We start from the raw sequence: 72089 nt of genomic DNA, 5'->3' as shown, positions 1-72089 counted from the left end.
GACAGTGTTAATTACCTGCGTTAAATGAAATGTGCTGTCATCCCAGAAGTTGCAGCTACAGCAGCGAAGGACAGCAATTACTTTGGAAGACCTCCGCAATTAAGATCTTGGCTACTTTAAGCCCTGCATGTCCCATGACATTTTCCAAAGTGCAGAGAGGCCTTAGCTTGGTTGCCCAACTGAACTGTAAACATGCAATGAGATTTGGCCTAATTTAAATTCTTCTGTAACCAGAGTCTGCCACGTACAACATTATCTTTGTCTGCAGTGAATAAAAATAACAAAAATGTTCAGCTCTAAATCTGGTATTTTGCAGAAAACTTCAGGATATGTAAGGTGGGTTTTTGTTTGTTTTTTTTTTTTTTAATAAGGAAATCACTTTTAATTCTACAGCAATTTTTCATTTTATAGTATAGCCCCTCGTTCAACGTATTTCCCCTTTCAGGAAAATACTTAGATATGTGGCCAGGTACAACCAACTTAAGCATAGCTAAAGGCATTTGAGCACTGTTCAGAGATAAAACTTGCATTGAAGCTGGAAACAAGAACAGGGAAAAACACACATTGTGGTAAATTTTTGCATCCAAAGTAAGTGCAGAAAATAAACACTGCTCTGAATTTAAACCAAACAAAAATCTCTGGGAAAACATGCATATACTATAAAATATTTGAAGGAGGCAGACTACACAGCAATAAGGAATTAACACTTGATTTTAATTACAGCTATTTGAGTTTTACTTTGAACACTTCACCTTCCCCTCTCCCAGGTTATACAAAAAGAGTATTTGAATTTTGCTCATCGTTAATTTGATTTTTGAAAAGAATGTGATTACCTTGGAGCTTTTTTTGGTGAGTGTGTAACAAAACAGGAATTTTGCACTCATGTTTGTAAAAGGTAGAGTGCTAGATGAGCACAAAACAAATTCACATTTATCAATGGTTCTGAATATAGTTTATTGACAATATGTTCTCTGCATGATCCTCCAACAACACCAGAGGCCAACGGAAGCTGTTGTTGGTAAAGCTGAAATATGTTTATGCAGAGTGAGCTCAGATGTCTCTGGCAGCATATTTCTCCTCAGGTAATGTTGCCAGAAAGCTGGAAAAGTTTGGAAACCACTGAATGAAAGAAAAAACTTTTCTTCTCTTAATGTAAGTTCTTCTGCTTCTATGCCCGTCTCAGGATTCCTTCCAGCTACCAGGCAATCAAAACAGAGAAAGTCAAAGTTTAAGGTCTCAAATCCTAGTTATGAGACCAATCTTCCGCTGATTAAACAGGATCCAGTTTTGTCATCATAACCTAGACCAATACTTGCTGATAGTTCAGAAGCACTATCAGAACATTACAGAATTAATAACTGAAGGATGGTTGGTGAAATTCAAGATAATGGTACACAGCTGGTGTTTGGCAAAGACAGCTGTTTTTGTTCTAGCTGATCATGTATAACACACTGCATGTGGAGGAAAAGAATCCACAAACTTTGCGTCTTAAGCCATTATACTGATATTTAGTATACTGGGAACTAGTATTTGTGCTTGCTATACAATTTCACTCAAAACTAAAATGTAGTCTTTACTTTTTCTCCTTCACATCATAACCATATATTTGCCCCTTGACACACAAATTAAGAAAAATATCTCATTTATATGTTTTAGCAGAGGTAAGTAGGACTTTGGCTCTCTCTGAGTAACAGGAAAGGGAAACGTGACTGCTGTGATCACAACAGAAAAACACAGATTTACGTCTGGTCTAATGTCATAGTCCCCATAAATATTAAATTCCATAGCACTTAGATACATGTGCTGGTGTAGGGTACTATTAAAGCCTTTTCATTTCTGCTGGCTGCATTCAGCAAATTTTCAAGTGTCCATAGATCACCTCATTAAAATGCAGACAAGGACTCCAGGCCTTTGCCAGATGGATAAACAGGAGCCACAGGTTAAAAAAAAGTGACGTTTCGGCTGACATGGGTAACACAAGTTTTACAATAGCAACTGAAGAGAACAAGGACTCATTTGAAATAAAAATATGGTAATGTTTTCAGTATTGTGAAGGACTGTACAAAACAGCAGAAATTCTTATTTTCTTTTTTTTCTTAATAACCAGAACACAGATCTCTTTTTTCCTCCCACCCTAATAAAGAATATTATCTACAGAGGTACATCTAAAGATGGATTTAAGTACAACTTTGTGTCTTGGGTGCACATATAACTAATCCTTTCTCGGATTTTACGTGAGATGAACTGTTCATATAAAAATTAAGGCAATCTAAGCCCTCACAAAGATATCATTAGCACATTAATGAAATAGTTGTCTGTTTAGCTTCCTGCCCTCTTTGCCATTTGTATGCAATGTTGTAGAGACCTCTCTGCCCTGCCCTTTTGCTCCACACAAGGCTGCTCTGAGCCACTGTACCAACTCCTGGGCAAGTGTGCTGTGCTTGTCACTTTGTTCTAACAGGACAAGTCAAATGAAGGAGAGAGAGAAAGCTATTATTCTTCTGAACAGGAGGCAAAATGAAGAAATATTAAGTAGCTAATGCGAGGTTTCACAAGAAAACTTTGGCTGGCAAAATCTAAATATAGATCACAAAACCTTAATACCCTCTCTCCCTCCCACGGCTGTTGTCTCTGCTGGTACCCGTAAGTTCTAAGATGCTTTGATGTTCTGTTCTTGCTAAGGGAAATAACAAAATGATACTAAAATACATTGAGCAAATGTATTCTAGATTCAGTGTGGTTCAGGCATGAAATCAACTTCCACAAGAGTTTAGATCTGGATCCAATAAAGCTTTTATTCAATACTATAAGGACAAACGAGAAAAAAAAAAGGCATTTGTTACTAAGATAACTGTCCAGTTCAAATCTGGTGCTTTTGCATGGCTTCCCAGAAGTGGTATAATAAAGTCTCTGTTCGATGTAATTAAAGATTTTAATTAATAGGGGGAAATCATATTTACATATGGTATCACTCCAAATTTCAATTAATTGCTCTAGACAAGAATTTATTCCAAATTCTCTTCCTGACAAACTGCAAAAGTCATTACTAATCAGTCGGGTTTTTTTCAAACATGATATCCTGACAGAAAAGTAGAATTGTCATTATTATAGCACCAGATAACAATCAAAGTTTAAATGAAATAATGAGTATATGACAAATCTTTTATACCTAGGAGTGAATTTAGTTATCAGTAATGGTTCTGGTATTTTTCAGATAACTCTTGAATGGAGAATCTGGATCCACTACTGGAAATCACAATGTTGTTCCTTGGGATTTGAAACAAATAATGAATTATTTGTATTTATACAGTTACTTCTATCATCACATTTATTTACTTACCATGAGGTCCCTGGAAACATTCTAAACTCATTTCCCAACATAATAGGATCAGCTCTCTGCACCTGTGGACAAGTTGCCTTTACAGGAAATTGTTTGTAAATAAGACATGCTCAGATATTATGGGATCATCCTTCCTGCTTAATAAAATGAACATGTGACATATGAAGATGAATTTGTCATTGGTTTTGTTTGGATTTTTTTAATCAAGAAAACTGAAATTAATCCCGTGTCAATTATAGTCCCTCTACATTTTTCAGATAATCCTTATTCATTGATGGAATTTGAGGTAAATCAATGTAAGTAACATTTTCTATCACTGCCTATCCAAATCTAACAGACTCATTCACATAACTTAGTTTCTGGCCCTGCAATTAATTGAATTTGATTGAAGACACATTATTTTCTAGCTGTGTAGTTTCTGAATGAAATGCTGATTAATGGTGATCCATGATATGTTTTTACTTCTGATTCATGTTCAGCCCAGGATAAAATTCACTAGAAGCTGTTTCTAAGTAATGATTATAGGAGATTGGGTAGATGTGAAGGATCTGTTGGCTCTTAAGCTCTCACAAACCATCTATCACATCTCTGACACCTGAATATTCTTTGACAATCTGCCCCTAAGCATGTGACTCTTTCCTGATTAACAGACTACAACTAGTTTTCTGATTTAAGATAATCACTCTAAATCACCCTAAATTGCACTACAGTCTGTAGTGAGAACAGGATATCACCTAAAATGAGATTAATCTACAACTGTCCCTTTTAGGTTAAGAGAAATTCTTGTGGTCAATTTAGGCTTTGGCCTTGAAATTACATAAGATAATTTATTTGATACTACATCTGTTCCACTGCTGTATCCATAAAGTAAATACTGCCAACCATCTGGACTGTTTAATTATTACAACAGTCCCTGGCACAGCATTGTCTGTGTGCAAATTGCACTGTCCCAAGTGGTTTCTGGAAAGGTTATGGGCTAGGATGGGCAAGGAACCATTCTTAAGAGAAATCCTGCATGCAGCATATCTTTTTCAGGAGATTAAAAGAATCTAGCATCATGGCTGTGTCCTGCCTATGCCAGCTAGCCCAGGGAAAGTGTCCCAGCTCTGCTCAGCTCACTAGCACAGATGCAGGCTCAGCCTGCAGGCCAGTTCTAAAGAAGGACTTAAACAACACCCCAGGCTGAGTGCCGCAGTAATAACCTCTCTTGGGCAGTTCATGACACTCTTCCTCATGCAGCCAAAGATGCTGTTGACTGTCTTTGCCATGAAATCACACTGCTGGCCCTTGGTCATCATTTTGATTATCACAATCCTCAAGACCTTTTCTAAAAATCTTTTCCAACAGGTTGGCCTCCAGCTTGCCCTGGTGTCTGGGGTTATTCCTTTTAATTATTTCATGAGATTCCTATTTGTCAAATCCTCCAGCTTGTCAAGGTCCTTCTAAAGAGCAGCAAAACCCTCCTGTGTATCATCAAATCCTCAGAGTTTTGTATCATTTGTAAAACTGCTGAGGTTCATGATCAAATTATTAATGAAAGTTTTAAATAGTACAGGCTATGTTGACCCCTCAGGTGCACATCTAGTGACTAGATTCCAGCTGGATTTGATGCTGTTGGTCACAACCCTTTAAGCCCAGCAGCTGAGTCCACCTCACTGCTCACTTAACCTGCATTTGAACGGCTTCTCTGCACAGATGTTGTGGGGAACAGTGTCCAAAGCCTTAATATGGTAGAGACAAAACATCAATTTCTCTTCTGTCCTCCACCAACACAAACATATCAACATAGAGAGCTATCAGTTTGGTTAAGCATGATTTGCCTTTCATGTATCCATACTGACTACTACAAATCACCTCTGCCAATGTCTTTGTTTAAAGAATTGCTACTGAGGCTGGTAGAACATGACCCATCAGCGAGGACCTTGTGATTCCAAAGTAGTTATGGTATATGGCAAATAACATCAGGCAGCAAGCCAAAGAAGGTAAGCAGCAGATAAGGGGGAGATGGGTAAATTATGAGCAAAAATTATAGGAAGGAATTTGTCATTAGAACTACAGCATTAGATTACAGCAGTGAGGAATATAGAGTGCACAGGAGACATCTCCTGTGCATATAATATACCTTTGGCACCATTAGTTCTGCTTCTCATAGAACAAATTGAGCTGATAAAAGTGGATGACACTGAAGTTTTTGTGCTGCAGTGAATGTTAGTGCTTACTCAATACAGACTCTTCAGCAGGCAGAGGTGTCACACTGCTTAATTTCTGAATCTCTGTTTGCTGACTTACTACAGAGCAGGGCAACTTTGTGTGTAGCTAGATGTAAAACTACAAATGAAAAGTGGTCTTTCAACATACTCGGTGGGATACTTTGAGAGTTCACATATAGTCAAGTCTAGGAATTCACATTACAAAAATGTTATGGAGATCAACTTTGGGTATGGAAATGTAACAATTACGTAAATTTTATTGTATATGTCTATTTTTTATCTTCTCTCTTTTTATTTTTATTCTCACCTCGATATCCTCACTCACATTAGTTTCATATTTTGACTTAAAATGTCCATTAAATAGATTTGGAAGTGCACTTCCTAAACCTCATGACACAGACATCTAGTTTTAAAGGGATGTCAGAGCTGCATAATGCCATGCCACAAACCATTTGGGGGGCAGGTGGTCAGATGGTTCAAGGGACTGTATTGTATCTTCATTTCTGCTCTGTTAAGCATCTACTTTCTCCCCAGCTCATACAGTTCCATTTCTGTACTGGAAATTTTCAACATGTAAAATTGCTGCTTCAATCCAAGAAAGTTCTGCTTATGAAAAGCCTGATCAGGCCCCGCACACAAGGATGATAACACAACATAATGTGCTTCATACATAAGAGTGTGTAGCCATAACATCATACTGAAAGTAAGTAATTCAGACCATATTTAAAACAGACTCAGAAACAAGGATTAAAGCGCAATTTTGATAGTGATCAAGTTCTTGACATGCAGTTTCATGGTGCTTAGTAACTTCCAAGCTCACATACAACAAAGAATTTTAAAATTCTGGCACTTACTTTCTCTGATGTCCAGAATTTTCAGAAAAAGAGGAGGAAGAAAACAACCTTTTCTTTTCAGCAATTTTCTCTATCTCGTTCAGTTCTCTGTTTCATTTGATACATTATTGATGGCCTTTTAGACCTGGTTTACTGCACCTGATAATGTTCCTCAGGATAATGCTATCAGGACGATACTGTCAGCTTGGCCAAACAAAAAAAAAAAAAAGAAAAAAAAAAAAAGAGAGGCTAGGAGTTGAATGCAAACAAATCATATTTGATTGCATGTCTTGTAAAATGTGAAGGACCTTTTCCTTGTCTTACTTGTATGGCTTGGAAAGGAAAAGCAAAGATATGTGTGGAAATGAGAAGGAGAAAAAATATCAAGTAGAGGTGTAACTCAAGAGCCTGTGTGTTGGTGTACTATGTTTGCACCAGCTCCCAGTAAGTGCAGAAATACTGTTTAAAGACCTAAAGATTCTGAAATAATTATGCAGGTGTGCAAGTTATTTCTTAGAAGTTGTAGAACATTTGTGACACAGAACAAGAATTTGTACCTAACCAATGATGTGACAACTAAGAGATGTCAGGAGACAAACTGACCCTGGAGAGGGCATGAAAATGTCTCTATATGTGGATGCAGGTTTGAGACCAGAGGCAAATAACAGCCTATTATCAAAGGATACAGAACAGTTCTTCAACCCCAGAACATATCTTAAACCCCAGAATTTTTTAATCATCTATAATAGAACATCTGTTTTAGGATTTATTTATTCCCAGACTGAGGATATGTTTTGTCCAGCAACAGGAAGCACCATCTCTTACATTTGTTTTACAATGTTTAACTAAAGTAATTGGAAAATATTATCCACCATATGCTACTTCATGTCAGTGAATCATAAAATGTACAGAAGCACAGGCATAGAAATGATTAATAGTCAGCCCTGTTTCAATGAATACAGACCCTGGCATGCTAAAATAGAATGATATCAATGCTGCCTGGCTAGGATTCCTTACAGCATTAGTACCAGTGGAGGAGTAGGATGTTATTAACACTTCAGAGGAGGAACCAGATTTCTCTTTTGGTAGTAGAGGCAATCCTTAAATGACATCTCCTTATTTACTGGCACATGTAAAACTAGCTCCTTGTCTTACGTTATACCTTTGGCCTTTGTTTCACACTGTTCAATAATTATCTACCACGCCCTCTGCACTGCAGTTTTGTAACCTGCTCATTTATTTCAATATGACTATTCTGGCACTTTTGACTTCAGCTGGCCTCCAACTGATAAAATCTGCCTTTATGTCTTTGACTCAGTGGTCCAAGAGTCCTGTCTTTGCTAGGCATTGTCCTACATTCCCTTTCAATTCATTTGTAAAAAGAGGCTTTGGTCAGGAACTAATCCCTGTATTGTCTTAGGGCAGCACATAATGTGGATGCAGAGTTTCATTCCCATTATAGTTTGACCTCTACTAATTAGCCTGTAATTTTTCAGTTTATTTATCTCCTTTCACATGGAGCTAACCTAATTTGAATGTTGTGGGAGTGTCAAGCAGAAGTGCAGGCCTGTCTCACAACCTCCACTCCTAATCCCATGTGCTCTGTGGGTACACTGTTCCTGCGAGACTTGTTTTGTTAATGAAGTCAACAAAAACAAATACTTATTTAAGAAGGATATGAATCAGTGCTTACATCTAAACATAATTGAAAAGTATAGATTTAAATTTAAAAAAAATCTGTTCATCTGTATAAAAATAATGGTAGTCCATCATTTGCCCAACCGTAACTCGAAGCTGGAGCATCTGGCACCTCTTTGTAATGTAATATAAATTAAAATAGATTCTAAATTGGAAGTGAAGGAATGCAGCATAATGCAATTGTATTGTCAAATATCTATTTTGGCACTGCATATAAATAATTGTATGTATTTTTGTATTTATATATATTACATAGAATTTTAAAAACCTGCATTGTGTCCTTTTCAAAAGATCTAGAACGGTCTATAATTTTGTCTGTAGAAAAACACAACTGCTGCATCAGCAGTTTTGACAACATTTTTACTTTTCTTCCACAGATTCATCAGATGAAAAGAACAGAACAGCTCTTTCTAGCTCTTTCTGGTGCTTTACTCCTGCTCTCCGTTTAAGCTAGATACATTATTTACCCTTTACCTAAGAAGCTTTTAAAACCTTGTCTCCCTTAATAAAATGAAACAAAAGATATTACCAGAACTAACTGCAAAGACTGAGCAGTGGGGATGACATCTGGTCACTGTCTAATTTTCATGCAGCTGTACCAGCAATTTTTTCTGTTGCAGCTGACATTCTTTGTGTCAGGTTGCAGTGAAAAGCTAGCAGAAGGAAGGGAGACAAAAGGTGATAAATAGCTAGACAAAGATAGAGGAAAAACAGTTCCATTCTTCAGGATCCAAACAAGTAAAATGCTTCTATCTAGATTTAAACACACACACAAAAATGAAACAGGAACCTTGCTTATTCCTCTTTTATAGAACTACAAATCAATATGCTCTTCATAATTGCCTTAAAAATATTCGGTGTCATTTTGTTATCTTGAGAGAATTAATTGCCTCAGAGCTCTCTGCCCTCTTACTTTTGCAGTTTGTTCTTTTATTTTTTCACCTATGACTGCAAACTTCAATTGATGTGAAATACGTGAGTCTGAAAGTGGCAGGGGATTAATTTCTTTAGTGATTGGCTCAAAGAGGAAAAAACCAGGAGAACTGAGAGCCAAAGCTGGCTCCCTGTTTCAGGGGACTACTTTTCCCTGTAGTACAAGAAGTATCTCTGTGAGCTTTATTTCTTTTTCCAAGAGAGTACAAAGGGGTCAGTAGAAATCAGTAGCTAATGTTAAATTGTATTTCAAAACCTTAACCTTCCTGTGCTAAAGATTCATAATTTCTATGGAAAATTTGGTTCCTTCTGGAAACATTATACGTCACTCTGAATATTGCTGCTGCAAACTGCTGAAGGTATAGAACAAATGAAGCAAGGGTGCCGTATATGCACATCTTTTGCTATGGGGAAAATCAATGCTGCCAATTTTTCTTTCAGAGGCCAGAAATTCCTCTGAAAATGCTTTCCCTGCAGGTCTCCTAAGACCATGCGATTGCATATATCTTTGATTTGGGAGTGATGCCTGCTTGTGCTAGTGGGGAGGAAAGGAAGCAGTGCTGTATTTTCTAGGGTAAGTGCTATCCGTGTGCTGATTGCTTCTGACCGCATGAGGAGAGAGAAGAGCTGACCTGTGACACTATTTAACAACAAACAAAAAGATATGACTATATATTGTTGGAAAAGTAAAGTCTTTAACTCTCCCCCCACACAAACCCACTCATCTTCCATATTGCATCTCGGGGATAAAGAGATGGTTAAGATGAGAACAGGTGTTTGGAGAGATAAGATAGAATTGGGTTGTGGGCTGTAGGATGTGCCTGCAGAGACACATGGCAGCACAAAGGAGCACATGGCAGCACAAAGGAGCACAGGCAGCACAGAGAAGCACAGGCAGCACAGAGAAGCTTGTCTCCACTGGGCCCTGGGGGGAGGAGGTGTCACAGGGCAGACCCCTACAGAGAGGAGCCTGCTGGGAGCTGATGGACGGGTGAACAGCGAGTGATGACCCCATAGAAGGACATCTAGAAAGTGTGTTACTGATGTGGCAACATGGGATAGGTCACGTAGTGAGAATTACCATGTAAGGAAATACTGTGCCTTGGAAAAGTGTATAAAACCAGCTCATTCCTTTGAATAAACGATTCAGTTTCGCTGCCGGTCTCCGTCCGTGACTCAATCACTACAAACAGGAGGTAGGAGCTGATCCTGACAGGTTTGAATGGTTGTATGTTTCAGCTGATCATTTGCGATTTCTAAGTAACATTGATCTTCATATCCCTTTGGCAATCACAGAATGGGTAAATCCTGTTCTTTCTATCCAGTATGATTTTACGTGGGTTTGTACAAGCATATGGTCTTCTACATCGGATCTTCAATGATTAATCATGCCCTTATTTACATTTTACTCGTATTAGGATGATGTGTGAATTTCTACTCTGTCCAAATAAGATTATGAAATTGTGCAGGACCAGAGAGACCATGCAGTTATATTGACATGAGTGTGCTGGGAAAGTGGGGAGGGTATTAATTCTCCCTGTAGAAAAGAGATCATAATTGTGAAGCCTCTTTTTGATCTCTGGTTGTTGGTTTTTCTTCTCTTTGCTAGACTAGAGGTGGTAAAATCAGAAACATTAAACATTTATTACTCTCTTGAAGTTTCTAGTGGAAATTGACAAATTTAGAAGTGATAAATCAACTCATTTTTGGTACTCCACTGGAGACTTAGACTACTCAGCAGGCCTTTTACTGTGCTGAGAGAACTTCTGACCATTCTGAATGAGGAAAAATTGGAGGAAACAATACAGGGAATAAATGCATATTATACAGTATATGTATTTTTTATATATTTTGAGAAAAACATAAAAAAAAATCTGAGTTGTGTCTCTGATCCTGGCCTTTCTGTTTTAGTTAGTTTGTGTCCTGGGGTGACGTTATGAAGCCGCTGTATTCCTTAACCGTCTGCTCAATGCCCAAGGATGCTGTGCCTTTCGGATGGACCTGGGGGGCGGAGCCATGGCACTGAGTGTGGGGCAGTTGAACGGCTCAGCCCAAGGGCTCGGGGGCTCTGGGGGGTCTGGGCAGGGCTCGGGAGGGAGTGTGCCAGGAGCTCTGTGCTGCTTTTCTGGGTTTCTTTTGTGTTCCACCTAGCTGGGAAAAGGTTCTGTTGGGGTTTTTTTCTTGTTCTTTTTTCCCTTCCATTCCCCTTGCCTCACTGCCTCCCTTCCCTCCTCGCTGGTCCGGGGAGCCTGCGGGTGCAGCCCCAGTCGGCCCGCGGGGTGGCCCCAGCTGGTCCAAACCCACCTGTCTGTTCCCTCTCTGGGAATTTGTTGTATTTTGAGGGTTTTTTTAATCCTGTTCTACCCTGTTTGTTTGTGTGTTAATAAACAGTTTGGTTTCTTTTTCCCACTTTCACTTCTTGTGACCCATTTGTCTCATTGATGGAGGAAAAGGGGAGGAACACTCATTCTGGAGTGTTTCCTCCTGAAGTTTTGTCTCAAAAACTGAGGCAGTTGGTCAGGGAGATGTTGACAGTACTGCATATTACAACTATAGACTTTACTGGAAAACAGATGGGTTTAAGTTGATACTGCTGTTTTCCAAAAGTAGAAGCATCTATTACTTCATTGATAAATGGTACTTCTCAGGTCATTATTACCATCTCTTCTTAATTACTGAGACTTGGTTCAGTCATACTGATTGCCCATGTGCATGATCTTCATAAAAGGCAAATCCAGTCTTGTCAAATACCCTCAGGATTTTGCCAACTTTCTGTTTTGTTCTCATTCAGTCACACTCAGCTATGAAGGATGAAGATGATCTAGAGATACAGGTGCCTCCTCAGTGGTATCTATTATTGAGCTGCTATGCTCCCTGAAGCTGCATTTTCTATTTCCCTGATTGACAAGAAGGCCTGCTCCTGCTTCTCGATTCCTTGATCATAAATATGAGAAATGACCATGGGCCTGTACCTTGTTATTAGAGACAAACACTACTGACACCTGTGAGAACATATATTCACTTAAGAAGGCTGACCACATGCAGAATTGCACAACAGATGCAAGGAATAATCTGGTTTCTTTCTTCTGATTATTCTGTAACTGGTTATAGCTGTCCTATTTTTTCTCTCCTCCCACTCTTCAGCTTGTAGCGTAAGTTTATCCATATTCCAGGCAAATAACAAACACAGTGAAAATAATTTAACTGGAAGAGACCACTTTTTAATTTTTTTTTCTTTTTAATTAAAAGGTGTTACTAAGCTTCTTTTGCCTGGCAGTCACTTGCAATGTTGATACATGTGCAATTATTTACAGCACATTTTTTTCAAGAAAATTTTATATTGCCCAACAAGTGTATCCTAAGACATTGAGTGCTATTTATCACAAATATGTGCTGTCAAGAAAGGCATCCCAACACAAAGGAGCAGGAGCAGTTGTGCTAAATCTTTTGTGGTACATGTACATCCTGTCATTTTTTGTGGAAAAATGATGAGGGCACTAAAGTGCGGCTCTGGGAGACACCAATGAACTGTCAGGGCTGGAGATGCCATGAATGAATGGACAAGCTGCTTGTTTTCTGGAGTTACTTCTGTGTGTGCTGTTATAGCAGCTCAGCTGAACAAGGCTGACATTAAGATTGGTATAACTTTCTGGCTGTGGAGCTTCTCTGAGAGCTGTTCCCAGCCTCGTTCAGGAGGAAGGTGGCAGTGAATTGCTCCATGTATTTGGTGAGGTGTGACATACGCTTTAATGGGGTCTGATGTGCATCTGCATGTTTCTCCACATTCATTCCATCAATGGCTTATTTCAAAATGCCATCATTTTACTTGCTGCTCAAAGTCCTAGAGATTATTAAAGCAGTGTAAGGCTGGTTCTTCAAGCATATACTTGTTTTCAGAATGAGAATAACTTCCTCTGCCTTCAATGTCTCTGTTCATGTATCTAACAGTAAATGTACGCTTGCTCATCTAGATTTTTGTGAGCATTCCTCAATTTTCGCTGAAGTTAGTGTGACCTTTTACATTACATTTCATAAAGCTTTGGATAAAGCCTTACGTATACATACATGGGAAAATAATGTCTACTAATTGCAGAGCTTTCAAAGTACCATAAAGGCTAATAGTGCTCTTACAGCTGATCTACTTTGAGTTAATTATCAGTTTCGCTAAATTTATGTTAAAAGCTTGGTACAAATAATGTGTCAGACAATAGAACTTTTGCAATGTGGAATTAAGTCCAAATTTAGATTCCCCATCTCAGGGAGAAAGATAAACATATGTCTCAAACTGCCTGACAAGCTGATGAAATTTAAACTGGGTCCCATTTGTCAAATCTGAAAGGAGACAAAATCTTATTAAATTTTGATTTACATTACACTATTCAGTTCATCTTAGATTAGTTTGTCTGAGACAGAAAACTCACACTTTGTAACTTGATTTTGTTATCAGTGCTACACCACAGGGCAGTCATTTTCTATACTGATATTATTAAAAAAATGAATGTGATGAAATATGTACCGAACACTATGACTAGGAATTTAAAAAAAAAAGAAAGAGAAAAAATGGGTTTTTACTGTTTTATTAATTAAATCAACTATAACTCAGATATCTGCATGCAATAAAAATATTTTTTTAACTTCAGGGAAGTAACTATACTAATTAACTCAGAGATTTTTTAGACCAAATTTTGGTTAAATTGAAAAGCACTATGTCTGGATTATAGTATGTATTTTTCAGCCTAAACACAACTTCTCTTACAAATAAAAAATTTACTTGATTTTTTTAACATTTGTTTTGCTTATAAAGGGTTCAGATAAGGACTTTTCTCTATATCTCCTGGGAAAAAAGTTTTTTATGTAAAATTAACCTTTCAAGTTTCGAGATAATAAAAACCATATTTTTCTCATAAAAGAAAATTTGATAAATAACACAGACAAAGTAATAGAATTATTTTTCTTTTGAAACATATATACTAATGTTTTTGTCCAGTTTGACTTCTTAGTTTATAGCATCTTGGAAAAATCTGATTTGCCTAAGCCATACAGCACTCTTGAAAGGCCTTGAAATGTCAGCTTGTAGTATTGTGTTTCTGCATTCAGTCTGAGCACCACATGAGGAAGCTGGAACTAGGTATAACATAACACTGTAAAATAAGGCTGCAACAAATTTGTACAATTCCTCTATAAATAAAAAGGTACTTATTAATATTTTTTCCTTATATTTACAATTAAAACATTACTAAAAAATCCTTAATCACATATTTTACTCCTTGAGTCTTCAAATATTTTTTATCAAGATAAGGGTTTTTTTTAAATATTATAGTTGTGAAATTGTAATATTTACAAATATTATTAGCACATTTCTGCTTACTTGAAGAATTTTGAAGTAATGAGAATTTATAATTACTTTTATTTATTTGAATCCATTTATCTGAACCTATGTAGCTAGTTGGGGAATTCTATATCAGTCAGGTACATGAACACAAAAATATACAGAAAACGTTGAGATAAACAACTGATTAAATTTTAAACAAAAAGAAATCTGAAAAGGAGACTTGACAATGACATATATTGCAATAGTGTAGAGTTGCTTATACCTTGGAAAAGGCCATGTGTAATGGACAAGAATTCTATTTGCTTGAAAAGATATTAGGGAAACCCAGTACTTTATGAAAAGATGCTACAAGTACAATTATTTCTTTATATGATAATAAATAGATGACAAGGAGACAATTAACTTGTCAAAATAAGCAAGTCAGCTCTATGTAAGGGGAGACAGCAAAGGACTCCTTAGAAAAAAGCAAATGATGTCAGACATTCCATAGCAGGAAAATCCTGTAGAGTGATCACTGCTTACCAAGTAAGACCCAGTTATTCTGGCTTCACAACACACTTGGAAACAGAACTACTACAAGCCAAAAGCTCTTTTAAGAAGGTTAACCTGTTTTAGCAACACATTTGCTGAATCTAAAAATGTCTTCAATTATGAAGGTCCCATATTATGATATTGCTGTTGTGAAGTTGTATTGTTTAGGCAGTGATGCTGAAATGCAGGCATTTGCTATTATAGGCACTTAATGTTTTGTCTCAAAAGTTTTAGATATATGCATGCTGTTCCTTCTTCAAATTAGCAGTGAAGAATGAAAAATAATGTTTATGTGGATAGGAAATCTGACAGATTTTTGTAAATTATCACACAGTTTTTTTCACACAATCAAAAAAAGTAGATTTTTAGCAACATTTCTCCATTGCTCTATGCAACAAAATCTTCAGATTTAGGTAAGTATGTTCCACAGTGTGCATGCCACCATTGTGGCACACACATTGATCAGTCAGGGTTTTTTAATTCTAAAAGGAATAATTACAGCTTAAATATTGTAAAGCATAGCTCAGATCTTCCTGGGGTTAAGTTAGACACTTATCTAGTGCATGAACTGGGTGTCCCACATTAGTCACATAGTGTCACTTTTGCCTGTCATACACCAGTCTTTCTCTACATGTGTGTATAAATACACCTGTAAGAACTTGTGTATTTGAAGAAATATGCCAATGTCAGGAAAAAAATGGCTAATTTTCCCCAGAGAACATCAGTGTAACACAGAGGTAAGGATTTTACTATCCACATTTTGCCCCTCAGAGTAAGAAGAGGGGCCATAAAACTCCTTTGTCACTAGCTTGTTCTTCAGTTGGTGTTCATTGTTAAAAAGAGCATGGACTGAAATGCCTTGGTATTTCTTGACACATTTCCTGAATGCTACATCTCATATAGATAACATATATAGATATAGACATATATACTCAGAGTATAAGGACTTGGGAAAAGGATGATGGTTTCAATTTGAAGTATGACTTTCAGTAAGCTATTTAAGTTGGTAAGGCATACATCCAACAGAAAAAATTGGACGTTTCATGCACTAGCAAGTATTTGAAATACTATGATGATGGAAGAGAATAAATAGAGCTTAGACAGAAACTTAATTTTTGCTTTATTTCAGTAATATAAATAGTTATAATATCAAAATGCCAGTATGCTAACATAAATTTGATATGTTTTTAAGCTCTACTCTGAAGTAGGTGCTTATAGGCAGGGTTTAAATACTTTGGCTCCACAAAGTGGCTCAAAAAAACCACATATGTCAGGTATATATAATAAATTTCCACTTCAACCATACAAGTCCATATGTGTTGTTTTAGGTTTACAAACTCTTGCTGGAATGTCTTAATGAGTGAAGTACCGAGTTGCATAATTGCTTTGAATCTCTTTTCAGACTTCTACAATTTGGAGTCAGCTCCAAACTAACATCTAGTTTTCCATCTGATACTCAATCCTAATGACACATTTTGTAGTTTCTCTATGAATTGTGTGAGTTCTTATTACACAAACATTGAACTATTATCATAGTGTAGAAAACTTGGAATAAAGCAGTGGGTAGCTTCAAATTTTGTATTCAAGTGTTAAAGAAAAAGCCAGCTTCTAGATAGCAAGTTAAATTAGACTGCTGCTGTAAAAAGCATTTAATATGCTTTGTTTGTTTCAATATACTAGAGAAATGGCTGAGACACTGTATTTGACTTCTTACCAACCTAATGCATAAGCTCTGAATAATACATAGAGCCCATAAAATACAATAATTAACTTCTTTACACATGACAGTTTTATAAAATGCTTATTTATATTATAAAAATTGTATAACCAGTCTAGCAGGGACTGTCATAAATGTGCTCACCAAAACGTAAAATAGGCAATCCAAGAGAAAGGCAGTAAAGAATGAACCTACTGAGACAGGAGAAGATGGATTTGACAGTCAAAAGATGCATAGTTACATGAAGTGAGTGACATACCGTTGCCATTTTTGAAAGCAGACATCATAATTAAATCATATGCCCCAGGAAGAAAAATGAAAAAAGTTAAAAGCAAGATATTAGCAAGAAAAGAGGTGGTGTAAGATTACCAATTCATTAGACAGATATTAAACGCAGGGAAAAAGTTTGAAAACCTACAAAATAAATACAAGACTTCTGAAAAACATAACTCAGGCATGTGAAAAATTAAGGAGACAAAAAACTGAAAAAATGGAATCTCTGAGTGTAGAAAGAGCAGCTATGATAGTGAGGGGAAATGAAGTCACCAAATTAATGAAGCAAATGATGCAGCCTAAAAAGTTAATATTAAAAGTAACAGAAACATCAAAACCTTCATAGATGGCAAAGCAAATTATCATTGTCATCAAAAGGAATAGGATAATTATGTTTACACTAGTGATTAATGCATAAAATGGGTATTTTTTTCAAGAGATTCTGAAAAGATCAGGATAATCTTCCCATTGCTTCCCAAATCTATTTATCTGCAAAGAATGATGTGTTACAAGGGGAACTGAAAATTCTACTCAGAAGTTGAATTAACCTCCTATCAATAATTACAACAAACTTTTAAAGATGACAAAAATATGACTGTCTACACCATTTCTGAAACAATGTTTGAAAGGAAGAGAAAGTGGGAATTACAGTGGTTTAAAATGTCTAACTGCTGAAGCAAAATACTTGCCAAACTGATGTCACAGCAGAGCTTTGCTGACAGGTTGTCTACACTGGAAGAACCCAAAGATAAGAAATAAAAATTAAAAGTAGGAAGTTTCAAAAGAGGAAGATTATGTATTTTGAATCATATAGAAAGCTTGGGATTAAATTGCTAGTCATCATTAACTGTACTTACTTTGATGCTTTGGTGCTGCTCACCAGAACATTTTATGGCAGGATAATGGGCAACGAGAGAAGACAGTACAGATTTTTTTTATTAATATAAACAAAAGCTGAGTGCTCACATGTTTTATTTGTTATTCCATGAATGGCATACAAGGGTTTTCCAAATAAATTGTACCCTGGCTTGAAACAGCAATAGAAGATGAGTAGTAATGACAAGTGCACTCTTGCTGCTGAGACCAGTGTTAGACTGACTCACAGAAGCAGAGAATCTATGGGATTTGGAGTGACAATAAAAGGCCAAAGATTTGTGGACAATGTATCTCCTCCCTTAGTTGCTATGTGCATTATATACCCAAAATCCTAAAAAGAAAGAAGCCTGGCTGTCTCCAATGACCAAGCATGAAAGGTTTCAAATTAAAAACAAAAATAAACAAACAGACAAAACCCAAATAGGCCTATTAGAAAAGCTAAACCAAAACAGATGCTGAAGCTAAGTTTGCAGGAAGAAGTATCAGATGGTATGAATGACAGTTACTGATAAACCTGAAATAAAGTTAACAAGCTATTTGCAAACAAATCTTCGTTCAGGTCAGTTTAATTGTATAGATTATCTCTACCTGGAGAAAAGGACTCTCGGGGGAGACCTTATCACTGTCTTCTACTACCCAGTAGTTGTTTGAAGTGAAGGAGGTTGTAGTGAGGTTATGTGTAGTGATTCTCCCACATAACAAGTGACAGGGTGAGAGGAAATGGCCTCAAGTTGCACTGGGGGAGGTTTCAATTAAATATTAGGAAATATTTCTTCACCACATGGGTGACCAAGCACTGGAACAGCCTGCCCAGAGAAGTGGTTGAGTCTTGGTCCCTGGAAGTGTTCAAAATATGTGTTGATTTGGCACTTAGGAACACAGTTAAATGGTGAACATGGTGATAGATGCTGGGTTGACAGTTGGACTTGATGACCTTAAAGGTGTTTTCCAACCTTAGCAGTTCTATGGCTCTGTGTGGCACCTGGGGTCATGGTTTAGTGGTAGATGTGGCAGTGATAGGTAAACTGTTGAACTCACTCATCTTACAGGCCTTTGCCAAACAAAATTATTCTATGATGTCTTTATTTCATAAAATTAACAAGTTTATTTTGATGTCATCTATGGATTTTCTATATTTGTCTTTCATTAACAAAGCCAAACCCAGCTGTAATTAAGACCCAATGTATACTAGGCATTCAGACATATTTCAGTGGAAGCTGAATCAAGCTCTCTATTGAATTTCCTGTGATATCAGTCCAGCCCTTCAGACTGAATTTGTATGGATCTAAAGGAGATGTCTTCTTTGGAGTGTTTCAGCTCTCATAACTCAAGTGTTAAGCTTATAAGAGGAATCTTTTCAATCTCCGTGTGCTTTAACAAATAAATTTGTGCTTGCAATATATATTCATGACAAGTCAGGAGCCATGTGGAACTCTTGATTCTGTTTCTATGTACATTTGTGACAAGGAACAGTCAAAGACATTATTCACTTCCTTTCTGAATTTTAAGGACTGTTATGGGAGTGATGACTGTATAAAATGGATAACCAACATTTTCCCTCCCTCCCATCAGCCAACATGCTCTTTTCCAGAATGAGTTTTACCAGCCATTGAATACATTTTCTCAAATGGAGCAATTTGTCTATTTCTTGCATGCTGATTAAAGAAAATTAGAAACATTTTACAAGCAACACTAATAATCCCCTTCAGATTTGTTTCAGATGTATTTGAGTAATTTAGTCTTAGTTTAATAACTATGCAATCATTAGTATACTGCAAAGGTCACCAATGTGTCATTCATGCACTGAGTGATTTAAACAATTTCTCTCTCTTTTACATTATGGCATAGATGTAAACTTTTTGACTTGAGAAACTGCTTCTGAATACAGCAGTTGCTCATTCATAATTTTTTTCATTTTCATTCTACCATGCTTTGTGTTGCAAGAGGGAAAAATAGCTAAAAAGGATTACAGGCTAAACTCAGGCTATATAAATAATTGATCTATGTAGAATTTAAACTAGTTTCATTTGGAAAAATGTTCTTTTTTATCCTTTGTATAAAACCACAGGCATACTTCCTAGATATGCAAAGAAATCTATGTAGTTCATTAGAAGTTTTTTTTCCTTAGCTAGCAAGAGAACTTAAATTATTAAAGTTATTTGGTTTTAATCCTTCAGTTCTAGATATTTAAATACTATACAGAATATTTTTCACGAAAGGATGGTGAGGCATATTGGAATTAATCAATTTTACAAGTATAACAAAAGAACATATAGTTTATAGCTGGAAATATACTGTCAAAAACTCAATAGGGAATAATGTTGTGCTGCTCTGGGGAGGCAACATGATGTTTAATGGCTTTTTCAGTGTTTCATTTCTTGGATATAAGAATAGTAAAACAAACTGAGCTATTTAATTTTTCTATCTACAAAACAAAACTGTGGGCAGATATATTTAAGAAGATATATTTAAGCTGTGCAATAGTGACTACTGCAAAACCTCACTAATTCACAGAAACTCTAAGGGGAGAGTCATCTAAGAACAGAGACACTTTCCAGCACTGAAAATAGGGAATGATTTCAATGGGATTCAAGAGGTTTAGCAGCTTCAGTACTAGGATTTAGGCACCTTCTCTAATGTTGCAAGAGGAAACAGGGATCCATTTTCTTTCAGAAGCATGAGATGGGGATTTCAGTCCCAGTAGACTCAAGACAGGAATGAAGCAGGACCTTTGACATTCTTTTAATCACTGAGTATATTAAACAATATACATCACCGTCATTCCAGTCGTGTGTAGATACTCTTAGGTCTGGAAGCTCTAAGAACCTTTCTTCACTGAGTCTCTCAGCAGATTTGGGCAGAAAATACACCAGTGTTTGGAATTTTGAAGAGGTAGGCATGAAGCTGATGCACACCATCAAGAGAAAAGTGTTTACATAACTTCTATGTAATATTCTGGTAACTGGAGACCTTCTGGTGCCTCTGGAACTGAATGGTAGCTGGAAATTATTTGTGAATCTAAATTATGGATACAGGGGCATCAAATGGCAGCTGAAAAATTCAAGATAACATTGTGAATCTAGTTTCCCAAACACTAATTTGATGGTGACCCCTAACTATATTGAATTCCATTATTTTTATACATTTCAAGATACCAAAACCAAATGGATGCAGTCTGACCAGAAGACTATTAAGTCCTGTCAGAAGAACTAACTGCACTAAACTAAATTTAGATATTTCAATTTTGAACTGAATTCTGCCATTAAAGTCTGACACTGAACTTAAGTTACTATTCATATATCACCTTGGAGATGAAATATTTTCTTTTTAAGAACAGTGTTGCTATAACCCTTTGAGTTTTTTTCCCTGGGCCTCTGAAGACTGTACTTATCCAGTGGAAGCCACAGCAGATGTATCAGACATAAATATTAAGCATGAAATTCAGAAGATACATCTATGAAAAGAAGAAAATCACATTTAAAATGCCTGTGTTCATTTATATCTGATGTAAGAATAAAAAGGAATACCGAATGATGATTCAGCTAAATTTAGTTAATATTTTTTACACCAGCATAAATTCTAAAAAGCGTTCATTGACCTAAATGCATGTGAGCATATCAATTATTTACTGGAGATTGCACTGAAGTCTTTTTTCTCTCTCAATTCTGAAGCACTGCATAAATTAAAAAAAGAAGTGCTGAAGGATTTTTGAATTAAGACTCTCTTAAAAACAAGTTGATTGATTTTCCAGACTTGCAAGATAAAATAAGACTGCCTTTCCATCGTAACCAAAGTTTTCTGTTATTGCATAATTAGTGTGTAAGGAAAAGAGAGCTTCAAGAGGATGTACAGCAGTCATGAGAAGACTGTTTTGATATATGGCAGTCATTTGTGCTGCTATCTTCTGCTTGACTGTCTAAATTCATACATTATTCCACCCTTTCATGTTAAAATTATGCAGTCACAGTCTTGCATTTTTATTGTACTTCATCAGACTAACGAAAAATTTTAGAAGGAGCATGAAAAATTTTATTTTTTTAAGTTTTTGAAGCAATTAATTTTTATTCTATCATTCTATCTGTCTCGATACAAAGGAGATACAAAAATTTTACAGACATAGATGCATTTAATGTTCATTTTAATTATAAAAGAAGTTATTCATATAAGAGATTGTATTGATAAATGAAAGTAACAAGAATTGAAATTGAAAATGCATTTTTAAAATTGTTATTTCTGAAGATTTTGAAGAAACCACGAATGAAAGTAGTGATTATCAGAATACCTTTCTACACTGACAAACACTTTCATAAGGACAAGATTCTCAAAATGTCTTCAACATTGAAAGAGATAGAGTTCTTGGAAAATTATACATGAAAAGTAAAAAGAATGCTCCTCATGTGAATAACAGCTTGTTTTTCCCTCTGATACAACATATATATTTTACACTTAAATGTATTTGTGTGATGACAGATGAGACCACCTGCACTTACTAGGTTATGTTTAAAAAGATAAACACAGTGGAAACAAAGACTCAGCAAGCATCCCAGGAACTATGGAAGACCAAGGCACCCAGCAAGTAACCTGATCAGTGAATAAAGAGCACACCAAACCAGATGTTTTAAGATTATCAAAGAAGAACAATTAGACCATTATCCCTTGTCCCACCTGCCAAGACAACTCAAGGAAAGTTTGAAGTTTTCTTCCTGGAATACCATACAAACCAAGGGGGATGATTTTCCAAAGGGGTACAGTACTTATTTTGAGATGCAGGCAGAAGAGGATTTTGAGGGGGAGCAGAGAGAATTTGAAAATGCTGTAAAACTATGGGGTGTCTTCAAGGGGAAGAACACGTGAAACATTTAGAGGAAGGAACAAAAGTAGGGGAAGAGAGTGATCAAGCTGGGTCAGCAAGAAAAAAGTGGAATAAAAAGGAAAAGTAGGAAAAAGCCTGGAAAATCAGATTATTTAGTACCACAGCCTCTCATAACTTCTTATTAAATACATTCTAATTATTTTCTGTTTGGGTCACTCCCTAAGCCTCTGAGTGAAAATTGCTCATGAACTTCAGATTAGACCAGTGTTAGGTAGGAAGAGATCCATATAGAGAGATACCCAAGGTCGCAGTCTATGTGTGGGTATGGGCCAAGGATGGATTTAAAAAGTGTTTTAGGATTCAAGAAACACCCAGATGTGTTTTTGTGAATCCAGAGCGAGGGTGTGTATGTACCCTGACTCCAATCCCAGCCATCTGGAAGGAGGAACAGGACAAGGCCATCTTTGACCTTCATGTCAGTGTGAGTGCTGTGGGTGTTTATGTGGGTGCTGAAGCCTCTCTCTGTGCTGCTTTGTGTGTTTGGCCATGTGTGCCAAACACTCACTGTGTGTGAGTGTGTGCAGATGTATCAGATGGGAATGCATGCTCAGCCACACTGTGGCAGAGAGAACACAGATCCACAGCAGCTTCCTTTCTCTCTCACTGGGATGAGAGGGATCATGGAAGGATTCATAGAACCATATAATTACAAAGTATGACTAAATTCCATGTATTGCTAGTCTGCTTCCCCAAGGTGCTGTGCAGATGCAGCTCCACAAGCTCATTCTTAAGTACAGCATTTAAATCCTCCTAGTAAGGAAACGGAGGCATTAACTGAAAGCTTGCTTGCTTAAAAATGAAGGCATTATTCCTTTCCATTTTTGAGAAAAGTATGATAAAAAACTTGGTGACTTGGTACATTTCATTGTCAAAAGTGTTGACAATGAGCAGGAATTGAAGCAATGAGAAGGTGCTCATGTGGGTGTCATAATCATCCAGGGTGCCACTGTGTTGGTTACTAAGATGAGTAGCACAATCAGCTGCAGAGCAAAGGACTTGAGAGGCAGCTTGTGTAAGAGAATGCGTTCCCCTGCAAATATTTCTAGTGATGGCTCTCCATTTTATTTTTTAAATCATGGTCCTTTTTCATGCTGCAAAGAGGTTGGGGATTAAAATAATGAGGGTGTTTCCATCATTGTATCTCTGAAACAAGATTGCAGAGGGATATTTTATGCACAGATTGACCAGGCAGAATAAACTCTGCTATTTCATTGCACATCTGTTACTGCCTCCAAAAAAAGAATATTTAAGCAGCTCACACCACTGAGTTGAAGGCTCTAAATTCTTTATAAAAAGTCTGTCATTAAAGCACTGTCTTATACCATCCCTGCTTAACTGGGGGGACCAGATGGGATGATGACATGTTTCAGATATTCCCAGCACGTGCAGTGCTGCCAGAATTGACAAGTGTGTGTCATTCCTGCAGTTACACTGTTGACAGAACACTGACACTCTTGCTAGTGACATAGCAGAAAGTGCTCTTCGAATTAACTTATTGACAGAAATCTATCAATTAAAAACAGTAACAGCAGTATGTCAGAAAATGATGTGATGCTAACAGTCTACTAGTAGAACTAAAACCTTTAATTGAGAGAAGAACTCCATAAAGCTCTGTAGTGTACACACTTAGCATGTTAGAAGGAGCCATAGAAAGCAATCCTATTCCTTTGATCTATTTATCTATTTGTGTGCCTTTCTGTTGTCTGGGAGGAGCTGCTGAGTTTAGTGTGAATTTCTTCTACTTCATCCCTTAAAAGTAAAGACCACATGTTATTTATTTTCCCTCCTCAGAATTCATCTTCTCTACCTGACTTTTAATATAGCTCCTGCAAACCTGGAAATAAACTGTTGGTCATTCTGAGTAAATAGGTTTTAGGATCGGCTATTAAACATCTACCGGAGTTTTTTTCCTCTCAGACTTCAACAGTCCATCAGATTCTTTTATCTCTATTTCCCACTTCGTGAAATTATGATTTTGAAACTCTTCAAAATTATGTTATCAGGCCTCTAATAATCCACCCTGATTTGTCCATTTATCTGCTTGCTTTCCTAATTTGTCCTGATTTTCAGGTTTCTTCTCTGGTTTCAACACCAGTGCAGCTATTGCTGTAGCAAAATTATGGAGGCTAATTCTAAGGACACAGTTATATATTCTCTAGGATCACATTAGCATCAAGAAAACTTCAGTAGTTCACATGGTCCTTAGGGTAATGCTTTAGGACAGGACTGAGCAAGGTGGGAGGAAAATCATACGTGTGTTATAGATAATCAGGGATTTTGTTCACATGCAGAAAATACCAGTGGTAGACTACAGCTTTGTTTTCTGAGTACAGTCACAGAATAAAAAGGCCATAAAAACTGAGGGAGTAAGTAGAGGCACAGTTCCTTCAGGATCCTAATCCCTGTTCATGGAGCACAAAACAGCTGCAAGGCTGTGCTGGAAATATAAAGCAGGTCCATCACTATACTAAGAACCGAGACAGGGTTTCTTTTTCTTTCATTCCCATGCATGCCTTGGCTATTTGGGTCACCAAGACAAATATCTATGAGCCCAGTTTCAGATATCCATGAAGTCCTATGAAATGCAGTTGCTGAACAAAACCTTCTGTAAGCAAGACAGAAGTCGCTATTGAGAATGCCACACAGCACCAGAACAGAAGAATGAAGGATAGAAAGGAAAAATTCCAAACAATGCTCACTTACATTCAAGACACTTGGAAATAAATTAATATTAAAAGCTGCGCAGTAATTCACCATGCACAGATGAAAGATTTACATTTAAAAAGAAAGTTGGTAACGCTCTCTGCAATAACTCTGTGCCTCAGCATTTAATCTTGGAAACATACCCACTCTCCCAGATAGCAGCAACGTAAATAATATCCTACTGTTGGTAACAGCAAAGTGACTCTTTATTCTCTCTGGTCAGTGGGAGTCTCAATACTTTTGCATAAACCTAAATCAGAATCTTGAAAGTTCTAGAATAAATTTGGTGCCTCAGCAAAATCAGGGACCATTTATTAGTTTTTATAAAGAAAAAGCTTTGAATAAAATAAAAGAAATTAAGTTAACCAAAAATAACTATTTCTGTTGCTAAAAACATGAATCCTGGTAGAATTTTGCATCATCATGAATAGCAAATTGCCAGGTTTAGGTGAAAAGCCCTATTCACCTGGAGTTTAAAAGGTAGAATATTAGACTTAATGTAACTGAAAAAACATATGCTCTTAATTCTTTACTAATACAAAGACCTTTCAAGTGTCTGATTTTGAAGATAGACATAGAATATCACTCCATCAAATATCCTTTATCTTCCCCATGACTCCCACATGCAAATGAGTAATATCAGGGTAACATTTATCTATCATTAATACATGCATGAGAAACTTAAATTTAGAATCTGAGATACACTGTGGATACACTAGATGTTGAAAACCTACATCACATTCTATAAAAATATTCTGTGTATTCCACTACCCAAGTTTTACTGGCATGATAGTGAGCTTGACTAATCTAGAACAGATCGAACTTATCAGGGTATTTAGGTGTGTGCATGTATATCTCAAATTAGATTTTGATCAAGAAGGTGGATGGGGAACAATCAAGTATCAATAGCTCTTAAAAGACTCCACCCACAAAACAAGTAGTCAAGGAGTTTGGTGAATCATTGTGTTGATATGCAAGAGTCTTGGTGACCAAATCATGACTTGCACAGTCCTTCTCATCTCCCACATAGATCTGGGTTTTCAAGCAATTTTCATTACAAGAAGAGACAGTCAGAGAAAAAGTAAAAAAAGTCAGAGAAAAGTAAGTCAGATCTCTCTAGAGGGAAGAAAACTGAAACAGATCAAGAAAAATGTAACATTTTTCCCCTGAGCTCACTCTGAGGATATGGAAGACAGCTAAAACCTTTATCAACCTGCATTGACATTGCCAACTCCACAGTAGGATTTATAGCAGGTAATAATTCTGAAAGCCACAATGTGCATCCAAATTAAGCACCCAGCACAGGGAAAAATGTCATCCTCCTCTGATGAAAAGTTCAATTTTCTAGAATAAGGCACACTTTCATACACATTTCCTTGGTCTAGAGAGCATAAAAGAGAAAAATAGATGGCAAACAGTTGTTAGGCTTCTTAAAGAACGACTGGCAGGAATTTAGATGCTGGTAGTGAGAGTAGAACTAGAGGCAATACAAACATGCCAAAAAAACTAATCCTCATTACATGGCCTATCCGTGACAGGAAAGGGGAAAAAGGGTACTGTGAAAATTAATTTCAGGATTAATGGGATTCAGTATCCATTTTGCTTTTGTTCTGTGTTGATTAATGCTACCGAATCTTTCTCTTCAAACACCGTGCCTGGATTCTCCCTGTGCACAGTTCAGTCACAGAAGGGCCCATGCTCACTTTAGCTCTGTATCTTGCAGCGTGGTACAAACAATAGTGAAAATGGTGCTATAGGTTGCTCCATTGGTCTTTTAATTGCACTAGTATACTTCTACTGTCATAAAATTTTAGATACAATTTAAATTCAGTGGAGCCGTGAGACATAAACTAGATAAAGGGGGAGATTTATTAGTAAATTCAGCACTGAACTGGAGGATTAATGAAAAATGAAGCATTCTGGTTGCAACATTAGTCTCTGGAATGGCATTAATAATGTTATAGAGGAAAAAAATGTATTTTATATTATAATCAAAATTTCATTAGCATTTCAATAAACTGAAAGTCAGTGCTTAGAACACCAGCAAAACTAATCATTTTTAAAGTCCACAGTAGGTCTGCAGGCAGCTTGGTTCATTTATTCTAAATGTGCATTTTAATGGTCCATTTTGCCTTTGGAAAAACAAAAACTTTGACAATTTCAAGATTAATCTTTGCAATTGAGGGTGCTGTAAATATGGAAGGAAATAAAACAGCATAAAATGTCCATCTCCCTCTTCTTCTCCCTCCTTAATCCCCCTGCCAGGAACTACACTTGAAAACAGGACCCCATTTTATTTCTAAGGTAAAGTGCCTGTACATATTTGAGAAAAAGGAGTAAAAGAGAGAGTCCTGATTGATAAATCACTCAAACAAGTGGTCCAACATTATTGGGTTACTTTTATTGTGTGTGATGGACTAACCCTGGTTGGATGGCAGCTGCCCACCAAAGCTGCCCTGTCACTGCCCTTGTCAGCTGGACAGGGGAGAGAAAATATAACCAAAAGCTCATAGTTCGAGATAAGGACAGGGAGAGATTACTCTGTCATGGGCAAAACAGACTTGACTTTACAATGTTTAAAAACCAAATGACATGTTTAACTCTGTTTTAGTTATACTTTTCATTCTTCAAATCACCAGCCAACACATAAATCAATCAAGGTCTTAGCAACAAAAAACATCTGCTATTGAATATCGAAGTCCAAACAGATTTACCTTTAAATTCAGTAGAGAGAAACAGACATTTCTGTTGATGATTCATCTAGTCTAACAGATGTCTCAAATGAGAACCACATTCCTAGACTCATACCATGTAATTTAAGACACCACAGTATTGATGACCACATGGCAAAAGTCCTGTTTAAAAGGTGGTTCCTGACTCTGAGATAATCAGCTTTCCTCTCTCACCTGGCTGAAGACATCCACACTAAGAGCATTCATTAGATATTTGCCCTCCCCCATGACTCCCTGCAAATCCTCTTGCATAAATATCCCTGTGAGTTCCTATGTGCTTCCCTTCCATCCCTTGTTAATGCAGGGGATCCTTAAGCAGACATGAGAGATTTCCAACAGCTGAACAGCCCAAAGGAATGTACTGATGGGAAAAAAGGGGGAAAAATTGTGGGAAAAAGGCTGCATGCCATGAGAAAGAAATAAGCTCACCAAGATTCATTCAGGTAATATCCCCAATCAGGAAGCTGTTGAAGGATGTGATTTGAGTCAGAGGCCTGATTACATACTGAAGTTCATCAAATTAAGGCCAGCGTGTTTCAGATTGGTTTTTTCCTAGATTAAGCATTCTTTATAGAAAATATGAAAGTGGTGTGGATGGGGAAATTATTTAGAGAACAAAATGCGTTTAGGATACGTCTGGTCTCCAGCATGATCAGAGTGAGAGGATTACACTGAAAGACACCTCTATCAATCAGCTGTGTAAGGAATCTTCCTCTCCCCACTGCTTTCTTCCAAATTTTTCTTGTCACTACTATATCTTATAACACATATTACTAAATTAAAAATAAAATGAAGGGCATTTGTTCTATCTGTTTTTTTCATGCTTCTCCCTTTTCCTATAGTACATAAAGTCTGTTAATCTATGTTTCTCCTCTTTTTCCTATGTTTTAATCATTTGTAGTTTCCTCCAAGCCAGAAAAGCCAGAAGGTGGTAGGGTTTAAATGAGTCCTGGTTTATTTATGTGCAAGAAATAAAAAATGCACTTCCATAACTGCAATTTTTCTCTTTCAGCTCTATGAACCCCTGAAGAGTCACATCACTCAAGTTACTAGTTTTCAGTAAACAAGCAGCTGGATTTTGTTGTACTTATTCCTTCCTGATAATTCAGTCTCATCTACTGTAATGATGTAGAAGAAAAATAAAATCTTGAGTAGTATATTTTTAACAGAAAATCTCATGTAAGAGACCTCTGAGACCATGCTTAGTGTCAACCTTTTAGTATTTTCCAGGATTTAGTTATGGAAACATCCACATTATCTATAGAGAATGATCCTGGTTTACAAAAGCAGAGCTGCTGGGTGTTGATTGTTTTCACACAGGTAATTTGCAATGAACAAATATTTTTTTCTGGAAATTTCTAGGACAAAACCAAGCTATTTCTTAACTTTCTTACCCCTGTTAAAAAAAGAAAAAAAAAAGGACAGAGGAAAATAAAAGCTGTCTTGTACTTGCATGTCTGAACCTTGCTTCAGAGAGGAGACTTCAGCCTTTGCGGTGTGAGGCCAAGTGATTGCCTTCTAGGGGAAGATCCCAGTTAGTCCCAGCAGCTTGACAAGTTACTGCCTTCACCCAGACCCTGTGGAAATCACCTCCCTCTCCTATGAATTGTTCCTCCATTGCTGCAGCCAAAATAAGCTGAGCTAGCAAAGACCTGTTTATTTTTCCAACCTCTTCAAATGGCAGCACTTGCTCAGGTCAGCAGAGGTGGCAACAGAAGGCACTGAGGGCACTGAGGAGGAGCAGAGGGCAACAGCAATTAGCAAGGGAAGCCTACAGGTTGCAGCTCTGATGGTGACATATTTGCAACCCGAGAAGTTTTCTCTTTAGAGGAGTAGCCACCTCTAAACCCCTGCTCCCTGTATAATCAGTAGTCTTGCACTATGCAGTTTCCTGCAGCTGAGTAAAGCTGTGTGAATTAATCAGTTACCGTCTATTTTCTACTCAAGAGGCATATAAAGCTAGTTTCTCTTCTCATTAAATTAAAGCCCAAAACTACGTCCTCTGCCTCTAGATGTATAAAATTCCTTTCTTCCCTCCAAACTAAATGTGGCAACTAAAAACACCTTTAATTATCTCTCCCACTGACCTCTAATTGCTATCTCCGTGAATTTATGATCAAGAAAACATTTAATTTAATTTAATGGAGAGGTGCACACTTACTTCAGAAATCAGAATATATTATAGATTACCAGATGATAAATTTGATAATGCAGCTGCTGTGTTCTGCTCAAATGAGAGAAGAAAACCACCATGAGGGTTTTCACTCACTGATTTCTCCTGGTATCAGATAGCTTTGTGGAAACAATTTTCATTTCAGTCACACAAAGAGTTTATTTGATCTGGCTTATTATTAAAAATTGAAAGTCTTGGTTTTTTCTGAGTTCAGTCAGGCTTCATTTCGCTCTATTGGCAGATTTAAATTTTCCCTAATCTTTGTTTTCTAATGGTCCATGGTATTCCTAAAACTTTTAACCTACTGCGCTTTTCAGATTTTTCTGTTTTACACTTGGAAGGTATCTGAAGGGATCTGTTTTATCTTAAAATTGGGTATAGGTTCACAAAGAAGCAACACAGCCTGCGGGATGACACTTCAAGTTGTTAAGAGGCTTTTTCTAAAACTGCATCTTATTTTTAGAAGGGATTGGCTTTCAGCTACTTTCTCCACATTTTACACCAACCCCTAACTCTTGTAAACCCTTGTAAGGCCTTTTCACAGCTCTCCACAGGAGCTTACCACTCCAGGTGACAAGACATGGGATTTCAGTATTTCTCACTCTTTGGAACAGGCTGTTCTGATTTCCGTGTGCGGACCCGGCTGGGACAGGGTGATGTGATCACACTCAGGAGCTCAGTCGGTGTTGAAAAAAGAGCAGCATGCCAAGAGCAGATTGAACGTATGTCAACAAGGCAGCACCAGTGCCACGCGCGTTGCAGCAATCACTCAGAGGGTGACAGGCAGCAGAAACAGGGGAGGGATAGAAAAGTGTTTGTTTGCTACTGCAACACTTCAGTAAAGCCACCACATCCCTGTGGCTACGCTGTGCGTGGTAGGGATCACACAAAGTCAGAGCCATCAGTGCAGCCTGGGGCCGGGAGCCAGGGCCCAGCCCAGCCCAGGGGGAGACACAACCCCTGCATGAGCTGGTATTTTTCCAGTTTTGAGTTAAAAATTCTGAAAATTCTTTGGTTTTGGGTAGGTTTGCATTGCTTTAATTAGAGAAAAACAGAACTTAATGGTCAGGGAGTGCAGATTGTATTGAAGTCACTACGGAATTGCTTATTATGAAATTATGAAATTATTTTGGGGTAATTTAGGATAAATTGTACTTTGTTCAGAGACTGTAGAACTACTTCTGATCAATTTTCTTTCTCTTTTTTTTCTTGACTGGAGCTCTAAATTTCTCGGATGTTTAAAATACATTTCTCTTTTTAGCAATAGTTTCTGCAAGGGTTGCATCTTGAAGACAATTACTCACATGCTAATGGAAAAGTCTATTTGGAAAGACTGTGACACGAAATTTATAGCTTCTAAACTAAATACATGGTTATAATTTTTTTCCTAAGTTTTGTGTAAATATCCCAGTTTTTGAGAACTCAGCCTAAGCAGTCTGAGAACCCTTTATCGTTTCAGTACACTTATTCTAAGTCAAAATAATACATGGGACAGAAAGACTTCTTTGGAAACTCTGAATACAGATAAAGCTGGTGTGTTGTCTTTAATTGCACCTTGAGCTCAAAATACTTCCTCCAGGAATCACAGGTAACTGTTCTCAAACCCTCAGCTCTTAATTTGGTATTAAGTTCAATTTTTCTTACTTCTACTGCAGAATTGCTTAGTATGGAAATACTTAATTGCACTAAGATATTAAGATATTAAGATATTAAGATATTAATTGCACTAAGATACTGTAAGAGACAGTCTGAAGATCCCTCATCTGCCTCACGATCATCGCCAAGGACAGAGACTGAACACAGGAGTCCTGGCCTGGCTGAGGTGGGATGTCTGCCCATTGTTGCCTGCAGGTGAGCCCGCTGGGAACTGGTACCCAATTCCTGAGGAAATTAGTGCGGGTCACGGTGGACTGCGCCGTTCTTGCTGCCCAGGCAGGAAGGACTGTGCTGAAGCGGAAAGGAATGACCTGTCCTGTACACCTGTCCTGTACCTGTTTCCCAAAGCAATGGGCCTCATAACAGTGTTTGGAGATTTCCCCACCTCTTGTACAGTTGCCCCTTGCTTCTGAAAAGGACTATAAAGGGACTTTCTAAATTAACCAAGATGAGATCTCCCCACGGAAAAAGACTAATCTATTGGCAGAAGACCACGAGGACTTCGTCTCATCTGTTGGCAGCTATTACCCCCCTTTTCTTCCTCTCTACTCTTTTACTTTGTTTTCTTTATCTCTCTCACTCTCTCTCCTCTATCGCATTGCTGTGTTGTGGGCACTTAATAAAGGTGCACTCTTTTGATTAAGACTGAAATCCCTTGTGTCCTTTTGCACTCTGAGATCTATAAACGAACCATCACGACCTTCGCTTGTATTAGCAGATCGTGACAGATACTAAGAAATACTAAATACTTAACTAATACTTAATTAATATTTAGTACTTCCCATAAGTAATACTTATGGAAACTCCAGTTCCATAGGAAACAATTGAGGCTTTTATTCCCTGAAAGGCCTCAGTAATATTTAGTGATATTACGTAAAATGTTACTGATACCCATTAGATGGATGAGGACTCTGATATCAAGGATTTTGGTACTTGGAAAAGAAAGATACTTTATCGAAGCACTGAATCGAAAAACTGAGAAAACCCCACAATCTTTATTGTGAACCCCTAGTTTTTTGGCTATGACAATTACTGTTTCTAGTGCCTCCTCCTGAATACATGATTCTGGAGTTTCTTCCTACAGTCCTTTAAGCTGAGACAATGCTAGTTCTGGCCAAACACACTCAGAACATAGAAAATCAAAATTTTGACAAATTTTTAAAACTTTCTTCTTTTAATCTTTCTTCTTTCTACTTTTCTTTCTCATCTACTGCAAATTAACATACATAGTTAATGATTATTACTGTTACTGTTCTAGTCAGCACAGCAGTCCCCAAAATGAGGACAGACTGGTGTCCTGAGGAAAGTTACTGGATTGCATAACTCTCTGTTCCTCTGAACAATTTCTCTGCCTGATCCAGGTGTTCTCACATCACAAGTGGGAGGGGGAAGGGGATTACTGGAGAGATGGCACACACTGAAGCTATTACAGAATCATAGGGTTTCAGGCTTGTAAGTTTTGTCCTGAAGTACAGTTATGTAACTGTAAAAATAATTGGCAATCATGAAGAAAGTTGAAAGGATATGTAGCAACACTGTGCAGTATCATGTTCTGATTATTTGTTGTTTAGCAGCATTAAAGATGAAAATATTTTCCGTAGAAACTATTCACATCTAAGCAACATTAAAACATTATTGTTCGCACTTAGGAGAAAATCTCAGGGGTTAAAAAACTGGCCCTGCTTTCTCCTGGGCTACAGAACTTATTCAAATATTCATCTAGAGACACCTCTAGGGACCTGGCTAAACAATATGACTCTGCAAGGGCTTTGACCTTGATGAGACAGACCTCTAGATGAAAAATAATAATAAAAGCTGTAAATTGCTAGTAATTGGAGAAGAGCTGGCTTTGCGGAACTCTAATGAATGCAAACATAATTAAACCTCTTAAGATAGCATCACTGGCTGCAAATTTCTAATAAGTATAAACATAATAAAGTCTCTTTAGATGGTGTCATTCCTAAGTGCTAGGCACTGGCTCATGTGAATAGCATGGATATGAGGAACATTTGTGCAGATGAGATGGCTCTCGTAGCCTCTTAAAAAGTCTGCTGGGATCCCGAAACATGGTTGGGGTAATGGTCTATTTATCAAAACTGAACAGGGACTTGAAGCTTATTAAATGAGAACTCATGTGTGATTTAAAGCTGGAAATCACAAACTCTGAATTCTGTTAGGCAGCCCGACAATAAGTCCTCCATATATTATTTTATTAATATTGGGGGGGCGGGTAATACTAATGTATCTTATGCATCCTATAGCACTACAAAATTAGAATGTGTGGATCAGTGTTAATTGAATTTCTTAAAAACCTTAATGGAAGAAACTGAGGTCACTATAGCGACAATGCTCAAAGTTATTTTTGCTTTATGAGTAGGAACTTACATACATTCTTAGAGGAGAACAGCAAGTTAGGATGCAGGTTCACAAAAAAAATTTATTTTTGTATTATATTCTCACATGAAAAGTTAGAATGAAGACAACCTCTGTTTATTAGAATTTTGAAACATAATTCAATAAAGTTCAGAGAGAGGGGAATATTATCACTGTATTTGTTGCTGTGCATCTGCACTGTAAAAGAAGTGTTCCTGTTAACCATAAGCTTTGAGCTGGCAACTCTCCCTTTATTTTATTTTTCTAAAATGAAATAATGCATCCCTCCTGATCTTTAAGAGATACAAAATAGAAAAGATTAAGAAAAATCCCCTTCCTATAAACTTTCAATTCTTAATGAGACATAGGGAATTATTTTTACTTTATGATTGAATGAAGATGGACAGTTTATACCACTAGAATTTAACTAGATCTGAGCCTTTAAATGAGCTAGATGCTGGCATCTAAATGATCATTCATTTCGTGCAGTATTTCTTTAACCAAAGTAGAGTCCTGCCAGATTTCAAATGGGAATGTGTTTTAATGGAAATGTTTATTTCAGCATTTGACAAGAAAAGTAAAAAATTTCCATCTCTTGTTTATCTTTGAAACTCATTTGTGAGGGGGTTTTAGATGAAAAATTATACATTTTTAAATTATGTATATATAGCAGTAATGTAAATTTTTATTCAAAATTATAAAGTCAAAATACATCATCCAAATTAAACATTTCAAATCAGTGGGAGCAGAATTCCTTTTCTAATGGAGATCTTAGTCTTCTTTTACTGTGTGATCCACCTCATCTGTTGGGTTTGCCAAGTGCAGGACACGGTTGCCCACTCCATTTGTAGCACAGGAATATGTAGCCAGGCATTCTAGCATCTCTGTGTGAAAGCACTTGGTGGCTGGCAGAATAGCTACAAATTGTGCTCTGGCTATTCTAGAGCTTCAAAGACTGTCAATCATATGTAGTTTGTCTAGGAGATAAAATGCATATCGTGTTTTTCACATCAAAGCAAGTCTTAATTGTTTCCCTTACTTTCCAAACTAAGTATTTGTTTATACACATATTTGCATATTGCATATTTTTCATTAAAAATAAACCATTTTCATCAAGTTAGTCTCAGTTTTGACCTCTGTGAAGTCAAAAATCATATATATTCCTTAGAATGTATTTGTGTGCATATTTTATGAAAGCATTGTGTCCTTATGGAATTGATAAATTGAGTATACACAAACTGCTTTGAAATATATTTAGTAAGGAACTATCTGTTTATTACTGCATAGATTACTTGCTGACAGTAAACAATTTTTTAGATAAAAGAACTTCCAGTGAGGGTTAAAACTAATTGATTTTTGTTTGTTTGTTTTTTCATTGTAAAGCCTTAGGAAGCTAGAAAAGATTGCTTTAGTCAATTTGCTGAAGCAGGCTTTCATTAGAGATATACTGAGAAGTGCTTTAATCAGTACATAAATCCACCAGTTTCAGATAATTGGTGCTAATCATCATTTCTCAACATAAAAGGACTTGAGCAAGGACTTTTGTCAACAGCAAAGTTGAATGATACACAAAGGCACAAGGCCTTTCAGTCACCTTTCAAGATCATCCTCACTCATAGAACAGAGCTGTTCACTGTGCTGAACTTGTGCTAGACATACCAAAGGCCACAGACTAACAAAAATTACATTCCTGGAATTATGAATCTTGGCCATCTTGCAAGAAATCAGCTGTCCAGTGTAGACACCCACCTGCATTTCCATAACAGGAAAACAGGACAGGTGGCAACTCTATCCATCTAAGGCACTGAGTGGCTTGTGTTCAGGCAACTGTACTTACTCCCTCCTTACCAAAGCAGAGTAATTGCATCCAGTCTACTTTCTTTTGGATGCTCCTGGGTCCCTCCTCACCCCTCAGCAGTGACCAAACATTGTTTGGGAAGCACATGAGTTTAGACTGCCCACAGTTTTGCCATGAAGTCCGGCAGCAATTCAGCACCATGTTTTGTGTTCTATTACAGATGTGGTTCATTTTTGCAAAGGTTGAGGTGCCTGACAAATACTGTCCAAGATACTCCAGCCATTCAAAAAAAACATGGGAACTGGGAAAAAACTGGAATCTGTTCTCTTCTATCAGGTAGTAATGGAGCATAAGGATGAGAAAATCCTTGCTTTTTTTAAGAAGTGTTGGCTATCATGTTTGAATATATACTAATTATTTCTTAGATCATTTGCTTGAAAAGAAAATTGGTGAGTCCAATATCTTTTTTTAGCCCTGAAAAAACTCAAAGGCCCAACTCTCTGTCTATTAAAGACTAGACTTCCCTCAGGTCATTCTGGAATGAAAAAAAAACAGAGAGGATTATCTTGCCTTGCTCTCACTAAAAATGGTCAGTTGTACAGCAAAAAGAATTACTCATATGTGACAGAGAAGAAAAAATTGTGTTACTTCACAGTGGGACATCAGATTGCAATAGGACAGCTGTGAAGTAACCAACTGTTCTGGAATGCAGCCTCGCCACCCACTTACATTGAGAGCCAGAACAGGAAGCTCCAAGCACACCTTGTACCTTGTTGCAGACCTTGATCATAAGATTTGGGCTATAATTGTCTAAATGGTTCTCCTGACCCAAACAATAGGCTTTTGGTTAGGATTGTTACCAGCCATGGAAGTGTTCTAGGTTTGAATCCTTTCAAGGTCAAAAAGGGAATTCAACTGGTCTCTTTTCTTCAGGATAAGTGCTTTAAATCATAGTTTATGATATAAAAGTTGGGAACAGTATATCTATGTTGTTTTAAAGGTAGAACCCTGCAGTGAATTTTTCAGCCAACTAAATCAAATGTGAGTTTTCTAGGACAGGTAGAAGAGGTCTCAGCAGACTTGGATAAATGAATGCCGTGTTACTAGACACATCTAGTCCATGAAGTTGGGTTGTTGAATCAGGTTTTTGAAAACAAGTATTGTTGGGGAGGATGAAAGTTTGGTAAGAAAGTTTCACAGGTATGTAGGCTTGGCAGAAAGATCTCTGAATGTAGAAACTGGGGATGAGATAGAAATGAAAGCAAGTTTTGATATAGAGTAAAAGATGTTTTGCTGAAACAGTGATCAATGAGTAACTGAGAAGGCAAAGGTTGGAGATGTAAAGGTATTGTGTGTGGTGCTTATTGGTTGTTATGTGTTAAGATACTCTGCAAAGAAAAGTATATAATGCTTTGTAACTTGAACAGAAAACGGCTTCAGGTATGCCTACAGCTGGAGCTGGCCGCTGTAGGGCTGGCTCTGGATCCCCACTCCCTGAAATGCTGTAACGTCACCCATGCAAGAAACAGCTTTCAAGAGAGCCGCCTGAAGTCCAGACATCCTTCGTGAAACTTTCTCCTATAAAGTATGTTAGATTTAAAAATACAAGTAATTTTTTACACATTTGAGATTTAAATTATTTAAATCTGGCTTTATACCTCTCAGATGGCTTCCATGTGAAACAGATGGCATAAGTCTAACAATAATGTACAGGACATGGTCTCCCTTGTAAAGTAATTTTAAAAATTTCAGTCACAGATTTCAAAGATTGGCAAATGTTGCACCAACATGTTTCTAGAAATTGTTCCACAGGACAGGAAGCATTTTTCATCCAAATGTCTGATTTTAAGGCATTTTTTAATGTTAAGAACATAAGAACCACCTTCTTGGAACAGAGCCATATTCCATGCTGTCTGCCAGGGACCAGTGTTAGAGGCATAATGTCATAATTTTGCATCTGACAAATCAATGCATAATCGTTACCAATGCAAAATCTTGCCGATTTTGGCTATACAGTAATCTGTTTAAAATCATATTCCTCTTATGTATCATCTTATACAGGTTTCATTTTTAATTATCCACTTTGTAAAATATAAATCAAGTTTTTGAACAAAATACCATCTTCCCCAGAATCAGCTATTCTTCTGCAAGATGAAGTAATCATCTCTCCACTGCAAATATGTCTGAAATGCTGTGGTCAGGAAAAAGATAAGTCAGAATAGATGGCCATTGTGGTGTTTTCTGGTGTAAAATCTTTGCTACATAATACTGTAATCATGCATTGTATGATCTTAAACTACCTGAAATCCATGTGAGCTTAGCTAAATTAATGCACAGGCTTTACAGCCCATGTTGTCTTCCATGTTGCAAAGTTCAGCTGGCAAACTATAACAGGATGAATTTAGGGCTTTGTTAGGCGTTTCTGAATGGAGAGAACATAATGTTTTCAAAGTAGAATGTAGAGCTTTAGCCACCTGTCTCCAGTTAGACTCAGAGTGACTGCAAGATTAAAATGCCATCTAGCTCACTGTGAAAATATGTCCCATAGCATCTCCTTTTAGCTCAGGAGCATTAATGCTAATAACAGACCAACAGAGAATCAATTTTATTTTTATACTCTCAGTGATTAAATATTTTATACAGAGCTCTGGCAGCACTTTCAAAAACTATCAAACACAAAATTGGAGTTGAAAACATGTAGTGGCACTGAGAAAAACTGCATGTGAAACAGTTTTTGCTAATTGAATGACTAGCACAAATGGTAGCCAAGAGAAGTACATTCACCAGAAATATTCATATGAAGCAGAATATGAAATCAAAAAGGCTGTGAAATAACTATGCTGACAAGTAATGATTTCAAGTTAAATTATCAGACTGGAATGATATTATTATTGTTTTTGGTTTTGTTATCATTGTTATTATTATTTTGAGTGCATGGCTACTTTGCCCTTTAAAAAGTCTATGCAAAACTGGCCAGCACTTTGGTTACTACTATGCACAAAATTCAGTAACTGGTATTGATGCCAAATTTACTTTCTAGACTTACTCTATTCTTATTCTGAGTTCCAAGGCTCCAAGGCTGTAACACCCTTAAGAAATCAAGTGCAAGTCATAACCTGTAATGCACAGTCTTTCCACTTGATAGTTAAATATTATTTCTGCCAAACTCACACCTTGAAGGTAAAAAGATTAGCAAATCTGGGCCATCCGGATAGAAATGTTAACTATGGAGATACTGCTGAAGGTATCATTATTATATTTAGAGTCTTCAAATGTGAATTTCCTTTTTAAATTTCGGGTGTTTCATTTCAATGTACAAACAGGTCCATTTACATTAATGATAGCCAAGATTTTCTGTGTTGATTAACAAGTGCTCCTGTTTAAATTCCTTTCTAGAAAAACAGGCTGAAATAGACTGAAAGAGAGTAGCCATTGAATCAGACCCAGAGATTTCTACCTCACATTTTTCATGCAAGATTCTGAGCCTAAACAGAACAGTTAGGACTGTCTTTACTACCTCATACAGTAATATACTTTAGAGATGCTAATTCCAGAGAAAGTTAACAAGCCAAGTACTAGACTTTTTCACAGCAAGGGTCTTTGAATTATCTTTACATCAATGCACATTTTTTTCAGATAACAATAATTCATAATCATTACATGGGAGAAAATCTAACAGTCTGCATTTGGTATACAAAACACTAGAGATGCTAATTTTATAGAAGCATTTATATTAGAAAAAAAATGTTGTTTCCCTTTCTGCTCCTTAGTGCTGAAGCATTTAATCTCTTACTGCCTTTGGAAAAGTAACACCTCCCATTTTCAAATGGAGCAGATCAGACATGCAGAACTGAATCCCTGAGTGTCTATAAAGTACAAATTCAGCTTCAGATCTTGTGATGCCTGCTCCAGCTCTGGAAACAGCAAAGACTATAAATTACATTACCATGTTGAGAATTATAATATGTAACCTCCCCAGGTGGTGCAGAAACACTGTGGCAGAGATGGACACAGACCTCACATCTTTTCTATGCGTTTACATCGTATTTGATCCTTCAGCACTGTACTCTACATAAAAGAATAAATTTCAAAAGGAAAGGACATAAATGGTCTATTTGTATTACCATTATTTTGAACAACATAACTCCAATGCTATTCCCTGTTAAAAAGAAAGTCTATCATATAAGCCAGGACAGTATTTGAACAAATGGATCCAAATGACCAAGTGCATGAAATATAATTCAGTGTCGCACAATTTAAGTCATTGAAAACACCAAAGTATAGAGGACCCTGTACAGATGACTAGCACAACTGTGTTTCAGCCCTGATGAATAAAGGAGCTTTCCATATCTTCTAAATGCCAGTGGGGCTGTAGAATTGCTCTTAATGAACCCCTTGGCATTTCCTTTCAATATGCCTTTGTGTTTGTTGGATTTCTTGTCATGCCAGCCCACTGCCATCTCCTCTGCTCACTCAGGCAGCTTTACTCTTATCACTCATCACCTGAATTTTGTGCAGAATCATCAGTACTGGAGAGTTTCTGATACTGCTAGAGGCACAGCAAAGGAACTTTTTATTCTTGTGCACCTGCTGCACATTTATTTGCCTTTCTTTACAGAAGATTTATACTAACTCTGGAGAATACCAACACACTCCAATTAAACTGCATAGGGTCATAAAATATCCTGAGCTGGAAAGGACACAGAAGCATCATTGAAGTTTGACCCACTAGGATCATGAAGTTCAAACTATGGTCCTGCACAGGACACACCAAGAGTCACACCATGTGACTGAGAGCATTGTCCAAACACTTCTTGAGCTCTTTTGGCCTGGTGCTGTGACCACTTCCCTGAGGAGCCTGTTGCAGTGCCCAACCACCCTCTGGGTGAAGAACTTCTTCCTGACATCCAACCTAAACCTCTCCTGACTCAGCTTCATGCTGTTTCTTTTGGTCCTGTCCCTGGTCACCACAGAGCAGAGATCAGTCCCTGCCCCTCCTCTTCCCCTCACAAGGAAGTTGTAACTGCAGTGAGGTATCCCCTCAGTCTCCTCTTCTCCAGGCTGAACCGCCTCATATGGCTTCCTCTCCAGATGCTTCCCCACCCTCGTTGCCCTCCTTTGGATGCTCTCCTATAGTTTAATATTATTAATATTCAATAATATTGCTTTGACCACTTGCCTGGGGCTGATAAGGTTTGCCTTGTGCTTTACCTCACAGTCATTGGCACGTTTACATGCAACATCTTTGGGCATCCAGATGTTTAGGAAGTAGCTGGCTCACATACTTCTGGAAAAATGTGTCCTTTGCAATGATATGCCACCACAGCCAGGCAGAAGAGCTGTACAAGTTTCTTTGCTGAATGGCCTTCAAAAGAAAGAATGAGCTATGTAGACAGGCTGAACAAAAACAGCCTGCAAGGGCAATGACTGGGTGTATAAACTCACGTCTGGCAGCACTGACCTGTTAGAGAAGAACACATGGTAATTTTTCAGTTTGAGGTTCTTTTACTAGAATACCTCAATGTGAGGTATAATATATGTGTCTAGCTTGACAAAAAGTGACAAAAGCATAAATATTTATTTAACATTTTGCCTTTCACTTTTTTCTGGACTTTTGCTTCAAATTTAAATCAGTTTTTGCACTTACCTGGAAATATCTTGGAAAGCACTTATATTTAATATTTTAGATGTTCCAGTTTTTAAAGAGGGAACCAACCAACCAATCCTAAAACCTGTGTGGCAGGCTTTTACTGTTATCTTCAAACTTCAGCAGTCTCTGCTTGTGGAGTCTCAGCTGCAGACATCGCAGAGATGTGTGCAGTCCAGAGACTTCAAGAGAGTTACAGCACAGCTGGTTCTGGGAAAAGGAAAAAAAGACTTGTAATATCATGGTGGTACATCCAAGGAAAATTTGTAAAAACTATTTCCAGCACCATGGCCCTGTGTGGATGTCAGAGTGTGGTTGCTTTCATCTTGTCGGAGCAACACTCCTTTGTGCACTATAGACATATTTCATTCTAAAAGAGCAGTCTGACCATTTTTTACTTTAAATTAGAGGAAATTGCAATAATATAGAGAAAAAGTTGATATTATGCACTTTCACAGCCCTCCTAATATTTCCCCATTGCTGTCTAGCAGTTACAACCAGTCATTCCATGTATTTTCACACAAGGAAAACAGGTAAAAAATTAGTAACCTTTCCAGTAACAGAGATGGCACTCTGACACAGGTTCCTTTTGATAATGCCATAACCCTAACTGATTTGTCTCAGTTAGAGATAAATATAAAACCAAATAGAAGATAATTTAATGTCTGGAAAATGTATCAAATGCCCAGTGGATATTTATAAAATAGGCAGGCAATGAAAATTTTGGGTGTTTTTTTCTGACTTTCTGGGCTTTTAGCCATTTGCTTCTTTCTGCTTTCCTTGCATCTTGCTGTGAAGTTATGTGTGCCTCAAAGTCAGGAAGGAGTGCACTTAAAAGTGCAGTGGAAGATGCACTTAAAAGAGCTGTGTCTGCTGGTTTTGAACCTGAAGATAAAATAACAAATTTTTTCTTCCTCAGCAAGTAAAAGGCTAGTAATGATACAGTTGTTTTCTCAAATCTAAAAGTAAGAAAGAAAAATGGCAAAGCCTACTGTTGTAAGTTCTGGTGACAATAAACCCCCATCCAGTTAAAGAGGAGCCCTCACTGCTGCAGGGGTCAGCATTTATAGATGTCAGGTAAATTCACATATGAAAGGAAACCATCAGGTCAGAGTTGGCCGCAGTGTGGAGAACCACTAGACATGCTGACAATAGAACAGCAACAGTTCCTTTTTTTATCCTTAATTCAACCTGACGTACATCAATTGTACTGTTCAGTTGTACTGTAAAGACTTAGTGTCCCATTGCTTCAAAATGAAATAAATATTGTGCTTCATGAAAGATGTCTGTATAATATTATATTTAGAGATTTACTTTTTTCCTAGGCTCAGGAACCGACCCAGGACAGACATGCAAAATGGATTATATCTTCTGTATGTCAAGGGATCAGGAACAACAAAACCCAGTTTTGTCATTTATTTTTCTCTGAAACTGAGAGATATAAAACATACAAAATTTATAGACAAAACAAGTGAAAATACCCTCCATAAGAAAATATATATCATAATAAAATACACAAAGCAAGATGAGTTAAATACAGAGGTAGATGACTTGAATCCGTGATAATTGGAGAGTCACTCCATCCCCTGTTGGAAGTTGTTCCTGGTCTGACCCTTGCATCAGAATAAAGAATCAACAACTCCTTTAATTTTATCTAGACATTTTCTGATTTTAAATTAAACTGTTCTTCTGTTGTTAGTGGGTGATCTGAGCTGGTACCTTGGCAAGTAAAGTCTTGCTATTTTCCTACTTTTTATATTCTTTTATCATGAATCATTTATGATTTGTAAGATGTTTTTGAAAATACAATGTAATTGAGTAATCAAGGATTTTCAGCCTCTTCAAAAAAAAATAGTCAGCTTTTGCTGCACTGCATTTTCAAGTTCTATAGTTTGTAAACATGAAGGGGACCTTTATATAAGGGATTGAAAATTATTGCTATTGAGTGAACTGGGTGACATAGCATCTCAAGAAAGGGAGATTTATAATAATGGTTAATACTCCAACGGAAAAAGCTGTAATCAAACCTAATGTTTGAAAAATGAAGCTGCAGGGATTCAGATTCATATTGAAACATAAAAGTTTAATCAAAGACAATTAATTGCACAAACTAGCCCTAAACCTTTTGTTGTAGTTTTAAATCAAAACTGAGCATCTTTCAAAAGTCTATGATGTAGATACAATATTGCAATTATGTGCTTGAGGCAGATATTCATCAGTTCTTCTGTCTTCAGAAATCTGAGAAACAACCACTAGTACTTACAGTTTTACGATTTATGTAATTAAAATTGTCATTGATATCGTGATTGATGAGGATTTAAAAATTCCATTAATGAAGTAGCACTGTTAAATGTTCGAGTGCTCAAAGTTGCAAAATGTCGAAACCCAGTTTGCCAATGTAGAGATTTATAAATTGGGCAAATCCAGCTATATTTTTGTGTCAGCAGTGAATGACATACCTAAGGCAAACCAACACAATGTAATATTATATAGCTTTTCCTAAAGAAGGCAGTAGGGATTTATTAAATTCATCTTGACTGACATATATATATATATATATATATGAAGAATAGAATATAATTTTGTAAATTTAATTTTAAACATGTCAATTGCTTCTTGGTTGAAATTTCAAAAATATTCATGGGAATATATTCATCTTACATCATTAAGGTGGACTAAGAAGAAAATCTTGATCAGTCTTATCTTTAGATAAACTCAGCTGCAAGGTTTTGCTAGCTGACATCTACAGAAATTTCTTAATTCATACTGAAAAAGGCTATGTATTTTAGCCCTCCATATTTGCTTCTTAATAAGCCATTCATAAGGAATATTTGGCAGATCACAACCCAGTCCTCCAACATATGTTTACGTGAATACATTCTAATTCGTCCAAATGCTGATGTACATGAGCATTTGCAGTGGGGCTGTTCCTTCCATAGTGGAATGACAGTGGTGGGTGGCAGATCCAGGACTGTAGCACCAACCTGTCCTCACCTATCCTCTCAGACCCAACAGCAAGTCCTCTGACAGAGATCAGTGTCTTCTTATATAAAAACTTTAGATTTTATGTGCATACTTCTCTATGAACTAAAGTGGTGATACAGCACTGGGCCTACAGCAAATCCAACAAGAATGACCAGCATCAGTTTCACAGTAGACTGTTGGTTTGCTGGTAGCCTATTGAGCCAGATGCCCTTCTAAAGTCAAAGTAATTAATCTACAGTGTTTTCAATCGACCTATGTTTCTTATCCTGCAATTTTTCTGATAAAATAAATATTTGTGTTCCCTAATTAGATTGGAAAAATAATTAATGGAGTCCTTCATTATTGTACTGGCTGCTGCATATACAAATGTGCATTTGTGGAAGTTGTCCTCCAAACTTTTTATGGCCCTAATAGAAACTAATTGTCATCTAAATTCCCCATTGGCAGCCACTTTATAGTGCCAATTCACCTGTTAGTATTCTCAATTATGCATGAACAGAATAAGAGGTGGAACACTGCAAATGTTAATTTAGGAAATATCTAAAATGCTTTGTAAATGGAAAACACTTCTATGATTTAAGCCATTCACTGATTAGATTATGAAGGAGAGGCATGTTAACCTTGGTACCTCAAAAGTATTATTTCCCTTACTGAAGGTGAGTCCAAAATATCCATAAAATCCTATCCCCACTGAAAACAATGGTAAACATGTCATATTCTAAAGGGAAAAGGAATTCACTTTGTTTGTATCAAATATCTCTCAGTAAAAATTATAATTCAACTCAATCAGCAAAGTACAAAAAAATAAAGGAGTAAGGTGCAATTTTTGCAATAAGTTTCAATCAGGAATTACCACACTGAAATTTAACCAACTACAAATTTAAGATTTTAGTCATCTAGTATTTCTTTCTAATCAATGTATGGAAATACTCATTTACAAAGAACAAGTCACCTAACTTAATAGTAGGGAAGAGAAACTTGTCTCCCTGTGTTGACTTAGAAGAGTGTAACAAACTGAATACCTGACTTTGACATGGCTGCTTCATTTCCTCAGCACCAGGAGATATTTCTGCTGATGAGACAGGATCTTTCAACCATGTGTAATATACAGTCTGAACTTCTCATTACCCTCTTGTTTTTAGATCTTGCCATAACTACCTGTTGGGGTTTTAGGAGCTCTCCTGTTTTGTTTTTTTTTCTGTTAAAGGAATTTTCCCCATATGGGTTGCTAGGGGGACAAATTGCTGGATATTTAAGAAAAACAAAAGACCTACCCATTGAAGGTGGGGCGCATCTGGCTACCCTTTTGTTTCACCTGGGTGTGCGGACAGTTGGTCCCCAGCTGTTTGGATGGAGAGGGAGGCTGCTTCCTTCGGCTGCTTTTCCTTCTGCCAGAGAAACCCCGGGATCCCAAGCCCGCCTTCCCTGCCCTGCTGGGAGCTGGGCCGTAGCTACCCTGCCCCTGCCATTGATTCAAGCCTTCGCTATGTTGTAGCCGTGCTCACCCTGCCTGCCCAGACCTCCGGGGGGTTCCCACTGCAGCTCTGTAGTTTGGATACATCTCATCTGCCACACAGGATTTGTGCTCATCCCTGCCGTTCCAGCCTGCTGTTCCCGCCTGCTGTTCCCGCCTGCTGTTCCTGAGGGTCCGGCCGGACACTGGGATGGGCTGCCCAGGGGTTTGTGAAGCCTTTGTCCCATCCCTTCCCGGGATCCCAGGCCACCGGTGCCGCGTGCTCCCCGAGCTCGCTCCGGAGCGCCCCCTGTAGCCGCGGGGGAACCATCGCACCTGCCCTGCTCACCGGGAGCCGCCAGCGCCCCTGCCGGCTGCGATCGGAACTGCACCCGAGGGGAAAGGGCCTGACAGCCGAGAAGGCTGGGACTGGGTTTGTGATTGCTGTTACTGCCGTAGTTGTTGTTGTTTGTTTGACTGGTTATACACATACAGATATATAATAGTAAAGAACTGTTATTCCTATTTCCCATATCTTTGCCTAAAAGCCCCTTAATTTCAAAATTATAATAACTCGGAGGGAAGGGAGGTCGCATCTGCCATTCCAAGGGAGGCTCCTGCCTTCCTTAGCAGACACCTGTCTTTCAAACCAAGACACTACCAGAGTTTTATGTGCCTTGAGGGATATGGCTAACTCCTGGTCAGGGTCACTGCTCTGCAGCTGCATTCAGTCCAGCCTGATGTGCAGAGAAGGTGTTTACCATGGGTCACCCACTGGAAATTTGGCAATGATAGGCAGTCTCAGGGCCTGCGACACCACAATAAACAACAGAGTAAGACAATTACATCTCCTTCCCTCCAAACTGTTTTTTCTCCATGTTAAATGTCAGATAAGCTTGAGATATCTCAGGAGGTAATGGGAATAACTGGGGAGGGGTTGCTTTGATTTCCTGGTCAGTATTCAATACAGTATCTACTGATATTCTTAGAAGCTCTGAAAATGAAGTATGACTACTTTTTCTCTCCTCTGCTAGCATATTTTTGGTAGCTACTAAATTAACCTTTCTTTTTTTTTTCTTAAATCTTTTCTTTAAAGTTTAATTTTACTCTGTAACTGTATTTTTCTGTCATAAATCTCAAGTCTGAGAATCCACCCACCTCAGACAGATGCCCAGAAGGTGATAAAACCTCAAAGTATGTGATGTCCTACAACATCAGCTGAAAATAAAAACTATCATCCATGATCATTCCTGGCCCCTGGTCAAAAGAGACTGCTTCACTTTTTTGACATTCCCCCAGAGAACATCAAAGAATATGTTATTCTCTTTTCATTCATGTTAAGCTTAGCAAAGAGCATTTACACTTCAAATGCATCTGCAGTTCCTGTAGGTATATACAGTGTGCCTGTACCCAAACAGGTTTTTTTTCCTGAGGATAATTGTTGACATTTATTTTCTAAAAAAAATTATTTCCCCTGTATGACATGAGGAGAGATGATGCATGAGTGATCACACAGAGGGAGATACTGAGATGTGAAGTTGCAAGTATATATTGGCAAAAAAATAATTCAGAATTAAAACATATTTACTTTATCCTGTGTTGTTGTGAGTGAGGGACTTACAGAAACAGATTCAGGGATGGAAAAGTAAGGAAGTGAGTAATTTATATTTATTTAGTGGGGATGATAAAGGGATGATGTGTATTACCTTGATGAACTGGCAGTCGCCTTAGCAGATCTGTTGAGTCATCTGTGTGGTACCGTGTTGATTCATAATGTATTGTTAGCTGCCACTGCAATCACAGAAAGACTTACTGAGTAGATCATGTAAGAAAAGTAACTAAATCCCCATTAGAATTCTGCCTGAGACAGAGTAAATTCAGCTTATGTGCTCATTGTTTGGAAGAGTCTTGAGTGACTGACAGCTTCAGTGGGTAATGCAATATTTGGGGTGCCTCAGGGCTCACCTGTTGGGGATAACACCATTGTAGGGAGCTCAGCTGCTCCATGTCACACAGCCTGAAGTGTGAGTTAGCTGGAGCAGTGAAAGCTGCCCTCCTGGAAAACCCTCTGCTCCACACACGGCACAGCAGAGACACAAGCAGGAGCAATGTTCACTTGTGAGTGAACAAAATACAGCAACAGCACAATTTATGGTATGCGTTTTAACCCAGTTTAATGCACTACTTCTTTGTCTACTGGAGAAGAGCAAGCACAGTTTTTCTTTTGTTTGTTATGAAATGTGGCTTATGGGTTAACTGAGATGGTGCCATGAAGGCCAGTGGCTGAATTTGGACTAATTTCTAGTGGGAACGGAAGCACAGAAGAAAACAAGCTATATGAAAACTAGGCATACCTGCAGCTTTTTACCCCAGGAAATCAATGATTCCTGTCGAATTCAAATGTTTTTATTATTCTCCTATGAGCAAGGATTTTGTAGACATTTGAGTGTATATGTAGGCACTGCTTCAACTTCTTTGATGGTAAATTTGAATTCTGACACTACAGTTAATATAGTCAAGATAATTTATCTAGTCTAAGGACAAGACCCCCAGCCAATACTAAATACAAGGCCTTTTGTCTGGATAAAGTAATAAATTATTTCAGTGGAGGCAGCACCTGATTCTTTAACAAAACAGGCCAACAGTATCAGGCTATTCTGTTCTTTGGTTCCAAAATAACTTTGCACAGGGTCTCAGAATAAAGTCTTTAAAATCTTATCCTTGATTCAGTGAGATCAGAAATCAAAGAGTTTTGTCTGAATTAGATTTCAGGCTTTAGCATATATGTTTATTCCCTATACTATATTACTTTCATTCTTTTTTATGTTTGGATTCACTGTTACTTGACTGCTGAACAAAACTACCCTAAACATTTTGCACGTTGAGAAAAAAATAATTAGCTTTTTCTGGCTTCTTTACTCACTGAGCTCAGTTGCTATGACAACCAAAAATTTTACCACTTTCTTAACATCAGTCCTTTTGATTTCTGCAGTATAAAAAAACCCAAAAAACAAACAAAAAACCCCACATTTGAACTGTGTAAAAACTTCTATAATTTCAAATATTTAGAACAACATAATTCACCTTCATTAATAGTGGCCATGCTTAATAACTTTCTTAGTGTCTTCTAGGAGTCAAAGAGGTCTTCTAAATTTCAAAGAAGTCTTCCAAGGGCTGCTGATGGCTCAGTGAAACAAGTATTTGTAACTCACCACTGACCACTACAAGCTCTCTTATCAAGGGACAGTACAGACATTACAGCTGAAATAAATAATTGATGGAGTTCTGATCTCAGAAGATGGCAGGCAGCACATCCCAGTTTGGCAAGCATGGAGCTTTTATTATTATTTTGATTGCACTTGGGAAATTCAGGTAATGAGGCATTTTTGTGATGGGGTGACGTGATGTTCATTTTTTTAGATATAGTTTTTCCTGGCTGGGAAACTTTCAATTTGCTTCCAGCTGTTCTTCACACTATTGTGAAAACAAGTTTCGTTTCCTATTTGAAAAAAAAACTCCTTTTAGAAATAATATACCATACGATCTTTCATTGAAAGAGGATAAAACATTTATGTGTCAAAGGCTAGGAAACAGAGGACAGTATTGCTAATCACTGGAGATTTGTGTAAGATCTTGTAGATTTGTGAGATAAAGAAAAAGAAAAAAATTTAGAATGGGCATCAATCTACTCCACTCTATTAGTCACATGGAGAGTAAACCAAAGGTTGATGACTCCACACCTGCATTCCCTGAACATGGTCTGGACAAAATTAGGTACTTCAAAGTACAGCTGCGTTGAAGGACATAGAATCATAAAATAATTTAAGTTGGAAAAGACGTTTAAGGTCATCAAGTCCAAGCGTTAACCCAGGAGGGCCAAGTCCTCCACTACACCATGTCACTAAGTGCCACATCTACCCATTTCCCTGGGCAGGCAGTTCCAGTGCTTGACAACATCTTCCATGAAGAATTTTTTTCCTAATATCCAGTCTAGCTCACCCTGGCACAACTGGCAGCCATCTGCTTTCATCCTGTCATCGGGCCAACCCCCACCTCACTACAGCCTCCTTTGAGGGAGTTGTAAAGAGTGGGGAGGTACCCCCTGGACTAAACACCCCCAGCTCCCACAGCTGTTCCTTTCATACGTGTGCTCCAGACGCTTCGCCAGCTCTGTTGCCCTTCTCTGGACGTGCTCCAGCCCCTCATTGTGTTTCTTGTCATGAGGGGCCCAAAATTGAACACAGGATTCAAGGTGCAGCCTCCCCAGTGCCGAGTACACGGGCACTGGCGATCACTGGTCAGCCCTGGTCCTGCTGACCACACTATTCCTGACGCATGGAACGAGATCATAAAAGCGATAAACAAAAAGGTAGTTCTGCAAATCAATTCCCTATGTACTTTTATACATAAAACGAATGGGAAACTAAGGAAGTTATCTGCCCACAGGGGTTGAAATCCCTCTGCTAGGTAAATATCCATGAGACATGTCTTTTAAAAAACAAATAAGTTTGATTCTTGTTTTGAAATGTGGTAACCCAAAAAGGTGGAGATTTGGCAGAACTGGAAATGTTGCTCCATCACTTACAGTTCTCTTTCCAGAGGAGACGGAACCATTTCAGAAGGCATTTCAGGCAAACCAGCTCTTTGTAACTTTTTAACTGTATTGCACTAAATTGGGTTCAAGTCTAGAGCTACACTACATGAAGCAGGGGCACACTCAAACACAAACATGATTGTCAACATTGCTTAATTTGCACCCAGTTCCTGTCACAGTTTTGGCCTTTGAATGGTTTCCTCTATTGTGTTTTAATCACAGCAGTAACGGAGAACAGTTGCTTCTCTTCACTCATTCCTGTTATCTTCTTTCTGCCTCCTATACATGGTTTCTCAAGCTGAAGGCTGTGATATTTGGAGTACAGACTCATTGCTTTGCTGACAGAGCGATCAGACTCACTGCAACCTTTCCAAATGCACTGCTTCTTCATTTGTATGCACCACAGCCACCTCTTTCCCTGCAGACTAGATCAATCTCAGTATTAAGGAGATTATACTGCTGTCAGTAAGCCCTCAGCTTTTGCCTCACATTGCTCTAGCATGAGGCTACACATTGAAGCTAGATGGGCTTGTCATTTCATTTCACCCCTTCAATATACCAAAAAGGAATTTTGCTTGAGGAAAAAGTGATTCCGATAGAACATTATGTGGTTTGTAGGAAACAGTTCCTCTTTGTGATCTAGTTAAAGACAAAGGTCCTCCTTGAGTACAGGTGACCAAGAACTCATTTAATGTTTAGCCAAAAGCAACCTGGAAATGTTATAAAGTCCTGTAGGCAACATTTGGTAGAGCAATGGAAAAAATGGGGAAATACAGTCAAGATTTCCGAGTTCTGATCCTATCTCTGACTCAGTCTATGATGTGGTTTAACCTGTCACAAAATAATTCTTTCTCTTTCCTTCTAAAACTTTTGAGAAACTTGAGAGACTTTTATTGACTTTTGGAGAAAACTTGCCAAATATTTTGGTATCAATGATGTTTTAAAAAATACAAAACTTCATAAACTTTCCAAATTTTTCTCCCCAGCAAAACTGCATTAACACTTCCAGCTTTGACATTTCTGGTGCCTATGGTTTAGAATGGATGATACAAACAACAAATTTCAAAAGAATCTTCAGATTTGAAAAAGTACTTTTTTTCAGAATAAATCACACATTTATTCAAGAACTGCGTACTAGATAGTAATATAGCTCTGTTTTAATAATGGCTTCATGGTTGCTGGATTTATTTTTTTTTTTTTGCTTTTCTAATGTAAATCTTTCACTCCTGAGGGAAAAAAAAATTCTAAACATTAATAATCTCAGCTATGTATTCAGGGGGAAAAAAAAAGTAAAAAAATAGAGCAATGAGAAGATTTGCCCAAGGTAATAAATGGACTGGATCATTTCCAATGTGATTAAAAGAGAATTTAGGATGTAATTAGAAGGGAAAACAACACTTAATTTAGAGATATTTATTCTGTAAGGCAAGATTCTTCTATCTTTCACTGTCTCACAGCATTCCTAATGCCTTAATTTTCGCACTTGGCTTTATCGTGTTGTTTTTGTTTGAAAAGTAGACATTAGAAAGAAAAAGTGACATGCCTGCAGCTTCTCAGAGGATTTTTTGTCTGCATCTCCTGAAATCATGTATTGATGCCATGATGATTTTTTGCCTTTTCTTTTATATACCTTTTATATATACCTTTTATATAGCTTTTATGTATCCTCAGTGCTCTTAGCATGCATACTTGTAATTCCTTAAGTCTGATAACTCAGCATAGCCCTAGCATTCTGTTAATCCAGGAGACCAAACATCCTGGAGGCCTTGCAGTTGGAGGCCGGAAAGCCCCACGCTATCCTGAGAAACCAAGGTCCTCTCTAGAACACATCCTGTAAACTCAGATTAGGCCCATCCAGGGGTGAATTCCTCAGGATGGGGGGGATATCATGCTATCCATTCAAGCCTCTCATTGGGGAATCTTTGTAGATATGCTAATTTGCAAGGTCTATAAATTGTGTACACTGTTGCAGTGGGGATCCTGCAACACGCATATATCAAACCAGGAGTCCCGTGGAAAGGAAATATATATGGACAGACAGATTCTTGCTAGATGTTTCAGAGATGTTTATTTCTCCAGCCGCATGGCCGGAGCTCTGCCGAGGAACTGTTCCAGTCACGGGACCAAGGGTCCTTCTGCCCGCGCAGGGAACACAAACCAACCAATGGGAACGAGGCTGAGCAGGGGCAGGGAAGCCCCGTGTCTGTGCCCTCAGGGCCCCTCTCCCAGGGCTCCATGGCAGGGGAGGGACCCCAACAGTACACGGTCTATCGTGTGTGTGCATTTCAGCGCATTCCACCTTGGTGAAGCGGTGCACCATAAGGATCCTTATTAAATACCAAGGTAAAAAACCCTTTTTCCCTTAACTTTGTCTGGCTCTTAATTTTTAAGACCAGGAAAAGGCATCAGTGTAATCTTTGTTTATATGAGTGGCTCAATTGCTGCTTTTAATGTGTCCATTTGGATGTGTAAGAATTGCAAAAGGGGATTGCAGTTACCAGACCTGGCAGTAAATTTTGCATTCTTGGTTATTTTGGGTGACTGCATGGATGTGAAATAAACCCAGAAATCTGGGGCAAGTCAGGGTGGCCTATGGACTGGGGAACACAAATGTACAGTTAAAATTGTCCTAGAGTCAGAGGAAGACAGCAGGATGTTCATGAAAGGTTGTGATGGGCAGAGTCCCTGCCTTATGTAACTGATGGTGCTGTTAGATGAGTTGTTTTGTTATAATGAGATTAATATTATTAAATGTCTTTACATTTATTACCAGAAGGGTTGCTAGAAAGAGGGAGCATATATTAAAGTGGGGATACTGCAACACACGTATCAATCAACAAGGCCCGTGGAAAGAATATATAAGGACCGATTCTTGACAGATGTTTCAGAGATGTTTATTTCTCCAGCCGCATGGCCGGGGCTCTGCCCAGGAACTGTTACAGTCACGGGACCCGAGGGTCCTTCTGCCCGCGCAGGGGAACACAAAACAACCAGCGGGGAACGAGGCTGAGCAGGGGCAGGGAAACCCCGTGCCTCCCCCCCAGGGCCCCTCTCCCAGGACCACATGGCAGGGGGAAGGGACCCCGACAAGCATATATCTACAGTCAGATTTATGGTGAGGAGTACTGTCTTTTGTTTATTGTCTTTTGTGGTGTGAGATGTTTTTTTCCCCCCTTCTTCCTTTTATGTTTTCTGTTTCACAGCTTCTGTTACTCCTGTCTCACCCCAGCACTTCCTTCTCTAGAATAATTCTTCATTGTTTTAGATGCTCCTCCTGCATCTTCTGGTTTGTGTAAGGGCAGCATTTTAGTAATGGTTGCTAATGAAATTCATTGCTAAAGACTAAATGAGGCCAGAGAAATATGTTGGCCAGATGTCTGACCTCCTCCAGAGCACCTATCATGTGAAGGGGTTTGGGATTTATTTCTTTGTTTTGCTGCATTAGAAAGGTTTTCATTTGTGAGGAAAGTGCTGAAAGAAATTGGAAAATTTAATCTTATCTTCTCCAGTGTTATTTCTGGCAAATATGAATTGGAGCAGGGCCCTGTGATAACAAGGATATTACCATTTCTGTCACTTTGTCCAGATCTGAGCATGAAATAAGCAATGGAGCAGAGCAGCAAGACCACAGAGGTTCAGACACTACCCTGGAAGGCTGGTTTAGCACAGGAAGACAAAATGTGGGCTGTTCTTTTGTCACAGGCCAAAGTGGGCACAGCAGCAAACCCCGAGCCCCGTGTACAAGCACAAAGCAAGAAGCATGTTTAGGTGGAGACTGGGTTGAGTTGCCAGAGGGGTGAACTCCCTTCCCATGCACTTGGTCTTACCTGAAAGGCACATCACTTCTTTGTCCTTGCCTTTCCATTGACTGCATGTGATGAGTTTATTTTTAGTTTTATTTAGAAATATCTGCAGAATTATGTGATTTTCAATTATTGAAAGCTGCACATGTGCTATCATTTATGAAATTACATGGAAATAACTGTTCATTTCTCCACAATTTTTTCCTAAGTTTTTTATGAAATACAAATAGATTAAATACTCCTGTGAGCTAATGAAAGAGAAAAAAAGTGGAAAACTGAAACTTTAGACATTAGGAAACACAGTTTGTCAGGAAATTTTGGAATGGTTTGGTTTCTGTGCCAGCCTGTGCTTTTATCCTGCTTTTATAGATTAGAATTTCATCTAAGAACAGCTGACTGGGCACTGGATATTTATTTTTTCATTGTACACACCTATTGCCTTGAAAATAGAGCTGTTCATTGAACAGCTTACACTTGCCTTTTCTCCTTTCTACCTGCAAGATATTCACAAAAGCATTTAATGCCATTATATTTCTTCCAAATCTGCAGCACTTTGCAGGAGCCTGGCTTCACCATCAGGAATTTCAGAGGAATTCACAATTCACATCCCTGAACTGGAATGTCAGAAGTTCTAAACTAGGATTTGCTCTTTAGATTGATTACATGAGGCAGGAGGCAGCTGGGGAAATCTGACCAGTCATTGTCTGAATTGAATTACTTCCATGTGGACTGAACTCTGTCAGTTAAGAGATGGTTTTTATTACAGATTTTTTTATATTGACATTATGACCCATGATAATAAGGTTACTGATAACAGATAGAAAAAGATGACAGAACGAAAGCAAAAAAAAAAATTTAAAGAAATAATATCAAGTCAAGAAGACCTCTGAGTTAAATGTGTTGCATAGGTTTGACTTTCAGAAAAATGGGGGAGCACTGGTTGTTTTCCACAGTGCACAGCTGCAACAGTGATGTGAAATTGAGAACAGTCAGTCTGTTGAACTCTTACTCACGTTGGTGACTTCTTATTTTTATGACAGTTCTCATCCAAATGAACAGAACACACCTGAAGTTACCTGTTACCAGTATTTAATAATAGTACTTGATATTTGACCTGAGCTTTGGTTTTCCTTCTTTCTACAAGCATTCAGCTCTTAACCCAGATTTCGTGCAGTGCATGATCCTTTGAAAGCAGTGATGCCAAACGCCTTCTCCTGTCCCCCTTTTAAACCATGGCTACTGAGTATGTGAGCATTTGCAAAAGCTATTACACAAATACAACTAGGACATTTTCAATTTAAGTGTACATAATACATTTGGCTTATATGAACCATTTCAATAAACCAGAAGAATTGATGGAGTTGCAGCTGTCAATAAAGCCATTAGCTTCAGGGAAATTACTCATTGAAGCAGGATGTGTTTTGGATTCCACAGAGGAAGGGAAGATATGAGCAGCTTCTTTTTCACTGAAACAGCCCTCCTGATACTCACTACTCCCTGAGCTGCTCATATTAAGCTTGTGTTTTGAAGCACGTCAAAGCTGCGTGGCTACTTTGAGAAAAGCACATGCTGGGGATCAATAAGTTTTACTACAGTTAATAATGTGGTTTAAGTTTTGAAATATATACCAGAGATATGAAATCATACAAAGTCTTTTTTTTTTTCTAATGACAGACTGTGCTCCCACAACTACATGGTAACGCTCTTGCCTTTAGTCTAAACATATTTTTTTGCCTGATTTCTTTAGCATAATTAGGTGCTAGTCAGTTTAAGAAAAATTCATAGATTTGAGTCTGCTAGTTTTGGAGAGGAGCACAAAATTGCTTGTTTTACTTGAAAATGAAAGAATATTTATATCCAGAGGCCCATGCTATTCTCTTCTCAGCTTTGATTAACTTATTTACATATTAACTTACAGGCTATCCCTGAGTGGGTCGCTAACATCACTAGCTGTTGCCAATACTGATCCTCTATTGCACTCTACCCTGTGCAATATGGATGGCTCTGACTGCCACACACGACATTGTGACCTGAATTCTTTTCCATAAAAGTCTGGGCATAGGATGTGGCTCATCTCAGACCTCCATGTGGAACAGGATTGATGCTGAGCAGCCCTAGTTATGCTGTGCAGGAGCCAGACTGAGGGCACTGCTGTCACAGTTTGAGTTTTATCAGGTAGCATTTTGGAGATAGCTGTAAAGCTGCACAGTCTCATTAAACTTCTTCCTGTGATACAACATGGGACAACAATGCTCCTTCCTTACCAGAGGGGGGGAAAAGGAAACTGGAACATTAATTAATGCCTGGGAGTATGTTTGCATTGTGGGAGATTCATAAGCAGCGAATTTTACCATGTCACCACATAAGATCATTGCAATATAGTGACAAACTCTCTATATGTATGAATATTAAAACAATATTTGTTGTAACACAGCTCCTCCTAGGCAGAAGTAGAGCAATTGTATGTTTGGAGATAGATACATTACTATTTCCAGAAACTCCCAGTATTGTGAAGGGAATAAGGAGTTTTGTAAAGATGAAATAAAAAATTAATAAAACCACCCCAACTTATTACTGTTGTTGCTATGGAAACTGAACAAAGAACAATAACTACTTGCCAATTTCTTCTGGCTCCTACAGTGAATAAGCCTAAAATACTGAGATTTCAAGGACAAGACTTGCTGTCAATAACTAAATATCTTGCTATTCTGGGATTTACCAGCACATTATCTTGGATGTGTTTAGTTTCTAAACCTTTGTGAAATTCTTTCTGAAGTACAAGACATTATAAATACATGAAGCATGTTGTTATGGAAAGACAAATACTTTTTACAGGGAGAAGTCAATCCGGTCCTGAAATTAGGAATGTATTCACTGCCTTTTATTTATATTTATAAAGGACAATGCTTTTATAAAAAGAAGAAACATTAAATTTATGGGTGTACCTAGCCCTGCACAGCACCTGGGAGCTTATAAGGAATGAAACATCCTTGTTTATATGTTTATTGCCACTCAATTATAGTATGCTCAGTGCAGCTGTATCTGTATAAGAGGCTACTGCTGAGACTCCCTTCTTCTGACTCACAGGTGGGTTTTTTCTATTCAGAAGAAGCAGCCAAAGCATTTCTGCCCAGTAATAACTTAAGGTTTACAATATATTTCTAATAGCTTGTACTTTGGACTTCATCTGGAAATGAAGGTGTAGTTATTTTAGGGCACAGAATAAGACTTTCAGTATGCTTTCATCATGTTTTCCCACTTTCAAAACAATAACTGAATCCTAAATTACGGGAATGAAATGGCAGAATTCATAGCTTGCCTTGGCAAAAATTTTTACTTGTTAAAATTTAGAATAGCATAGGCAAAATTAACCATGGGAAAGTTTGTATCTGTGGGGGGAAATGTATCTAGACTCTTCTGGCAAGTAAAAGGTGAGAGAACTTCTGTTCTCCTTTGCCTAGATTTACAGTGGGTGTTCTTGTTGAAAAATGTCTCTTCAGTAAGAGATGGACATTCTCTTATTCAAGTTTCCCAAAATATTCTCCATCTTCATCTTTCTCAGCCTGTGTTTAAGGCATAAGGTATTTTTCCAAGTAATTCTCTCTGCCAGAGAATAATTTGAGTATCCTCCTATGTACAACAAAAAGATATAATTGAAATATGTCTCAACTATAATTTATTCTACAACATCTCAGTGACATGAATATTCTTGATGTGGGTTGGAGAGGAAAAGTGATGGGACATAATGGGTCCTGAAAGTCCTTCAAATCTGAAGGACCCCTTAATTATGAACTCTAAGAAATATTAAACAATTGTCCAGTAACATTTTTTAAGGATCTTTACAAGCAGAATATATTTTAAAAAAAAAAGTCTGAATCCTGAACAAATTAAATAAAAAGTAGTCATGGAAATCGCAGTTGATAAAGAAGGCCACTTACCATCAGCAACATTCTCTAGAAAGAGTCGGTGATTCTCCTATAGTATCATTTCTAAATGGTTTTGCAAGTGCACTTCAGCCATAATGGGTGTGATAATCTGGAGGAGGAGATGCTATCTTTCAGAATACTAGCAGCTATAAATACCAAAACCCTCAAAGTTAACACCTAAATTCCCAAGCATTTCCAATTCAATTAGGCTCTTTCCTACAGCAGAGTTTCATAAATTCATTTCAGCCATTTACAGGAGCATCTGGAATTTCTAATATGTCTTTTAATGCAAAACTTTCCTGAATATAATATAAGCACAATACAGCATTGCCAGTTGTTACTTTGTGCTTTTATTACATACTTCATTCTAAGATAGACAACTTTAAAGCATTTTCCTGTCAAGAGTGCATAATTCTGGAAATCCCTTGCTTTTACAGCACATAGCGTCTGAAGATTCTGCCTTGAATTAGAAGGAGTTTCCAGTTGTATTTTTCTTCATCATTTTCCCAGTATAGCAGTGAATGCAAATGACATTTCTGCCTGGGGCTTTTCAGCGTGCAATCCACTTATGACACAAACCTGCCTCTCGTTTGTCACTCTGTGTCCATAGACAGCAGTCAGCCCACCAAATGTGGAAATTTAAATTATCTATAAAATCTTAGAATTATAGTATTGCAGAACCACTACAGTAGGTGGGAAAAACAATGAACTTAAAATTAAACTACAGAATAATTTTCTTATTGTTTTAATATAACTGCAAAGTATCTATCATACATAAAGTTATATTTTAAACAAATTTGCTTGTATAGCTTATCTTTGTCTTGTATTTATTAGTAATTTTAATTCAATCATTTCAACAGGATGCAAGTAATAGTGGATATAGTACACTAAATAAAGATTCTTTCTGGGCTCGGCTCCAATAAATAGGGCTACTTTTAAAATTCCTGATAATTTATTTACAAGTTAAATAGAGAGAGAGTTAAAAGATATTTGCAACCCAAATCACCTGAGTTTTGCCATACGTATGGAATACGTAAACTCTGCAATCCTAAATATAGGTCTATTAAATTTGTCTACTATTATATCAAGACTAATCAGAATTTTGTCTACTACAAAACTTGTTCATCACATGGTAGCAGCTCACTCCAACACTCACAAGGTGGACTTTTGGCTGTATGAAGCTGAAGGGTAAAATGCTTGTTATTTATAGAGAAGCCAAGATTACACACTGCATTTTTAGATGTTTGCAGAATAAAGACATCAGGAATGTTAATCTGCAGGAAGTGATTTTCCTTAGACCAGATTTCCTTTAAAAACATGTCATAGCTTGAAGTGAAGTCACAGCTTACACTGGTAAAGTCATGTTACTGAAGGAATCATTAGTACCAGACTTCCTGGTCTGTAAAATGGGTTCAAGACTATGTCAATATATTTCACAAGTTGGTGTCAACAATTTTGAATGCATTTGAAATTTGATGCATATCCTACATACACACACCAGAAAAAGGATTCCTACACTATAATATCCTAGAATGGTCATTCCTTGCCCTCAGACAAGAAGTAATATGAAATTAAGCTGTAATGACACTTTCAGTTAGAAATGTTCAATAGTTTAAATGTCACTCCCATTTGCTGGATGACCCCTCCTTCCCTCTGGAGCAGATATAGCGGAACCATGGAAGAAACACTGAAATAGAGGTCTTAAAAGGGTTAATAAAAACTTACCTAATAACTTTACAGTTAAAAACTGGGATCTTCTGCATAAATGTTTCTATTTATTCATACAGAGAACGGGCAATACAGATAATTCTAGGATTTTTTCTGACAAAAAATATAGTTGATCTCGTTGCTTCTGCACTCGTAAACTGAGCAGAGAATGGACCTGAGCTCTGTGACTCTGTCATGTGACCATTCCAGCTCTTAAATTAGTAGGATGCGTGGCAAGGGTCTGGCTCCAGCTCACTAATGCTCCCTCAGACAATGCCTGGATGCACTGCAAGGTCAGCACCTGCCAGGACCATGAGCAACAGAAAGTTTGGGTTTGAATCGTCTGTTTTGTGGGAATGAGGAAAATCAGCTGTAAGGACACAGACTGCATCATGATCATGAATGTGCCTGATCTATTTTATTTGCACAGATATAGCAAATGAGAAGAGACAGAAAACCTACTCCTGGAAATGTTTTTGTAGACGAATAATATTCACTAGGTGAAAATTATACTTCTGCAGGAAGACTTGCAAATATTTCACTAACAGCAATCAGGTTTTGTATAAGATTAAACTGAATATCACTAGAGCAGCTTCTGCTTTCATGCCACATTCCCTCTCTGGGGCCTGAAAGAAATGAGGAATATTTGAGCTACTTACTAGTGGGATCAGAAAAAGGCACTTGGTCTTCTTTTTGTATGTGAAGCCATAAAAGCAGAAAGGTAGTATGGGTATGTGTGCTACTCGAGGATTGATTTGTCACATCAAATAAGTAAGAAAAAAAGGGGGCTCAAATACAAAAGCACATTGTTGTGTTTTAAGTAATTATCTATTTATGTCTTGTGTTTTGTTTTGCTTGCTTCCTTAGTTTTTTATTAGTTCTTCCTATGTACTAATCTTTCAGCTCTACTTATTTTTATCTTTTTTTTTTCCTCCAACCTGTTGATTTTGCCTTTATCTTTTGGAGCTATGAAATTGTTCATTTCTTATTGGCAAGCATGAAACCTTGGTATTTTATCATCAGTCTTCACTGCACTATTCAGATAAGAATTCACTCTTAATATAACCCTGTGTGAGGAGATTTACTGCAAATTACTGCTCTCTGTCCAAGGTTACAAATGCCAATAAGATACTGGTGGCTCAGAGATAATGCTCAGCCAACATGTAAGGGTCAGCTAGATAAGTAAAAGGCAGATTGCTTTCCATCACACTGATAATTTCTATTTCATTTGGCATTTTGTCCCTGCTTAATTATATACTTTATCTAAATCAAGTAGAATCCAAGCAACGTTTTCATTAAGATTTTTGCATCTAAATAAAAAATAATTAAAATCATTTCTATGCAAAAGAGTGGAAAATTTTGAGTTTGTATTGAACAGATCATGCTAATGCAAGCAGCCACATGAAAAGATCTCTCTAAATTGTCTTTTCTTTCTCTCAAAGTGCAAGAAGTCACAGTGTCAGCACATTTCACTTGCAGATTCCTCACTTGGATCTTAGTGTTTTTCATCTCCAAAAAGGATCAAAGTGGGGCATAACCATCCATTTCCTTTCTCGAAGCTCCTAAATATTGCTGTTGTATTAGATCTGCTTCCAGCAACTCCCCTTTTCCCAAGTATATCACACCCTGCATATGTCAAACATCAACACAAATAACAGAGAGTAAATATATTTGGATACTACAGCACTTAAATCACAGATATTTGCAATTTTCTTACTGACATGCCTTCACTGGGCTATGGTGGAGATGGCGCAGTGGGGAAGAGAAGCCAATTGAGTTAACATAAGTACACAACCTCTTTGTTCCATGCGAGAGATGTGGTCCTGCTGGGAGGCTTGGTAATGAGCACACGTTCCTCCTGGGAGGCTTTTATGGGCTCTCCCCTGCTCCATGAGTCCCCCAGATGGAGAGATGATCCCCAGTCCTGGAGCACAGTTGGGGGACTTTCCTCCCTAGATCTGGTTTTCAGCCACTTTTGGTTATCGCAATACTCCAGACACTTGAGAGTCCTTATCTTTAGTACTGGCTAAAGAACACCTTGCTGATGATCAAATAGTTTCAGTTTTGATTTGCTTTTGGTTTCTGATTTGCTTCACTATTGCTGGTGCTCATGATCTGCTTGTTCTGGGCACTATGAGTGGGACTTCTTGAAGATCTACAAGTTGTTTTGCCAATTTGGCTACTTCTTTGGTCACAGCAAAACTATCCTGCTGCCTGAGACAGGGGGATGATCATGTTTTCATCAGGGTTCTATGACCATAGAATCATAGAATGCTTTGTGTTGGAAGGGACATTAAAAACCATCCAGTTCCAGCCCCCCCCTGCCATGGAAAGAGACACTTTCCCCTAAATCACATTGCTTGGACCCCCATCAAACCTGATCTTGAATGCTTCCAGGGATGAGGCATCCACAACTCCTCTGGTCAACTTCACAGTAAAGAATTTCTCCCTAATATCTAATCTAAATCCACCTTCCTTCTGCTTAAAGCCATTATGTTTTCAGCTACTTCTGCTACCAAAAAACTTGATTAAAGTGCACATTGGAACAGCTGTATTAGAAGTGGGACCCATTGGAAACAGTGGTGAATCCTAGAGCTCAAGGAGCAAACGTCTGAAAAACAGACAAACAATCGAGAGGCAGAAAGCCTTGGCAGCTTCATTTCTATATTCTTGACCCTAATCTCAAGTATTAGACCCCCAATTTGTGAGAAATCTGACTGGGATTCAGCACATAAATATATTTTATCCTGTTCTAGAAGGAGATCCAGAAACTCAGTCTGGACTGTTTTAATCTGTAGTCTTTTACTCTGCACTTGACCTTCAAATTCTAATGCCTTAAGTAGAGAAATTTGTAACCAAGGAAACATGAGCTATTTCCCTTATTATTCAGTAAATTTGACACAAGCTACAGAAAGCATCCATCCATTAGCAATCTAAAGCTAGAATGTTGTCCCACATCTTTTCCTATAATTTCTTTCTGTCTTTGATGAATGACTTATAGCTTCAACGTCAGATATCATGGATATACAGACCATGGTAGAAGAAATAAAAAGAAAAAAAGCAATTATTCTCCTTGACATATATGAAGAAAGATTTATTTCTCTTTCCTCTGTAGATGAAATGTTTCTTGCGGAGCTATAGTACATTACCCAGCAGTTCCCTCTGAAAAGGGTTGTAATGGGAGGAGGGGCAGTTGTGTCAAAGATTCCAGATTGTTATGATTATCTCTGGTATTAATTAACAGTTTTGACACCTTTCAGGCAGAGCTAATTCTGAGAAAGTGCTGATAAGAATAGTGATAATGTTATGATTAATGCACATAATCAGGACTAAAAAGACCAAAGTTAATCCTGTAGGTTGGCTACATAATTCTCTGCTCTCTTTAAAAAAATGTTCAATATTTCCTAAGCTTAGTTAGACCTCAGCCAGGCTGAGTATTGGAGAAAATATGAATGTAGCTTTTTAGTGAAAGAGAGAAGGTGATTAGAAATAACCAATTAATGCCAAATGAACTCTTTGGCTTGCACTGCGGAAGTAAAAATAATATCCTGCATGACTTTTAAAAATAATACTGAATTTTCTATTCTTTGGGGTTATATCTTCTTGTGTTTCTTCTTTCTCTGTCTTCAGCCATCTGAAGTGTAAACAAATATGTGCACAAGCCAGAAGAGTTTCCCATGTTGCTGTGTATGAAGATCTGTTATAGGCAGGAGTCATCCAACTGAAAACTTGCAAGGGAGCCTTTCTGTGAAATTTCTTACCAATTTGAGTTGAAAATCAAGGTGTCAGATTGTGAAGGTGCAAACAGCAATCATATTGTTCAGAGCCTTTTACTATAAGTACACGATTTATTATTACCTGTCATAGTACCAAAACAATTGGTGATCAGGGGAAGAGAAAGACTTGGTGTGCATAGAAATTGAGATTAGTTCAAAGCCTTCCAGTGTAACTATATCAGATTGTCAAAATGATATGATTTATGGACTGTTAATTAAATTTCCCTTCTCTGTGTCATTATAAACATCTTTATCCAGAGAACCAACCCATAACTTATCTGATGACTGTACATGGCATGCTGATGAAAAACTAGATTCAAACAACTCCAAACTTGGCAAATATGACAATAAAAGGCAACAACAAGCAGAATATTTGCCAACTATCCAAAAATAAAATTGGGCATACAATCAATAAATAGTCTTTGCATTTTCTGTAATCATGTAATGAAAATACTTTTATAAATATATTGAGGGCAAGTTTGCTGATGACCCCAGGCTGTGTGGGGTGCTCGACACACTGGAGGGAAGGGATGCCATCCAGAGGGGCCCTGACAGGTTTGAGAACTAGGCCTGTGCAGACCTCATGAAGCTGAATCAACAAGGCCAAGTGAAAGGTCCTGCACTTGGTTTGGAGCAATCCCAAGCACAAATACAGCCTGGGTGGAGAATGGATTTAGAGCAGGCTTGGGGAAAAGGACTCGGGAGTGTTTGCGGATGAAAACATGGACATGTACGCCTGCATCCTAGAAAGCCAACCATTTCCTGGGCTGTATCAACAGATTATGTGGTTCAGATTAGACCAGGGTAAAAAAATCACTACGAGAGGGATTAGACACTGGAATCAATTGCCCAGGGAGATAGATGGTGGAGTCACCATCTCTGGAAGTGTTCAAGAGGTGTCCGGATGTGACATTTGGGGATATGGTTTAAGGGTGATTATGGTGGTACTGGGTTGACAGTGGGACTAGATTACCTTGAATATCTCTTCCAGCCTTGATGAGTCTGTCATGGGCAGTGTGACCAGTGGGCCAAGGTTCTCATGAGACCTCACCTGGAGTACTGTATCCTGCTCAGGAGTCCTCAGCATAACAAGAACATGGATCTGTTGCAGCAAGTCCAGAGGATGTCACAAACATGCTCAGAAGCCTGGAGCACATGTCCTATGAAGGCAGGCTCAGAGAGTTCGGGTTTTTCAGACTGGAGAAGAGAAGGCTTCTGAAAGATCTTTTGTGGCCTATTAGTACTTAAAGGGGCTTGTAAAGAGCTGGAGAGAGACTTATTAAGAGGACATGGAGTGATAGAAAGAGGGCAGGTTTATATCAGATATAAGGAAGAAATTCTTCATTATGGGGTTGATCAGACACTGGAACTGATTGCCCAGAGAAGGTGTGAATTCGCCATCCCTGGTAGTGTTCAAGGCCAGGTTGGATGGGGCTTTGAGCGACCTGGTCTGGTGAAAGGTGTCCCTGGCCATGGCGGGGGATGGAACTAGATGGTCTTTACTGTCCCTTTCAAGCAAATCTATTCTACCGTTTTATGATTCTACATTCAAAGTACTTTATTAAGGTAGAACCACCTATGGTAGTTGCTATAATAATATGAATTCCTTGATTCTATCTGCCTGAGAGAGTTACCAAAGGTAGGGTTTTTAATTTGAGAACAACTTTAAAACTAAAAAATAGCTAATTATTGTTACTATATTATGATCGATCTAATGACAATTACATGGGAATTAATTACTTTTGCCCAGCAAATAAAAGCTATATCTATGGCATTCAATTCTATATATTATAATGTAAGCAATCTCTTTCATAAAATGAGTTGTGCTGGGATGCATCTCTCATCACTTGATTCATAAAATAAAATAAAAATACTTTCATTAAATATCTTTGAGCTCTAGCAGCTCCAGATAAGAATTCAGTACTTTTACAACAAAGTTGGGGTTTTTTCTATCTGGTCTTATCATCAGGTCCACAACTTCTAGTATACATAACACTATGGGACTCATTACAAGAAGCATTAAAATGGAGAAATAGAATATTTTAACAGTTAACATGTAGAAGAATATTATAAAAAGTTAGATTTTCGTGCCTCTTTAAATGTTTACTAAACCTTGATTTTCTTATTTGCTTGAATAATTAAATTTTAATTGTTACGAGAGTTCAGACATCTTTGTGCTGTAGTATTCTGTATTTTCATGGCACCTCTCCTCTAAAAGGGTGACTACATGTGACAGGTAAGTATTGTTTATATTTCTGTCCTTCCTTTATGCTTCGGCCACACCATCTTGGCCTCTATTTCTTGTTGTCTATTTACATTACACCCTATTCAGCATCATGGAAGGCCTAATGTTGATGGCATTGCAATTGTACTATTTGTCAACAGAGGGTAATACTGAAATGGGAAAGGATAATCTCTGAATGTCAGAAAAGGGGACAGGTGAAAGCATTCTATAGTTCTGATATTACTGACTTTACATTTCTGTGAAAAAAATGAAGAAAACTCAAATTATTATTCTTCACAATATTTGCTGGTTCCAGTGCTATCACAATTTCTTCTGTAATAAAAGACAAGTAATCACTTTAAAGTAATCAGATAATTAATTCTGGAAAAATTATATGGGATAGAAGGGAGAGTTTTTGCCTATGGTACAAAACTTTTATCACATCTGCACAACACTGCCATCCATCACACCAATTTCACTTGATTCTGTGTGCGTTTAATTGGATTTATTTTTCCTGATTAGTATCTCTTGCTGTGGCAGTTTGGATGCCCACCAAAGACACTCTGTCACTGCCCTCCACAGCTGGGGAGGGGAGAGAAAAGATAACAAAAGGCTCGTAGTTGAGATAAGGGCAGGGAGAAATCACTCCCCAGTGACTGTCATGGGCAAAACAGACAGCTTGGGGAAATTAGTTTAACTTATTAACAATCAGAAGTAGAGCAGGATAATAGGAAGTAAAACAAATCTTAGAAACACCTTCCCCTTACCCCTCTCTCCTTCCCTCGCTTAACTTTATTCACAGTTCTTTACCTCCTCCCCTCCCAGTGGCTCAGGGAAATGTGGAATGGGGTTTATGGTCAGTTCATCACATGTTGTTTCTCCTGTTGCTTCCTCCTCAGGGAGAGGAGTCCTTCTGCTGCTCCAGCATGGGGTCCACCCCACAGGAGACAGTCTTTCAAGAACTTCTCCAGTATGAATCCTTCCCATGGGCTGCAGTTCCTCATGTGTGGATGTCTAGAGTGGGTCCCTCCCATGGGGTGCAGTCCTTCAGGAACTGCCCGCTCCAGTGTGCGTCCCCCACAGGGTCACAGGGGCTGCCAGCAAAACTGCTCCAGTGTAGGCTCCTCTCTCCACAGGGCTACAGGTCCTGCCAGGAGCCTGCTCCAGCAGGAGCTTCCCACAGGGTCACAGCCTCCTTCAGGCACCAACCTGCTCTGGGTGGGTGTCCACCATGGGCTGCATGACGCTCCCCTGTGTACCTCCCTGGGCTGCAGGGGCACAGCTGCCTCACTGTGGGCTGCACCAGGGGCTGCAGGAGAATCTCTGCCTGGAGCATCTCCTGCCCCTCCTTCTCCACTGACCTTGGGATCTGTAGGATTGTTGCTCTCACACGTTCTCACCCCACTCTTCTCTGTCCACAATTACTTCTGCCCAATAACTTTATTTTTCCTTCTTAAATTTGTTATCACAGAGCTGTTACCACCACTGCTTATTGGCTTGGCCTTGGCCAGCAGTGAGTCCATCTTAGAGCCAGCTGACCTTGGCTCTTTTGGATGTGAGGAAGCTTCTGGCAACTTCTTAGAGAAGCCCTCCTTATTGCACTCTCTGCTATGAGGATGTTGCCATGCAAGTCCAAAACACTTGCTCTCTATCCAAAACAGAGACAACAGGCAGTTCAATTGTCTGAACATGAGCATTCTTGTCTATTTGAGTTACCCTAGAGATGCCTCCAGCTGCTGCTACAGAAGGGTGCAAGACTTGCCAAGACACGTGTTGCATTTGTCAACCCCATGCAAGTGTTTGGACAGAGTAGGACATCCCAAATCACGTCTTTAGGGGTCTGAATTGAGACCACACATATTTCAGAATATAACTCATAATCTTTGTTTGAACCATGTGACTCGCAATGATGAAGTGTGTTAAGAGGAGGTACCTACCCTTTCTCTGCATTTAAGAGAGAGATTTCAGGGCTTTCATTTAGTTCTCTTCTGTGGCTATGCTTGCCACTAAATATGTGTTCATCATAACTGACAAAAATGGAAAAATATATTCAAACAGTAATATTTCATAACATCAGCTTTAAAAATTGAACCCAAATTAGAAGCAGCGCCACCATCCAGTCTCCCCAAAAGTGTCAGTAGAGGTTAAGGTTATCCTCCCATTGTAAAACTTAATCTTCTACTAGGAAAAAGCCATTGGAGATAAGCTAGCAACAAAGACCTATGGGAAAGTCTTTAAAAAAAGGACTGGAATACTTTTTGTGTTGCTGTTGCTATTGCTATTGTCAGATATGTTAACACAGAAGATAATAAACTTTTGGGGAAGACACTTCAATTGGATATTTTTGCAAATATGTTAATAAACTACACAAAATCATATCTTCCATGAAAAATTGTAGCACTAAAGTCCCAGCAAATAAGTAACTCAAAAGTTAGTTAAATAAGTTTAATTTCTTCCTCCAGTTTAGGACTTTTTTTTTTTAAATTTGCAATAATATCTTGGCCACTAGTGTACAATATCCTTCTATTTGTTCCTGACTGATCTTTTCGGGTTTGTACAAACATACCTTAATAGTCTTTGGAACATGGATTAGAAAGCAGGTGTTTGACTTCTCAGGGGCCTGTCCTAACCCCCCACCCTGCAGAGTTGGTCAGGTGCCCCATCACACAGTGTGGCTTCTTCCACAGAAGCTCCAGAGTCAGGAAAGACTCCAGTACAGTAACTGGAGGTAAATCCTATAATTATTCTTTTAGGTATGAAAAACTGCTAAATATTTTCAAAAATTTATCGTTATGCTGAATCCAAAGCAATTACTTAAACAGCTAATAATGCAGTGCTTATTAGTACAACATGTTTTTTTCAAGCATCTGGATGTGAGTGCTAAATCCCTAACAGATGTTAGTGATTCCCTGCTGTATTCCTGTATTTTTATTATTGTAATCCATGTATCTCTTGAATATTAGAAGCATTTTAACACATAGAGTTACCAAGCAACTGCTCAAGACAGCTTTATTATACGCATGTCTCGCATGTTTCATGAGGCTTCTCTGTGAACAGAATTATCAAAGCACAAGAACAGAAGACTAAGCTGCAGAAAGAGACCAGCTGAAGGAGACAGCAATTTTAGAGGACTAATTCTATGAAACTCACTCTAATAAACTTCAAAGACTCAAAGAGCAGAGAGGCTGTTAACGTTCTACAGCTTCAGGCTTCACACTCTAACATGTGAGGCTGGCTGCAAGCTTCTTGCCACAAACAGGATTTTAAGGAATTAAGTCTTTCTATCTTGGCCCTAGAATTATACTTGTGTAGAGCGTATTCTCAAACATTCAGCCTTAAGTACAAACCTAATGACCCCAACATAAATGAGCAGCTTAATATGACAGTGTTTGTATGTAGCAGTCCTACAATGCAATGTCGGTATTCCTCATTTTATTTAGTCTAGTTTTTTCAACCTTTATTTGCACTTCATCATATTTTTAGGCCTTTTCTCCAATAACGAGAGAGCTCAGACCTTACATCTTTTATAAAAGTCAGATATTTCCTGTAATCATGTGATTTCACAAAGCTGCAGCTCTTGGAAGCAAGCAACTACATATTTATTTTATATATATTGGTCAGCATGCTTTGATTATGGTTAGATTCTAAAAAACTGTCATTCCATGGTGTTTTTAGAAAACTGTAATTTATATACACATTAATGCTTAAACTGTAACAAATATACAGTTTATTTAGAGATATGAAAAGAAGATGGTAATAATATTCCCTTCTGGAAGATGAAGTGTTTCTGAGAATGATGATACCAAACAGGACTAGACCATAAAAGAAAGTGAATATATGAGATGTGAAATGTTGTTCATTGAAAGGATTTTAGGTTTAAGGCTAAGTACTTTATAAGAAAATATTATTTTTTCAGTCTGAAAAATAGAAACTGTTTTTCTTTCCTTCTGTACTTCTAACTCCAAGTGTGCTATGGCACTGGAGAATGAATTTTCTGTATTTTTTTTTTCTAGCAATAACACCCTCAATAGGATCTGCAGGAGTTAGCACATCTCCTGCAGAGCTTGTGTTCAGGCAAAATTAAGAAATCTTTCTGGATAGCAGCTGACATAGAATAGAGCTGTTTGTCTTTTCCCTGTAACCTTGAGAACTCTAGCTTCCAGGAACACAGCTTAGTGCTATGCTAACATGTCTGTTACTGACAGGCAGTTGTCTTAGGCTTTGCTGATTCCATTGGGAGCAAAATAAATGCATTTACTGGCTACTATGCTTGGACTCATATTGATAGTTCAAGCAGAACAAGCAGCAGTGTCTGATCTACAAGTAGGATAAACTATTTCTATATAGAGTTTTCATTTATAAATGAAGTATGCTTTCACATAGCTAATCAAATGGGATGAAAACATGCTGAAAAGCTGTAGCATCCATATATCCCATAAAAGGATGCTCACTTTAAAGAAAGTGAAAAGCTCTACAGTATAACTTGAAAAAAAAATAGTTGTATGTTATTAGCAGGGCAAATGTGATAGTTTTTCCAAATCAAAAGCTGTGGCAATCCTTTTTAGAGCAAGTCACATACACATACTGCCATAGTGGTTGCCATAAATTGCCACCAGGGAGGGGGAGCACTGAAGAAATGATGGGATGACTTTCCATCCCACACCTAAAACCATAGTGGGAACCATAGCAACAGCTGGGCAGGAGACTACAGCATGTTTCACATGGCATAAGAACATGATAAATCAGGTGGACTCACACTGGTAGCTTTTAATTTTTAAGTGGTTTATCACAACATGCAAAGCCTAGTTTTATGTTCAAGGACACAAAGAAGATTTGCTTATGGTTCGGTAGTAACTGGCCACACAATTTCAGACATTAACATCCTGTTTCTCTTTCCCCCAGCAGCTCCAAAGTTAAACCTGCAGTTATGGGTCATAAAGCATTAGTCTCTCAAGCACTATCTGAAAGACTCAGCTTTGTTAGTAAGTAGGTCCACTGATTTTTGAAGATAGACTAGCAAAAGTCAGCACTAGAATGGCACAAAGCATTATAATGGTCATGCTGTTGCAGGCATCTTCTCTGGAAATATTCACCAGCCTTTCCCCACTCACCTGAGGAATTGTGCAGGATAATAAAGATGATTTAAACTTCATTTCTTCGGGCTCCTCCATTTTAGCTGCAGAAGGAACATGGCATTGTAGATAGAATATGCTTCTACTAAACTGCTTTTTTTGTGTAATATCTGGAAAAAGAAACCAGCTTTGTGTTTCCTTTTGCATAATACATTAACACCCTGTCACCTATAAATACTCAGACTCAACCTCCTGTCAGATTCAATTTGTATTTCTATTTAATATTTTCTTCCCCTTCTTTCAGCACACTCTTTGATACTCTTTGCTTTTTTACTGGCTTCTTGGGAGCTTGTCTGCACATGAAATTAATTTAGCAACTCCTTTTGAGTATTCCTGTTTTGAAATCTTACTCAGTTTTAGGTTGATTTAATTTCTGAAGTAATCTAAATAGGTGATAAAATATCATAATGAAGATTTCTAAATACATTGGTATTCAAGAAAAAAATACAGATTACAATCATTTTCTACCTTAATCCAAAATAACATTTTATTTCTGCTCTTAAAATAAAGTCTATTGCTACTAAGACTCTCCCTAGTGAAGTGAGACTATGATTGATGTTGAAAATATAATTAAATGAATAATATAATATAATGTAATTTGTAATTTTAAAGTAGCTCTACCATAGCAATCTTTTTTTAATTCTACTTTAATCATATTTAATATAGTTCCCAGAAGCTATGAATCATTCTGGGAACAGAAGACTTTTCTTCTGATGGACTTCCTACTTTCTGCATGACCATTGCAACACAGAAGTGTCCAAAGATTTTCTACAGAAAATACTTTTAATTTG

General features: G+C 37.8%; 1 long non-coding RNA gene across 2 annotated transcripts; it reads right to left on the bottom strand.

The window, feature by feature from the left end:
- Positions 1-41104: 41104 nt before the first annotated feature.
- LOC104685425 lies at positions 41105-71361 on the bottom strand. 2 transcript variants are annotated; one of them, XR_751109.3, is made up of 4 exons: positions 71278-71361; positions 47843-47927; positions 41699-41908; positions 41105-41512 (listed from the first exon to the last, which is right to left on the bottom strand). It is a non-coding gene; the product is annotated as an uncharacterized LOC104685425 (long non-coding RNA). The 2 variants fall into 2 exon arrangements; XR_005604318.1 differs by lacking the exon at positions 71278-71361 and adding an exon at positions 58472-58558.
- Positions 71362-72089: the final 728 nt, after the last annotated feature.

This window comes from Corvus cornix, chromosome 3, assembly GCF_000738735.6.
Source record: "Corvus cornix cornix isolate S_Up_H32 chromosome 3, ASM73873v5, whole genome shotgun sequence".
Lineage (NCBI taxonomy): Eukaryota > Metazoa > Chordata > Aves > Passeriformes > Corvidae > Corvus > Corvus cornix.
The sequence above is the reverse complement of the archived record's forward strand: the minus strand, read 5'-3'. Positions and strand labels throughout refer to the sequence as shown.